Source organism: Ostrinia nubilalis, chromosome 8 (genome assembly GCF_963855985.1).
Source record: "Ostrinia nubilalis chromosome 8, ilOstNubi1.1, whole genome shotgun sequence".
Classification (NCBI taxonomy): domain Eukaryota; kingdom Metazoa; phylum Arthropoda; class Insecta; order Lepidoptera; family Crambidae; genus Ostrinia; species Ostrinia nubilalis.
The window spans coordinates 17,011,716-17,083,804 of record NC_087095.1 but is presented as its reverse complement, the minus strand read 5'-3'; the positions used below and the strand labels follow the sequence as shown (position 1 = coordinate 17,083,804).

Here is a 72,089-nt window from a genome sequence, read left to right as displayed (position 1 = left end):
CGTAAACAAGTTAAACTTGCTCTCTAACTTTGTCCATCGATGTTTCATTGAATTCTAAATGCTTAGAAATATCTTGAGTTACTTGAGAATTGAGAACATTACTTAAGTATACTAAAATAGAAAGACACGGGTCTTAACGCGACGTTTATTAATGAGTTACATTATGTGCTCACGGCTTGACTTTTCGGCTGCTATGCTGCAGCCGTGGTCACAAGCAGACTGGCGGTTAAGACCCGTGTCTTTCTATTTTAGTTGAAATGGAACGCGAAAGTTTAAAATCTCACTTAAGTATAGTCTACATTTTTGTACTAGCAACTTGCGCACCCCTTTCAAAGTTTACTAGAACTTCATGTGCACAAAGGTAAACTATTTTTACACCGCCATATCGCAACTAGTTCAGTTAAACATAACTTGGAGCAGTTGGCCAACAGCTGAGCAGAAAGCCAACGGCTACAATAAGTCAGCGAACATTTTGCCCCTCCATGCGCTCGGGCAGAATATTCATATTTCGCAAAGCAAACTTTGCAATACCACTGCTGGGACCATATAAAGTTGCGTTAGTTTCGTTGAATGTTTTGATGGGCATCGGAACGTTTTGCTGTTGTCAAAAGTTGAAATTGATTTCGAAAATAAGAAAAAGCTAAATGTAGAGTTACAGTTTCTAAAATGTTCAATGCTGCTACTTACATCGTTCAGTTATGATTATTTCTTTTAAAGTCAATAAAAAGTACCTACTTTTCTTTCTTTTTATAAGTATATCGACAACTTTCATTATTATTATTGAAAATCGATAAATTGATTTAATTTAGGTTCTGTAGGCAATTATTTGACATGTCCTTTAAAACGGACAAAAACCAACTTAGGGTTAAATCACAATGTCAATTTTATTATGTCCAACAAAAGTTTAGGGTAAAAGTAGGTACTCACTTTTCGGTTGGTCACGGTTGGGTAGTATAATAAGTTATTTAGATTAAAATCTGAAAATTAATGGGAAATGTCAACCTTACGTTTAATACTACTTAATAATGTATTCCCCCTCTTGATCTTTTATTTACCCACGACCTCTAAAGCGTCCCAAACCACGGCCTGTCCTAAACCATCATCATGGGCACCCCACACAAGACAGTTTATTGAGGCCCGCGGCTCCGCTCGATGGCCCTGATAAATTGTTTATTGCTCTTTTCGTACAAAGTGTCGGTGCAGAGCGCAGTAACTGCGGATATGTGGGTTAGCTTTGGAGCCGGTTTTTACGGCTTTTTGGATGGAGTTAGTCGATTATACCACGTCGTGAAATGAAAAAATTTGGGGCTTGATGAAACTTGGATCAACGTCCAACGTTGTAGGAATAGTGGGTTTTCCAAATTTCCAGATTACCTAAAATAGAGAAACACGCGTCTCAACGCGACATTTTTTTATATGAGTTACTTATGCACTCACGGCTTTTATTTTATTCATGAAAATTCTAGGTGGTTGACTAGTGAACCACAAACTACTAACTACAATATAGCTACTAATAAACATAATAAGCTCCTAAGGTAATAGGCAAGTTAATGCGACTGAAAACTAACACTATTTTTATAAACTTAAGATGACCTATGTTTGAATGACAATAGATACAGTGATTCTTCGACGACATTCTAATTTAATAATGAAAAAATGCTATCCATTTATATTTTTTTACGGACACATTCTCACAAGCTCTCAATATAACTAGCGCAATGCTATAATTGGTAGTTTTATTGCTTACGATCATAAAGCCTCTCCTCCAAAGCCCAGAAGCACATAAAGAAGCCACTACCAACATTTAAATAATCCCCAATTAATAATTCCACTCGCCGACATAACACTACTTTAATGGTTCAAATCTAATTTCAATTTGCAAATGAGCCCGCTATCTGCCGGGTCCAGGCGACCCTGCACATTAGGGTTATCTGCCATCCTCACCTCATTGGGGCTGATTACGCCGTATTAACCGCCTTTTATTTTAATGTTGGTAGTGCAGCATTTACAGGTTAAACGGTCGGGTTTTGCGGGCTTGTTATGGGAGAGCGGCCATTTTAGTTTTGCAACGGTTATGAGTACCGGACGAAATTGCACAGCGTATGTATAATGTATAGTAGATACAGCGATAGTTCAGTTTTGTTTTTAAAGAGACTGTGCAGACGGGAACTTGGTGAGACTGACTGGGCCAATGGGGACTTGTGGGGAGACTGGGCAAAACTTTTTGTGTGCTGAAGTTAGGTACGATTGTAAAAAAGAAACTCCTAATCTTATATCGAGTTATCAGTAAAACACAGCTCTCAATAAAATATATTTGATGTGCAAATAAAAAATCTTATATTATTATTATGTTGATGTGTGGTGTGGGTGTTACACCACACTTCAACATGCGGTATGTATAAGTCCTGGCCACAAAAAGTAAGTAGACCAAACGGGCAATAATGAAAAACAAGTGCTGAGAGTCCAAAAGGTCAAGAGGTCCCGAAGGTCCCGGCGCTCAGACGGCTGAGGGCCCCCGTCATTATTTTAATTGACGACCTGCCCAAAGGAACTGATTAGCGACGCGTTAAATTTCGTGCCAATCAAATGCTAAGCCAGACTGAGGCTGTTCCTGTGATATTAATGCTTTCATGGTACATTTTATTTGAGGTTTATTTTGAGATAAAATATTGTTAAATCAGAAAACCATATTAGAGCAGGCGCACACCGTTGATTTTTTTGGCCGATAGTTTAGTCGAGCAGTTGATCAGTATGGGCATGTATGGGAGTGCGCACACTACGCCGATTCGATTTGGCCGATTCTTCATACAAATTAAAATCGGGCACAACTATCGGCCAACTAAAAATCAACGGTGTGCGCCTACTCTTAAAGATAGATTTGACTAAGAAAGAATAATCCCTTTATTCGTTAACAATATGTGAGGACTTTAGGTATCCTTTATACCGCAAGCTATGAGCAAGTTAAAGTAACTGATCTTTATGTACTTCTTTAATATATAGTTTTTATTTTTATACTACAAGCAGACACGCCAATTTCATTTATTCGTTCAGATTTAAAAAAAATAAGAAAAACGTAGGTTACTCGTATTTATAGCGATAGTGAGATAGTTTCTCATTTTCATTGGTCAAATTTTTAATTTGACATCACAAGACATTTATTGTATAAGAAATATAGGTACTTCGTTCAAGAGTTATCCACAGCTAAAGGTCATCATTTCGCCTTCTTATTGACAATATTTCGGGCTAACTTGACGTCCAATTATACTCTTCTCCTCAAACCTTGTCAAAATTTCGAAAGCGTCTGTCATTATTTCGACGAGCGAAAGCAATCTCTGTCGTCGCCTTGTTTAATTTTGCCGTCAATGAAAATCTTACGCCAATTCGGGAATAACAAACAAAATTGCTGTCGAAATCCGGTTTTAATTACTGGAAAACGAAGTGCAGTGTGCGTAAAAAGCAATGAATATGCAATGTTGTATAACAATAATAAAATTTGTTTCGAGCCCGCTGTGTGCGGAATCCAAATACGTTTTTAGATTGGCTCTAAATAAATCTATGTCGCAATTTGTGACATTATTTTTATTAAAAAGTCTGAATAGGTCAATCAAAAATGAAGTTCGACGTGTTAAAATATTGTTATTCAATTTTATTCAAAATGTGTCGTTATTTATTGTTGCTCAATAAGCATACAACTTTTTTTTAATACGCGATGCATCCTCTACTCTTTTGATGTTGGAAATGTCAATAAGCACTGGTAATCCACAATAGAGACTTTCGGATTGAGTGTGTACCAAAATTGATACCATACATTAACTCAGATTATTTTTAAATTGAAATAAGCCAAACGAAATTGTGTCTTCAAAGAACGAACAACTATGTATGTTTTAATAATTACCTATATCATATTGTATTTTATCTCAAAGTAATGGGAATTAGAAAGCAACCTACATTTAACGGTCTGCCCTAAAAGGGCAGGTTTTCACTTACGAGTTGAACCCTTCCCAAGGAGGTATTATTCAGTGTTTTGTTAACGTTTCAAATTGTTATTTACTTTGTTAATTAGGTTCCATTTCGTCGGGAACGGAACCCAAATTGACGATAAACATTTCATAAACTCCGTCTCGGATGTAAATGGAGAGTTTCATTGAATACATTTTGAAAATATGACTTCACACCTGGTTTTACGTTTGTATTTTCGATTACTCCTTTTTTATTTCTGCTGCATTTTACCTAAAGTTATGGAGAAAGAAACATTTTGTTTATCGCTTAGTTCTATTTTGATGTATTGATAAATTGCAAATATCACAATAGTTTAGTTTGGAACTAAATAATAGCGTGATAATTTGGTACATTTTGAAACAATAATAATTTGGTTTACGTAAATATAGAAATTGACATCTACTAAATAGACGTAATCAACTAAATAGCAGGATGACTATTTGTTTTGTCCTGTTTAGTTTATACTTATAGTATTGAATGATCATCGTATAATTGTATTTACTAAATATTTGCTTCGAGCTATTACGTTACTATAGCACAGTTAAATCAGGAGCAAAACAATGTTTGCGCTGTGACCACAATGACCAACATTATAATCATCCACGCAAATTAGAGCACCGCAGCAGGCGTAGAATGTAGATTATACCAACACAACAAAATTATTGTTATTATAGGTAGGTAATACAACACAAAATAAAAGAGCGTAACTTTTTTTGTAACTTAAAACTGCTTACCGACAGACAATAGTTACATTTTGTAAATTGATAGCACAATTTAATGCAGCTTTATAGGTTTTTATTGGTATCAAAAAAAAATAGATAAAACACACTATAAGTATTATTACACTCTCTTCTATGATAAGAAAAGAAAAGAAAGAAATATACAAAAGACACAATTTAGGTTGTCTTCTAGACAATCTGGAGTAAAGTTGTCTCAAGTTGAGAATACATAAAGAAAACTAATCCAAACATATATCTGTCGGAAAAATCACGATTGACTAAACAACAAACAAATTATGCGCGAAACGGCATTAACATAGTACAATTGAAATCCACTTTATTGGGAGAAATTAATTCTGCTGAATAAATAATCATACCACTTAACTGGAAATAGAAATCAATTTCCCTATACCAATAGAAACTGTTGGGTATCAGCGCTTCCCTTCCTACCTTCAGGAGAGGCCATAGAGTCAGCTAGGATGTTCGTAAAATACAGTCCCTACTTCTTAAAAGTTATAAAACCTTTGGTACAAGACTTTACGTACATAATGCATAAATATTGTGGCTAGATAGGAGTGGTAAGGGGCTCTACTCTACGAGTATAATACACGCTACACATGTAAGCTTTTAGGGGTACTTATCGATAAAAAATATTTAATACTAGCGGCCGCCCGCGACTTCGTACGCGTGGATCCCGTTTTACCCCTTTCATTATCTTACGCGGTTAAGATTTTTTCATACAAATGTTTTTTCCCGCTAACTCCCGTTCCCGTGGGAATTTTGCAATATCCTGTTGTAACTAAGCTTTAAGTTTACTAAGGTACCTGCGTGCCAAATTTCAAGCGTCTAACTTAAGCGGTTTAGATTTTTCATACAAAAGGATTTTCCCGCTAATTCCAATTCCCGTGGGAAGTTCGGGAAAACCTTGTTGTAACTAAGCTTTAAGTTTACTAAGGTACCTACATGCCAAATTTCAAGCGTCTAACTTAAGCGGTTTAGATTTTTCATACAAAAGGATTTTCACGCTAACTCCTGTTCCCGTGGGAATTATTAAGTATACTATAACCTGCCCAGGAGTATGAAGAATAATTGTACCAAGTTTCTCTAAAATCCGTCAAGTAGTTTTTGTTTCTATAAGGAACATACAGACAGACAGACAGACAGACAGACAGACAGACAGACAAAAATTTTACTGATTGCATTTTTGGCATCAGTATCGATCACTAATCACCCCCTGATAGTTATTTTGAAAATATATTTCATGTACAGAATTGACATCTCTACAGATTTATTATAAGTATAGATAATAGATAGGGACTAAGACTGGATAGTGCCATTATTTAATTTATAACACAGCATATCCCCTCTTTTGTATCTACTAGGTAAGGTCACCAACGTAGTACCTACCAGACTTTTCATTTGTGGCATCATAATAACTCATTCGGATCTAGTCTCATGCTTTCAGAGACCAGGTATTTGGGACTAATATCTGTGCTATTTAACCACAGGGTTGTTGGCAGAGTATGTAATGCGTGTGTTAGTGACAGGTTGGAAACTCCGTTTTCATGGCCCTAAGAAGTTTTGAACAAGTGAGATCGGTCAAAGGTCGCTGGCAGGTCGCGATACGCAGTTCAAAACAAATACCCTTCGGAGTTGCGACCCTATGTTGGATATGAAATACGTTGTCCGGTTTAAATTTAGTGGGTTAGATTATCCCTTGTTTACAGTCGTAGTAGGTAGTTGGTGATAAAATGGAAAGCGAGTTTTTATACGAAATAAAAGCCCCTCAGCTCGATATTATCCTTCAATTAAATATACTCATGAGAAAACTTAAAAATAAGTAAGTAAGAAGGGTGATTCAACTAAATTGTCTTATTAACTAAATGCTCACGTGGTTTATAGGGTGTCAAACCATCAATTCTGTTGAGTCATGTCTGGCAGTAGCTTATAGGATCTCACAAATTCTGATACCAGGGCTGTTTCATGCAGCCCACGAAGATAAAACAATTATTTTTGTGTTTATTTTTTAGGAAGCCATAATATCACTCCCACAACTAAGAAATATTCATGACTCTCCTCAAGATATAGTTCACCAAACCTTGAAGGCTGAGTTGTACACCTAATTGTAACTGTAACTTTAACGATAACCGGCATTTTTTGTATGGAGTTTGACAGATTTTTGACGTTTGTTAAAGTAAGATAGTGCAACCCAGCTTAGTCTTCCAAACAATAATACCTACTTATCCTACGTACCTACTTACGTCTGTATCTGTCCTGTAAACAATAACTGTGTGAAGGGGGATTCGGGGGTAGGTCGCCTTTTCGCCCTCCTCACAGGGATCCCGTCATGATTTGGCTCCGATAGTGGATTTGTCTTGATTTGAAAGGTCCGCCAAATCCCTTTGTCTTTCTATGGGTTTCTGATGCCCTTTGAACTGTGAAAGGGCGAGTGTAAATAACACGTCAGCGTTCTTTCCTTTGAAGGAATAATGCTAAAATATCTTTGTCAGAAAGAAAAACATTGATTTATGCAAAGGCGCTCTTTAATTGAATCAACGTTGAGCAAGTAGCTGAAGTTGTAAATGTCAATTTACTGATTCAATCTAAAATTCTATGTAAAAAAGCTATTAAGAAAACTCAACGTCCTTCGTGGTTGATAAGGTCTGATCGCTTCTATCTAAATTAGAATGAATCAATTATAAAGATACGGCCATTCTGACCGAACTTAGATCGTTTTCTAGTTCTTTATATTTTTTACGTATTTTATTTATTCCGTCCCCGTCGACCGCTGGGCTATATTAGTGAACCCACTCATAAACACAAGCATATAAACTAAAAAATGCAGATTATTATTTCATATCCTCAGTAAATAACTTACTGTTTTCGATCGGCGCGACCAAGGGTTGATTTTTAAATCGTCGGATAACTTTTAACAAAAATAAATAAGTTTGGAACATTAACAGTTTCATTATAGGAAATAATGACAAAATTACAAGTTTACTCTTTCCTTAAAAGATATCAGACGATTGAAAAATCATCCCTAAGTGAACTTTCAAGAAAAATGTCAGCGCTGGAACTGAACCATGGTCAAAATAGTTGTTTTTGCCAACCTGTCCCTGCTCTTACACAGTACGATAGTTATACCGTTTTCAATTACAAAATCAATATCCTCCAGGAGCAACCCTTGGCAAAACCAACAGGCCCAACTTGAGACACACATAAATCGTCGGCCGTCTTGAGTCTGCCGGACTCGATAACAATAATCTAGCTGAGCCTACCGCCATAGACAACGAAGTTTATAGATGTCTGCTCTATCGTGCCTGTGATCAATATCGTGCTAATGACCAAATTGATCCATTGACTGAACTTGATTCATCACTAGGGTTTGATAAAAAACCATTAAAGTGCACTGGGATTTTATAATGTTCTTTCAGAAAATATCAAAAATGAAAAAGAGTTTCGTATAACACTTGCATTGAAATGGTTTTGCCAAATGTGACGATGTTTTTAAATTATATACCTAACATATTCAAAAACATTACCATATATTAACATCGCAAAACTAGGTATTTTGCACTAACAAGTTCTTCAAATAATGACTAAAATCTATTGTTAGTCCAACAAAATAAATCCCAACCAATGTCTTAAAGTGAAAAAGAGAAAATAATTTATATTCTGAACATTAAACAACGGAGCAATTACTTAAAGAGACAAAAGAATAACGAAATACAATTCTAAACCCCACGAAACTATTTAAACAAATAAAACAAAAGAAAGAAACGGCTCGCAACAACGAAACGAAATTGAGAAACAAATTAAAAACAAAAGAAAACGCAACGAAGTCTAATCCAGGTTCGTAAGTCTGCGCCCGCCCGCGTCCGATCCATCGCCTCTTCATCAGATAGGGAACGTGCTCAGCGTGTCAAATGTCTACTGTATGTGTAAGCCATGATATTAGGGAAAAGGCCCGGGCATTTAGTGAATGTGCACGTGTTTATATCGTTCAAGATTTATTAAGGTCTAGTGATCGTTATGGAAATGCTAGTATCATAATTATAAGTTATGGATAGCAAAAACAACTGCTTAATTTAAACTAGTAATTTGTTACATAATTGTGCATAGTGTAAGTAACCACTATATGTGCACAATCGTTTTCAGGAAGCAGTAAATTTTTTGGATTAGTACTAATAAAAGGAACGACTTTTAGGAAAATTAGGGAAAAGTACAATATTAATAATCCTTGGGGGAGGCCTTTGTCCGGCAGTGGATGTTATTTGGCTGAAACGAATAAACGATAATTATACCAATATTTTTAATTTTGTTTCCGTGTATTATAAGACCACTAACATTTCTAAAACGTACCAAATAACATTGAGCGGCGCTAAACTATTACAAGCAGTAATAGGCACCTGGACCCTCGTCTTCGTTCCATTCGTTTTTATTTGGCAGAATTGGGATTTCTCTCACCTGCCAATTTTGTTTTCATTCCCGCGTAAGGCACTTGCAATATGAGGTTAAGGTAGTTTTCACGCGTCGATAGCGGCTCTGAAACGTTCCTTAGAATCTATTTGTGGGTTGTTTTTGGGGAAGTGGTGTTTTATGACTATCTTTTGTTCTGAGACCCTTGAGACCCGGCTGATATGTGGCTGTTCAATAGGTCATTGTACAACGATAAGTTATTTTACACATATTTGAAACGATTATTATGAAAATTTATAAATAAACTAGCGGCCGCCCGCGACTTCGTACGCGTGGATTTCGTTTTATCCCCTTAGGGGTGGAGTTTCGTAAAATTCTTTCCTAGCGGATGCTTACGTCATAACATCTACCTGCATGCCAAATTTTAGCCCGATCCGTCCAGTGGTTTGGGCTGTGCGTTGATAGATCACTATGTCAGTCAGTCAGTCAGTCACCTTTGAGTTATGTATGTTTAGATAGAAGTGTTAAATATAATATCAGGTTGCTCCGATGTGCCCTTTATCAATATTATGTTTGATAACTTTTTGTTGTACCAGCACTTCGAGACAAACACTTGGCAAGTGCTAAGAAAAAGTGTCAGAACAAACTCCGACATCACTGCCTGCCAAGAGCGGCAAAGCCTTTTTATCTTGTTTGAGCAACCTTCTTCGTGATTGTATTATATTTTTTTCGTAGGTTAGGGTAAGTTTGTTCACTTCCTTATGTGTTTAAATTGTCAAACGGAAACCTTTACATTATCCATTTTCTTAAATTCAATCAATATTTTTACTTTTTGATGATTCATCATAAATGTTTTCCTGTAGTGTTGGTGATTAAGCGCTAATTAATATCGAAAATGTGATCACAAACTTCATATAATTAAAGAAAGTGTCTTCAAAAATTCAAAGTCGACCAAATCTCGCCCCAAACTCATTAGGGACGAGACAAAAGCCAAAGCTCAAGTGTCGTTTGAGGGGATTTGAGCTTTCTTTTGTGCGGTGGATGTATTCAAACTGAGATACGACTTAATCCAACTCCCATTTATGGGCACTGAAAGGTACCTACCTACTTGAATTTCACCTTTATTATTTTAGACGATAAATATCATGCTACTCGTAGTTATTTTTAGAATTTGCAATAAGTAATCTTGTTTTAGAGACACAGTTATATTTTTATATCAAAATATCTACCTTTGAACCTTTACTTTTATTTAGAAGGTGCGTAAAGTACGAGTATAATGTTGTTCTTGTGTGAGTGTCACTGTTATCACAAGTCTTCTTCTTACTTCAATTTATAAAATAATGTCTTATTAATGAATTAACTGATACAAAGTAAAATTTAATCTTTGTTAAAGACACAATGTAACCAAGTTGCACCTTTACAGAACTGAAGGCAAAACTTATAATTTGGTCAGGCAATAGCGAACACCGACAATGTCGTATTGTGATATTGCTTCGATATTATGACTTCGCAAGGTGTTCTCGTTAAAAGTCGAAACAAACCAAACCGAATCAAAGTTTTCTCGTTCGCCAGTTCGGTTCCCAGCCTCCCTCGAGGCTCATCGGGTTTTCTAACTTTTTTGTATCAAAACGTTACTTTTATCTTAGAAATGACAGTTGTTTCTGAATGTTGCCACGCAAATGCCGTTTTGTTTGGGCTTACTAAAACGCAGGTGCTTAGTTTTATTAAATAAAATTGTATTATTACAAAAATATTCAGATATCCACAGCATCTCAATGTAGAATCAAGCAATGTGCATTTTGCTACGATGAGTCGTAGTAATAGTGCTACGGATTGTCGTAGCATATTCGTAGCAGTGGGGCTACGATCTGCCTCTAGTACTTTGTAGCATGCTACGAATAGTCGTAGCACACTCGTAGCAGTAGTGTTACAATCTGTCGATGCCTCTAGCACTGTATAGCATGCTAGTGGTAAAAATTGCAACTTTATGTTAATTTTACAGGACTGCAGAAAAATATGAAAAACTCGTTTTTTCAATGGTCTTACGATGGATCGAACTTGAGAACCTAAACGTGAACATCAGTTAACAACTGAAAATAAAAAACTGATTACAAATGTTTGGCAGTATTTTATGTAACAATGAATTAAATCCACAAATAGGTAGCTGGGAACTACAATAATGTTTTTTTCGTTTCCTACGTGCGGTCACGTGACGAGGGAAGGCCCCGGGCAGCGGTAATCCCCCGCAATAGGATTTGAGCAGCTCCAAAGGTCCTTCGTAACTTTGTAATGTGTATGACATTGTTGACATGTATGAGAAAGGACGCTGTACAGTCGGTATCAAAAATAGCAACTCTTGACAGGTAAAAATAATAATAAGGTATTCTAATAGATGAAATACACAAGGAAGGGGCAAGCCATTTTAAATATTATTTACAAATACACTTAAGCAATTCTTTCGTATCTTCAAGACCTCCGTCACGTCCTCCCTTACTAGTATCCATTACTTTCCCGGCAAGCCTTGTAATTGGAGCTTATTAATGAGAAGCACTCTAATTTACGAATCGCCGGAACCACCAATTTGTACGAATTAGCCAAACGTATCTCTAATTGTTTACTTCTTTTTAGGGTTTCGTACTTCAAATAAAAAATTAACCATAAGAATCTTTATCAATCTGCCCCAGAGTGGTAATTTAACGGCAACGCCACGATATGATAGATTTTAACGAAATCAAAAAAATCAAAATCAAAATCAAAAAATATTTATTCAGTTTAGACCACAAGTGGCACTTATGAACGTCAATAGAAAATAATAAAAAAAGAAAAGGTAGCCCTTATGGGGCACTTTACATGTCTCCTTATCTTTTGGGCCCTACCAGCGCTTCGAGACAAACATATGGCAAGTGCTGAGAAGAAACGCCGGAACAAACTCAGTCACCACTTATTGCCAGGAATTATCTAACGGTAAGAATAGTCAAATTTAAGTACATCAAATATGTGCAGACTGAACTGACCACGCATCCTTGTCATCAATATAGTCTCGAACCTTGTAGTACCCTTTGGACATAAGGGTAGGGTTTGATAGTTTACGAGAAATTCAACATCATTAGTGGCGCTGCTAATAAGCACACTTTTTTTAGGATGAATCTGTAGGAGTCATAATGTAACTCATTAATAAACGTCGCGTTAAAACCCGTGTCTTACTATTTAAATCTCTAGGAATATAATAAAAAATCAAATTGAATTTTAACGAAATTAAGTTTAATTCTTTCGTTTGAAAACTTTCCGAAAGTGAAAACGAAAATTACTTGAGAACGACTAAGGGATTAATGCTACAGAACCCTCAGGGAGCAAGTCCTACTCACATTTTCCCATGGAATTTACTAGCTTTTTGATGTTACACAATAATAATTATTATCGCTACACACTTTACATACACGTGTCTCGTAAAATCGAGAATTTAGTAAGTAAAATAAACCTTGAAGCTTATAAGAAATAATTCTCAAAATTAAACAGTTGTCATCAATTAAGTGCTTTACTGTGGACTCGGGTTCTTCTAATATTGTTTTAAACTTTCACGGTCGCAAACAGAGAATTAATTAGGTCGCGATATCATCGTCAAGGTAAAACGTAATTTTATGATGTTGTTTGGAGAAGTTTCTCGTAATTTCGTAATTACTTTTGCTCCTGTGAGCTAGGATTACAATCAATTTTAGGCTATTTACAGCTTTATTTATTGTTTGGGAGTCATGTTGTTAATTAAATTTTCGACAAAATTGCTTATGCTGTGTATTTTTATTTTTTTTAAATATTTTGACATTGATTTTGTGATAGTGTTTGAAAAATATTTCTTTGCTAAGGTTTTCTTCACAAAAAAGTATTTCTACGCCTAGTTATATCTTAAAAAAACAATCTTCATCACGATTTATTTTCTATTTATTCTGCAGTAAAAGCCTCATAGATAAAAGGAATCACTAATTCCCGGATTAATCGTGGTATTCGCCAATTTGTACGAATTAGTTGGATATACTCGCTTCACTTAAATTATTACTGCTAATGGGTTTCTGCTAACTCTTTCATGTTGGACAGTAGCCAATTCACGCCTGCTGGTGAGGTCGGAGGGATTAGGTAGTTTGGTGACTAATTAACTCTACTAATTAATCATTTCAAGATACTACAGTAGAGATGCGAACAGATTGGTACTCCAGGTCACCCCAAAAACAATGCAGTACAAAAATAGCTGTTTAACCATATGTATTTAAATCTATAATAAAATACCCAAAGAATTTAGAACATTAAGATTTCAGGCTGGCTTGCACCATCTTACTTTGACTTTGACAAACGTCAAAAATCTGTCAAACTTCATACAAAAAACACTGGTTACCGTCAAAGTCACGGTTAGTTACGTGGTGCAACTCATAAGTATTTGTAACTTTAAGAAACATTTGAGTAAATTGTTTAAAATAATTCTTTGACTTGCTGTAGTTTTAGTCTTCTTTAGAATCATCACTAAATTATTGTTGTGTGTCCTATTTGATTTTTGCATGCTAACTAATTTTAGCTAAACATGTATCGCTCTCTGTCTGTACCTAACATCTTTGTATACCATGTTTAATTGCAAATAAATTATCTGGGGGCACGGCAGTGCCCCCACCAAGTCGAGCAAAAAAGCGGCACGGCCGTACCATCCTTTTCTCGAAGCAATTCAGGCCATTTTCGACCGCCTGTAACTTCGTTGTGGATAAAACTAGAAGGCTGAATTTTCATTAGCTATGCAGGCATTGTAAAGACACGGTATATTTAAAATTTCATTCAATTTGAACCAGTAGTTTAAGAATTATAACGGGTCAAAGTTACTTAATTTTGTCACTCACTGACTGACTCACTGACTCACTGACTCACTGACTCACCGATCATCAAAACTCTAAGGCACTTCTAGCAGACCTAGAAGCTTCAAATTTGGAATATAAGTAGTGTTTGGTGTATGAATCAAGGAAAAACTAAAATATTTGGGGGCACGGTAGTGCAACCGCCAAGTCGAGTAAAATTTTTCAATTTCGGTCCAGTTTTCTAGATACATAACTGCTGTCTACAAAATACAAAAAGAAATGATATTTGGGGGCACGGTAGTGCAACCGCCAAGTCGAGTAAAATTTTTCAATTTCGGTCCAGTTTTCTAGATACATAACTGCTGTCTACAAAATACAAAAAGAAATGAGATCCCATCAAAAACAATACTTGTCAAAAAAACCAAGTCTCGCAACTCAGTTGTTCTACGGTAAAAAGTTGTGAGATCCATGTAATACCAAGTCCAGGCCAGGAAATCTTTAACGTTTTACATAAATATATTGACTTGGCCATCGCACTAAATAATTTAATTTACACGTGTTTTCATGCGATGGCCAAGTCAATATATTTATGTAAAACGTTAAAGATTTCCTGGCCTGGACTTGGTATTACATGGATCTCACAACTTTTTACCGTAGAACAACTGAGTTGCGAGACTTGGTTTTTTTGACAAGTATTGTTTTTGATGGGATTATGATTACAAGAGAGTTAGTCAAGTCAGTCGGTCTTTCTATGGAAAACTGAATATCACCCATAAAATAAAAATAAATAATCAAGCCATATTATTATGGAAAAATGTTTTTAGCCCACGCTGAAAATAAAAGGGACCAGTACAATGGAAGCACTTAAGAAATTAAATAACTCGACGGAAGTACATATTCTTGCAGAAATCCATTTCTTCGATAAGTAATTAATGAGAAACCCTACACTTGAGTAAAATATTTGATCGCTATAATTAAGTTTACTTTATTTTTTTCATTATCTAAGTTAAATTGAATTGCATTTTGTAAAGTTAAATGTGGTAGTTAGGGCTCTATACCTACTTTGCTAGGTGTAAATATTAGTTCCTTGGTCGTCTGAAAGTGATCACTTGCTAGCGATAATGTCGTCTAAGTAATTATAAGTTTTGTTATAGGTTTAACCCAGTCAGTGCCTGACGTATGGGAGCGACACGGGATGGTGTTTCTGAAACGTCAAACGTCAGTGACAATTTGTGTACTCTGTCACGTCATTTTATGTCAATGTAACCCCTCCATGTGCTGCTTCCATAACCTCAGGAACTGACAGAGTTAAACGCTGGAACTAATAAAAATAACTATTTTTTCATAAACAAAATAATCGAATATAACCACTTGTGCAACGGTCCTTAAAATTATTTACTACACAATTATTAGAACAATATAATTCTGCAATACGTGTTTAACCTCATGTAACTGCTCGAAACAGCGGCCATTAGTCAAACACTACAAATTCGCTGCTGACAAATATTTACACGTAATTTTGGCAGTTTAGATTTAGTGTGAAGTTTACTGCTGGTTTATGTTCGAACTCGGAACATAATGGTTCGGGAAATTATAAATTGACAGGGTATTGGTGTACGCGGTTGTATTTTACCCCACTTATTATTGTATTATTAAACTATACACGATTTAATGCCGAACATACAGATTTTTGAAGTTATATTTTGTGAATAGACTGTTTTGTATCCCACAATAATGATTTAGTCCCCTAAAAGTAGTTTCCAGCAGCAGGCCTAGATTTTTAGGCAGGCAGATCTCATGTGGTTGAGCAAGTTATCAATGTTACTCAAAAAACCCATTCTAAACCAAATTCTATGATTTCTATGCAATTCATATACTGGTAACATGAGAGCCCTAAAATTTTAGTTTATGTAACGATTTTTTTTCACTCATCAATCAATCAATTATGCTACTGTTAGGTATGGATACCTACGTATTCAATAATAATTAACTTTTAAAAAAAATAAAACCGACTTCAAATGCGTGAACACAAAAAAAAACTAAAAATTAAAAATATTGCGTATAAAAAAGTTCATCCCCAATTTTCTACCCTTGGGGGTGAAATATTTTCTTCAAATTCGCATGAAACCACCCTTTTGATAATACCTATTCAACAAAAAAATAATCGTTCAAATTGATTTATAATCGGCGGAGATATTGCGTATAAAAAAGTTCATCCCCAATTTTCCACCCTTGGGGGTTGTTTTTTCTATTATTAAATTTAAATGGGACCACCCTTGAGGTATTACCTATACGCCGAAAAAAGATTTGTTCAAATCGGTTCATAATTGGCGGAGTTATCGCGTAACAAACATAGAAAAAAAAAAAAAAAAACATACGGGTCGAATTGAGAACCTCCTCCTTTTTTGAAGTCGGTTGAAAAGAAAGCGCAAGCAAAGAAAAGGCTTACTTTACAAAAGCGGCAGAAAACTCATGCCAACTAAACAAATGAACTCCAAGTGTTTCGCATAAAAAAATCATGAACACAACCTACTTACCGGGCCGTGGAACATACGACATTGTAAGCCTCCCTCGTACGAGCAATAATACTCCTCCACTTTACGGCGTTTTTTTTCCTCGCCCGTAAAATATTTATAGTTTATAGAACAAATAAAATATTTATCACGGTATAACCAGGCGGAATAACGAACGGCGCAAACCTACGGAAGGTTTGAATTTTTTTTTAAAGCCAGAGCTTTTAATATTGAAGAAATTAGTTACTAAAAATAAAGAAAAAGGAAGAAAATAATTTGATCTTCGTGTCGTGTCAATGTCAATTACGCCCGTACTCACAAATATTACTATGAGGTCTCACAGTGCGCGTGGACGCACAGGGTGACACACGAACCAATCACAGAACTCTGTTCAACGCTGTGCATTCGATTTGCTGCTTCACTTGAGCAAGCATCGTTTGTGAATACGGGCGTTAGTCGCTTATTTTTCTTCTGTGCTTTAGTCCTTTTTTCCATTACCCGGGGTTGGGTCTTCTTGTTCTGAGGCGCCAGGATTTGGTCCCAGTCTGTAAGATTCATAACATAAAAAAGCGGTAACAGACACATTCTAAAACCGTGACTAACTTTTCGGTAGAAATCAGTCATCTGAGTGAAATTTTATTCACGATTTAAATTAAATTGTTGTCTTAACTGTACCATGAACCATGCAATTAAAAACCCCTAAAACAATCGTGTTTAAAAGAGAATTTAAAAGCATTTGAATTAACGTGTCTACTGTACAGCCTTTTCAGCGAGTGCAAAGGAACCTTATTCCGCTTTATATACACCTATAAAGGCGAAATAATAGTCGTAAACGCGAAACAATGCCGGCGGACAGTGTGTCGAATTGCTAGAAACGGGGGCCTTTACATGTTACGATTATTTCAATAAATCAATGAAATTAGGTTATTTATATTTTTAAACATACTCCTTCAATACGTATTTTATTAGGATTATTGTGAACCACACAATGCTGACTATAGAAAGAACTATAAAATTGAAAAGGCACAATTTAGGCGGTTTTAAAGCTTGGTAGCCGTCTCTACTAAATAACGTAATAGTTTTTTTTTTTTTTTCTTTATTATAGTATAGGGAAAAAGTACTTTTTTATGCATGTCAAGGCAGGTAAGTGGTAGTAACCTGGTGTTAAGTGAGATGCAGTCTAGGATGGATGGTGTAAGTGACATTCTGCCCTGTAACTGCCTATTCACTCTCGACTTGAAAATGCCCGGATTAGGTATAGTGTTCAGAAAAGACAGCAGCAGACAGCGAATTTCAGTCCCTAGATATAAAAGAGTATGAAAAAAATGTATTTTCGTATTCTGCAACTATTTGTAAAATATTTTATAGTTCTGACATAATTCAACAAAGTACTACCATTCATAACTTTATGATCATACAGCTGCGGCCATGATCGTTACGAAATCGTGTCTCTGTAGTCGTGTAGTCGTATGTGAAGTGCCTCCGTTGAACCCACCGAGCCCACATCCTTTTTATGTCGTTAATTTCGGCGAAATGCAGTGATTATTTGCTTTTGTTGCGCCGCGGTCGCGGGCGCTTCCTGACAGTTTTTGTTAGCTTATGGAATTGTAAGGCCTGGCACAGAACAATGTTTCAATTAGTCTTTTCATTCATGATAAAGGAAAGGATGAACTACCTTTTAAGTGTTGCGTTTTACGTTTAAAGACTGAGACGATGTAGATAATTATGTAGATGTCGTGAAACTTTTATATTAAGTACTCTTACTGGAAGTCTTTAAATAGACTTCGGACGCAGGTCGGCCGTAGTAATGACAATCTGTTCAAGTGGGAATTATTGGATGGCTCAAACTTGGAGTGCGAGTGTGGTTTTGTTCCACAGTCGACGAAGCACGTGATGTCGTGCCCGACGTGCCCAAACAACTGTACGCAGTAATATTTAATGAAGGCTACTGACAGCGCCACTCTTGTGGTGGAGTTTTGGGTTGACACTGTGTAGGTTTGTTGTCGACACGACAAGAAGAATATGAATATACTTGGTCGATAAGAACTGTCAACTCTACAAAAGTGGTAAACCACTACGACAGGCGACACTGCAATGATAGTGATAATTCTAATAACGTGGTTCATAAACTCGTATTAGTTTTTATGCGTAGTCATGTCACTCGTATAATGCCCTGGATGAAGGTTCCTCGGTGACTCTCACACAATAAAACATTCACTCGAATTGAGAACCTCCTCCTTTTTTTGAAGTCGGTTAGAAACTTATTTTGTTTCTAGTATTCAGAAATTTAAGACTAAAGCCATCGCTCATCATCATTAGCAAAGGACATTGTCAGAAACCGCCTAAAAAACCGCCCAAAAACATTAACCCATCATAATTATTTTCTATTTTTTTTAATACATTAAGCACCCTTTCATTCTAATGGACACTTAAGCATTGAAAAATTAAATAAATAAGTCTTTTAACGTTTATTCTATAATACTATTACAACTTCCGGACGTTTTGGTGCGTGGCATGGTCTAAAACCTATCAAGTTCCATTATTTTTGCCGATAAAATCTGTACGAGGCATTACCGTACTTTATTGCTGGGAGTCCATGTATAGTGATGTTCCTGCGGCCATCATAGACAATAAAATATCGATTTTGAAAATAAAATAAATCGATTAGAAGACTAGATTTGCGTTAAAAGCTAAAAAGATATTGACACTATTACAAGAAGCTATCTAAAGTGTCCAACTGGTCGAAGGTCGTAAATAAAATGAAAATAATTAGGACCATAAACTGATATTCATGGTATCATAACTGTAAAAGTGTCAGAATCCGATGTTGAATCCAATGCCAGTTGAAGTGAGAGAAACATATATCAACCTAGTATAGTTGCCAGTCTCTTATAATCTATGCCAATGAGGGTTTTCGCGATTGAAAAATCCGCGAGATGGCAATACGTATACGCGAGGTCCAAATGCTGCATGATTGGTGGATTTTGACATATCTGTCAATGTCATGTCAAAAATAACCAATCATGCAGCATTTGGACCTCACGTCTACGTATTGCCATCTCGCGGATTTTTCAATCGCGAAAACCCTCATTCATAGCGCATGTATAATAATAGACCAAATGAACTTTTATAGATTGTGAAAGAGAAGATAAAGATTTTATTATTTTATTAAAATTGCCACAAGGTAGTTTTTCAGTAGAAACCAGGATTGGATTATCGCTACAGGCAAGTATCAGAACATTTTATAAATATTTTTAATCGATTATATCCTTGTGAATCGTTTTAATAAATTGTCATTTTACTTTTTCAATTAAAACTTTTTCAATCCCTAGTCTTGTCAAACTGTCATAATGTCAACAAATTATAAATGTCACGTCAGTTGACTCAATTTCAGTCTTCTGTGCGTTTATTGTATTTTTATTTCAATGAAATAGTGCTAAAGGGTTAGTACTAAAAGTGAAAGCCTTTTTTCAGAAAGAAAACCAATGTGGTGCCCTTATTATTCATACTGTTTGAAAGTTACAAGTCAGTGATACAGAGTTGCCGCCATTATAACTCCGTAGTGATACCATACCAAAGAAGAAGTTTTCCTAAACACTTGTGTTATTTTTATATGTGATCAAATAAAAAGGATTAATTCTACTGCTCAAATGGAATAACTTATCCCAAGAGACCGAATATAAAAAAAAACCTCTCCATAGAAATTATCACCATCACGAGAATGTGATTTTTTTTGAGAATTTGATATTGGTCCTGTAAGAAAAGTAGTTGTATTTCAGTAGTAGAATCAACCCTTCTTGTTTCATCACCAAGAGTAACTATAAAAACGCCCTGTAGGTAGGTATTATTAAGCTGAAGAGTTTGTTTAGTGTCAAAGACTGTCACACAGTGTAACTTAAATTGGCATATTATGATAATGAACATAAAAACTTAAATAAATATTTATTTTAATATTTTTTCTATTTATTTATTATCCCAAAGCTTCACAGTGACAGCTGAAACAGCAATACTGTTGTAAAACTAAACTTAGAACAAACTGTTACAAATATTTTACAAATTAAAATAAAACCGCATGTTGCTTTACTTTCTCGTATAGGTAATAAATGTAATTAATGGCTAGATTATTAATGTTACTTTGTTACCCTTAATAGTGAGGAGATCTTATAAAATGGTAACCCTGATTTTCATTGTCATTCAAGTGCTCTTTCTTCGCATAGGCTTCTGTGATTTGGCCAAGGGCCACACACATTGCGATAACATTATGCGACATTGATTTGACAGCAGCGGAGTGAAGTCTTGCGACTATGCAAAATGATACCCTGTAATCGTAGCGCATATAGACATAGACGGGGCGGGGCACATAGCTCGTAGAGCTGATGGCCGCTGGGGCAGGAAAGTTCTTGAGTGGCGACCACGAGCCGAAAGACGTAGCGTGGGCAGGCCTCCCACTAGGTGGACCGACGATCTGGTCAAGGTCGCGGGAGGTGCCTGTATGCGAGCGGTGCAGGATCGGTCTTCGTGGAAATCCTTGGGGGAGGCCTTTGTCCAGCAGTGGACGTCTTTTCGGCTGAAACGAACGAACGAACGATACGTATTACCGCTATTTACCAGACATTACTATTTATTGCATACTCGCCGGATTACACGTAGGAGCACGCGCGTTACAGCTTCGGCCTTGCATTATTATAAGATCTTGTTCCGCCCTTTTTCGAACTTCCTCCGTGAGGATATCCCCGCCGAATTCTATGATGAACCTATCAAAAGTCATATTCTGCAATGTCAACCCACCACAAGGTGGACCGACGACCTGATAAAGGTAGCGGGAAGGCGCTGGATGCAGGCCGCTACCAACCGTGCGATGTGGAAGTCATTCGGGGAGGCCTATGTTCAGTAGTGGACGTCCTGTGGCTGAAATGATGATGATGATGATGAAATGAATGAAAATGACAAATCTTCGAACGTGTATAATACCGTGCCAAAGTAATCATATAATTTTGGCACCTTAATAACTATTGCCGTTTTTGTTGTAAAGATCATGCAGCGCTACTTGCGGATATTATTGGAAAGAAAACTATGTGGGCTCTAGATCTGAAGCCGCTTTAACGAACACGAAGTGCTCATACAATGCGGCGTATTTTCTTCCAGTCTTTAGTCAGGAATTTAGTCGAATTAAAACCCCGGTTGAACGTGATATAGCCGCACTAGAATACGATGCTTTTTTGCATAATCGCAAGACTTCGTTCCGGTGTCGACCGAATGTTATCATGATGTATGTGGCCCAGGGGTTACTGTAGCCGCTAAGGTTTGAAACTTCTTGCTTAAAATATTGTAGTCTTTGGCATAGACTACGACGGTAGTCATGGAGATAGGAGTTTGTTATCTCGTGTCAGATGTAAATGGTGAAAAGAAAACTCATGATTCGTGTTATTTTTATGCAATATGCAGGTTTTTTATAAAAGTGGAACCCCGAGTGATCTCCAAAACCCATTCTATTATTATATACGATTCGGCTTCGATATCTATAATACAATAGGAGTTTATTTCATGTGTCAGATGACAAGGGTGGAAACAACCTACGATTCATGTTGTTTATTTACGTGCAATATGTGGGCTTATTATAAAAGTGGAATGCCGAGTTGTATTTCTAAAACTAGTTCTATTATTTTATACTATTTGGCTGCGACTCGGCGTGACGACAATACAAAACATTTTTCGCGAATCGGTGTTCATACATTCACACAATACATTAGACGCCATGTTGTCATAAACGACATATTATAAAATCGCTGTGATTTAATATTATTAATCATTAATTTTATGGCAAGTGTCCATCAGGAATCATTGTTCTTACACACAGAATCGTATTATTTCGCTTTCGGGTAGTAATATGTCAAAATTGTTGGTTCTTAGGCGAACAATGTATGGAGAACGAACATTGTCCTTTACAAAAATCTAAACTCAATTTGTCGGATTTTTAAAGAATGAAATCAGTTTGCTCTTATTAGCATTCAGCTGATTCCTTCTAGTCTTCAATACGAAAAGTATAATAATAAATCAATTTTTGATAAAACTATAGCTAGTGTTCTTTATAAAATTTAGTAATTAAAATACGGTGTACACACAGCCTTATGATTTCGTCTGACGTGTTCCAGGAAACATTCCCCAACTGATTTTAGTTCGCATTTCAACTCCAGATGGGAAATTTTTGACGGTAGACATTTAATTCCCGGGCAGATATTACGGGACGCAAAATTGTTCTGCTTATTGTTGTTATTATATTACTTGAGATTGTTTGCTTATGGGTGAGAAATTCAGATTATTAATTTATGAACTACGAGCGGAAGACGTAGTGTCGGCAGGCCTCCCACTAGGTGGATCGACGATCTGGTGAAGTTCGCGGGAGGTGCCTGGATGCGAGCGGCGCAGGACCGGTCTTTGTGGAAATCCTTCATTGGGGGAGTCATTTGTCCAGCAGTGGACGCATTTCGGCTGAAACGATCGAAAGAATTATTACTGGAGATTCTTTGCACATGAGTGAGAATTCAGATGAAGTCATTATTAATTTATATACTACTAGCTTTCCGTCCGCGGCTTCGCCCGCGTGGAATTTTGTCTGTCACAGAAAAACTTCATCGCGCGCGTCCCTGTTTCAAAAAAACGGGATAAAACTATCCTATGTCCTTCCCCGGGACTCAAACTATCTCTATGCCAAATTTCATCAAAATCGGTTTGGCGGTTTAGGCGTGAAAGCAAGACAGACAGACAGAGTTACTTTCGCATTTATAATATTAGTATAGAAGTATAGATAGTCCCGATTGTTAGGTTATCGTAACCCGTGTGTAAAAAAATAAAAAGCTGCAATCATTGGAATCACCCAGCCAGTTGAATTTAAATATACACAAAACTTACAGCCGAAAAATCACAGTAACACAGTATTTTTATGCCAATTTTAACAATAGCTTATTCCAGTCCAATTCAAAGCTATCAAAACTAAAACATAACTTTTCCCATTTTCTATAGGCTGAAAGTAAATATTGAAACATTTGAAAAGTTACCTTTTATTGTATTTAAATTTATGTTTTATGTAATGTTTAGGCTAGAAAGTCAAGCTAGGTAGTCTAAAGTTCAAAGAACTTTGGTTCAATTTTACAGGTACATAATTTAAACATTATTATTGTTTGTACTCTTAAATATTAGTTGACTTGCAATTTATTAACTCATAATTAATTTTACATTAGCTATTCAGTCAGCTTTTATTAATATTGTTTTCCGTTCCAGTACGTATACTTCCATACCATCGGATTCCATACTGTGCATCTAACATCGTGCTTCTTACAACATTCTACTATACTATCCAACCTGTAACTACTAAGATAACTATTGGTCTATTAAGTAAACCTCAAGTGCCCAATTAACCCAATAGCTAAATACAGCTTAATTAATAAATGACCGTTTAGAGTTCCCCGTAGCTCTGTAGCAGGACAAACTGTTAACCCGAGTAGCTTGGGGTGTAAGTAGCGTTATACTGAATCGTTATCATAATCATTAGTAAAGGGGTTAATGTGGAAGTACCAAGCTTATTGGGGCTATAACCACCTTTCTTTAATAATCAGTACATATAAATTTCTTAAATGATTATACCCATGCTTTAGTCTGTAGTACTAAAGCAAATATAACTACTCATTACTCGTAGAAAAAAATTACACTGATAAATTTTTACCAACTGAAGATTGAATGAATAAATTATACCTATTCTTTCGTAATAAAAAAACACCATCTATCTACGTTCAAGTAAGACGTTTTAATATATTTCCATCGTTTAATTAAAAAGTTTAAAAAATATGATGAGGATACACGTATGAAAATTAGATTAAAGATTTATCATAGATTGTACATAATATCTTTTGTAAGAAAACGTACAACACAGTTTCTGGTCAAATGTTATTAAGCACCCATTAACGCTAGTTTAGAACAAATTAACAGTAGAATAAATATTAAACAGCCAATCGTATGAATCCGTTCAACCAAAACTATGTAAGCTCATTTGCCGTTAATAAATTAATTATTAGTCTGGTATATTCCAATTGGATGCCGTCGCCCAACAAACATACGGACATACATAATGCACTGAACAATATTGACGGGCGTTGATTGAAATCCTATTAGTATTATTAAATTAGTTGGAATTTTAGAATAACAATTTAATTTAACTGATTTAGTAGTTGGTATTGGTATGAACACTACAGTTCTAAAATAATGTGTAAGTTCTAAAGCCGTGAGCACATAATGTAACTCAGTCATAAATGTTGTGTTAAGACCCGTCTTTCTATTTTAGTTGAAATGAAACGTTTTTTAATTCGAATGAGTTTAAAAAAAATCTCTTTCAGAAACTTTCAGTTTAATAATTTTTGTTTTTATTTAAATTCTATTTTATAATCTAATAACAAACTAAAGCCGATTAACATACATTTGATTGGCAAAATGGATTCCTGGAAGTTAGTACTTAAATTGAATTTTGCTTTTGCATTTCGTTATGATGTTTTGTTTCAGATGCTTGTCATCGTTATTATTGTACTAACAAAGCTTTTGTATACCGAATGAGGAACAACAAGTATGAATATGAAACAATGTATCTGGGGGCACGGCAGTGCCCCCACCAAGTCGAGCAAAAAAGCGGCACGGCCGTACCATCCTTTTCTCGAAGCAATTCAGGCCATTTTCGACCGCCTGTAACTTCGTTGTGGATAAAACTAGAAGGCTGAATTTTCATTAGCTATGCAGGCATTGTAAAGACACGGTACATTTAAAATTTCATTCAATTTGAACCAGTAGTTTAAGAATTATAACGGGTTAAAGTTACTTAATTTTGTCACTCACTGACTGACTGACTGACTCACCGATCATCAAAATTCTAAGGCACTTTTAGCAGACCTAGAAGCTTCAAATTTGGAATATAAGTAGTGTTTGGTGTATGAATCAAGGAAAAACTAAAATATTTGGGGGCACGGTAGTGCAACCGCCAAGTCGAGCAAAATTTTTCAATTTCGGTCCAGTTTTCTAGATACATAACTGCTGTCTACAAAATACAAAAAGAAATGAGATCCCATCAAAAACAATACTTGTCAAAAAACCAAGTCTCGTAACTCAGTTGTTCTACGGTAAAAAGTTGTGAGATCCATGTAATACCAAGTCCAGGCCAGGAAATCTTTAACGTTTTACATAAATATATTGACTTGGTCATCGCATGAAAACACGTGTAAATTAAATTATTTAGTATATTGACAGTACCTTACCTGAATGGCAGGATCGTGTGGTTCTTATAGGCAAATTAGGTAGTGCCTACTACAGAGCATGTGGTTTTGTTAATATAATTAACTTTTTAAAAAAATAAAACCGACTTCAAATGCGTGAACACAAAAAAAAACTAAAAATTAAAAATATTGCGTATAAAAAAGTTCATCCCCAATTTTCCACCCTTGGGGGTGAAATATTTTCTTCAAATTCGCATGAAACCACCCTTTTGATAATACCTATTCAACAAAAAAATAATCGTTCAAATTGATTTATAATCTGCGGAGATATTGCGTATAAAAAAGTTCATCCCCAATTTTCCACCCTTGGGGGTTGTTTTTTCTATTATTAAATTTAAATGGGACCACCCTTGAGGTATTACCTATACGCCGAAAAAAGATTTGTTCAAATTGGTTCATAATTGGCGGAGTTATCGCGTAACAAACATAGAAAAAAAAAAAAAAAAAAAACATACGGGTCGAATTGAGAACCTCCTCCTTTTTTTTGAAGTCGGTTGAAAATACGAGTAATTTTGGATTCGATCTAGACCAAAACAATATCTTAGTCCGCGATCATAGCACTTTTAGATAGCTGGAGTTAACCTTCTCTAAATAATCATTATGTATTGCAATTCCAGGAATTGTATCTTGAATAAGTAGTAGATGATTGATCATTTTAACCGCCTCTGTGGTCTAGTGGTAAGACCACCTGCTTCAGACGCAAAGGCCCCGGGTTCGATTCCCAGTGGGGGCAGATTTTTCTGTTCGGTTTGGTTGGTGGTAGGGCTTGTTCTAAGTCCGCCTGGCTAGCTAGTGTGTTCCGGCAGTTAGAGGTACGATAGCCAGTTCCTCCGTGGTTGAGGATTCCGGGTGAAGCTCGCTTCCACCTTCAGCCTGATCGTCACTTACCATCAGGTGAGATACAGGCCAAGAGCTTCTTCGTTGTGGATAAAAAAAAATGCATAATATTGCTGGTTGTATGATAAAACTGCAATTTAAGCTAAGTGCAAGGAACAGAGACCTTGATTATATTGAGATAATAATTACAGGTTGAATATTCAGGTAAGAGGTACCTATTAATTATTACCTATATACTGAATGGTATGTGCAAAATTTTTTTGGTTTTTAATTAATGTCAAAAAAAATCTTCTCTGTGTTAACCGTGTGCCCATAGCCTTGCTTACTCCGTTCACCTCAGACAGTTATTAAGCCGCTTATTGCCAAAACACATACCGCTCGGAACTTGGTGCCATGAATCATCGCCTAATGCACGCCGCACTTAGCTTCGAATATTTCGGTTGGAGGCGTCGTTGTACCTCGTTGTGCTCGTAGGTATCTGAAACCGAATGTTCGCTGTCTGTATACCTAAATTCTTTAGAAATTTCCTCAAATGTAAACAAACACTTGTGCACACAATAACACCATAATCACTTACATGTTCATAATATCATACACATTATTTCACAAGCCCATGAAACCAACTTTATTCTCACGATTATATAAGTTTGGAATCAATCTTTAAACAAATTATTTTAGCAAAATATGTGGACGTTGAAAATTTGTGAGACTTGTCAAATTGACTTGAAGTTTAAAATTATGTGTTATCTCCATGTTGTCTCTGACACATCAGTGTTGTAACCTGTAAGTCATAGACAATAATCGGTAAATTTAATCGATTTTATTTCAATTATTCAATCATTTTTATTACTGATTGCATTTAAATAGATTTAAATAGGGTCTTAATCAACAATGTATTTTTTCTTCATTGAATGTACTACTAATTGTTTAATGCACTGCTTTATAAAGCATTATAAATTCTTTCTATAGGTACGTAAGTACTACAATAATTTCAATCCGCGATTAACGAGAGGTTTTGTCGCCTCACTAGGGCACAGATTATAAATGTTTTAATGTCAGTTGGCCATATTTGTTTACATATAGGGAAATTTCTAAAGAATCCGACTTTAATCTACAGGGTGTCCCGTAATGTAACGTCAAGCCGGAACTGGGTGTTGAGGCAAGTTGTGCTGGTTATCAGAAAAATATAAAAAAAAATCTATGTGGCATATTTTAAAAATAATAGGCATTTAAAAAAAATCAAAAAATTCTACTCCAGGTGACGGTCCTTTTACTCGTGTTGCCACAAATCGTAACTTTTTCCAAATTTTTTTTTTGTTATGTAACCCTGAATAATGCTTCTCTAAATTGTTATCAAAATTACAAAACCAGCTGCTCCAACTTGGATGAAAAAAATACATTCTATCTATCTATCTATCTATGTCAGCCTTTGGGTTCGCCTTCGAACATAGGCCTCCTCTTCAACCCTCCACCGTTTTCTGTCCCTGGCCACACGCATCCAGTTCACTCCAGCCTGCTGCCGGATATCGTCTGTCCATCGTTTAGGCGGTCTTCCCCTGCCGCGGGTGTTGTTGCGGGGTCTCCACTCCAGGGTCTTTCTGGCAAAAATCACAAAATCACTCTGAATTCTGAGAATCAGGTTGCGGAAGTAGGAAGGCGCATCGGACAAGCTTGGGCGGCATTCGGGGCAAACAGCCATGTTCTACGCTCCAAGAAAATTGCTCAACACCTAAAGACCAAGGTGTTCAACCAGTGTGTACTGCCGGTCTTCGTGAATGGGATGGAGACCACGACGCTGACAGAAAAGTCTGCTGAGAGACTCCGAGTCGCACAACGAGCAATGGAAAGACAGATGCTTGGCGTCTCCCTACAAGATCACAAAACGAACGAGTGGATCAGAGAAAAGACGAGGATCAGCGACGTGGTGGAAGAGATAGAGAGCCGTAAATGGAGATGGGCAGGACACATTGCACGGATGAACCAGGATCGCTGGGCCAGAAAGACCCTGGAGTGAAAAAAATACATTATTCCCAAAAAAAATATCAAAATAAAAATTTTGCCTAGTTTAAACTGACTGGACTGAAAAAAAATTGTACTACGCGAGTGTGGCAAGTGACGTCATAATTTGGCGCATTTAGTAAGGATTCCAAAATGGTATAACACTTTGTAAAATCTTGCTGTAATTGTCGAAAATTTTTGTTTATTGGAAATAATCCCGTTTTTAACTTTATCTACCTTGGTTAAAAATATTATTCTAATGTGCCCAAAATTCAAGTTTCTGGCTTAAGTGAGGTGGAGAAGCCATTTTAAAAGGTATGAGCGGGACGGAGAGGGCCATCTTACCAAGCAGGGATGTTATGGATATCCGTAACCGTAACCGAAACTATCGGATATCCGAAATAAAAAAAATGTCCATAACCGTAACCGAAACTGATTCAAAAGTTACGGATAGTTTCAGATAAAGGCCAAACTGCAAAACTCTATGAAATCTGCAGTATACACGCCGCAGCTGCAATGCCGCGCTGCCGATTTCATAGTTTTGCAGTTTGCGGTTGCAGTTTGCGGTCTGCGGCCCGTCTTGGAATTGTACCTTAAATTTTAATATTTGTTACCAACTTGTCTGGCATTCGCTGGCACCATCTAATATGCCAGCCTGTTTTACCTTTATCATACATAGGTGTCGTCTTAGTTGGTACATAAAGTAGCTATGTGGGTCACGCTCACGCAGCATCTTGCTATTTGTATTATACCTACATTTTTGAAATTCTAATAATTCCGTAACCGAAATTATCCGAGACTTTCGGATAATTTGAAATGATTTCATATCCGTGACCGTAACCGAATCCGGTATAATATTATTCTAATATCCGTAACCGTATCCATAACCGAAACTTCATATTCTTATTATCCCTGTTACCAAGTAGGTACAAATGCAGGCAGAGCAGGTAGTAACGGCGCGCGCGCACGGGTGACTTTTGTCACAGTATGTCAACTACTAATTACTGTCATGGTGACAAAAGTTTCTGTGACTGACTGTACGGTAGTCAGTCACAGAAACTTGAATTTTGGGCACAATAAATAATAATAAATAAATAAACAATTTATTTCATAACAATGGGTACATTACAATGTTAGTGACCGTAGCTCCCTTTTAAGCTAATGAGCCTGTATCAGGGAGCAAACGCTCTTCCATTAATTTATTCATACTATAGTAGAGGATGTACAGTTATAAAATAATATTATTCTGAACATATTAGAATAATAATTTTTAACCAAGGTAGATAAAGTTAAAAACGGGACTATTTCCAAAAAAACAAAAATTGTCGACAATTACAGCAAAAATTTACCAAGTGTTATACCATTTTGGAATTCTTACTAAATGCGCCAAATTATGACGTCACTTGCCACACTCGCGTAGTACTTTTTTTTTTCAATACAGTCAGTTTAAACTAGGCAAAATTTTTATTTTGAAATTTTTTTTGGGACTGATGTATTTTTTTCATCCAAGCTGGAGCAGCTGGTTTTGTAATTTTGATAACAATTTAGAGAAGCATTATTCAGGGTAACATAACAAAAAAAAAAATTTGGAAAAAGTGAAGATTTGTGGCAACACGAGCAAAAGGACCGTCACCTGGAGTAGAATTTTTGGATTTTTTTTAAATGCCTATTATTTTTAAAATATGCCACATAGATTTTTTTTTATATTTTTCTGATAACCAGCACAACTTGCCTCAACACCAGTTCCGGCTTGACGTTACATTACGGGACACCCTGTATAAGCGATTTGTAATTATGAAGGGGTAGAGTTTGGTAGGTTTTGTTATTTGCCAATATGTAGGTACAGTACAGATGACAGAGCACGGTGAAGAATAATGCGGCTTCTTATGCAAAGGAATAAGTGCGACTTTGCAAAAAATAAAAGGTGAAGTCCGATGTGCTGTCTGCTGTACAAAAAACTAGCTCCAGGAATTCTAACAGTGATTTTCTAATCTATTTAGTTAATACATATTATTTTTCGTCTCTTTTGGTTATGTAACGAAAACGGACATTAATGGTCAAGTCTGATAAAGGTCTGATGGGACATGTCTGATAAAGTTTTTGTATACTTTTCTATAACACTTTCATATTCTATAGAAATACATAGTTCAATAAGTACCTAGAAGTTTCCAAATTAACCTAATTTTGAAGAAAATAGCCACTGCACCGTTTCAAAGCAGTATCCATAATAAATGACCATCCGCATTGTTAGTTTGGAGGGTAGACGATTATTAATCATTAGTCTGTTGACTAACAGCCAGTATTGAGCCATTATGGCTGGGTAATTGCCTGCTAACATTATCTAGAGCTGGGCAGTCTATGGTCCGGTCGCCAAATACGGTCAGCAAGATCGTTTCTTATCTGTCTGCCTACCTTTGGGAAATATCCAAAAATAGTAACTTCTTCTAAATATATCTAACTCAAAGGTGACTGACTGACTGACTGACATAGTGATCTATCATCGCACACCCCAAACTACTGGACGGATCGGGCTGAAATTTGGCATGCAGGTAGATGTTATGACGTGGACGTAGGATTTTACGAAACTCCACCCCTAAGGGGGTAAAACGGGACCCACGCGTACGAAGTCGCAGGCGGTTGTAATATTTATGTATTTGATTATGGGTAGACATACAAAATTGTCAACAACAAAACTAAAACTAAAAAACTGACTGAAACTTCTGTTCGAGCAATGGCAATGTGGGCTTCTCAATACTATGAGAGAGGTAGAGAAAGAGAAAAAGAGAGTAGGTACGAAACCCGATGTATGCCACTTTTCTTTTGACAGACATGTGTTATTAATCTTCAATTATTATTTTTTTTCAATCTAATTTTCTCATTTTTTTTAAAACTATTAGGTTGCATTTTTTACTATCAAATTATCTCTTCACTTTTACAACAAATAAGATATTACGATATTCTATATTAGATACGGTAATTAAGATATTCTCAATTTTTACTTCCAAAATTACGGTTCCAGGGTGAAACAAAATACGTAACACAAATAGAATTTATCAGTGTAATAATTAAGAGACCCAATTTGAAAATTTGGTTTATCACTACCGTTCTCATACGTAGGTATACTGTATTGCAGCACATAAAACGGGACATAAGTTGCGTTTGAAAAGATAATAATAATAACATTGGGAGCAGTTGGCAAGCCCGAAGCGACAATGCGCTCTGCGAGAGTTGTTTTTTATGTGTGCGCCTGGTGATGAGATACAGCGATTTGAGACTGTTGTAAGCTATTACAATGAATATTCCTGGTACTGGCTCTTAAGAGACGTCACGGGCATTCGACTTTTGCAGTTGGATCTTTAGCTTGTTGTGTCCTTGGATCCAATTGGAATTGAATTTGCAATCGAAATTGGATGTAAGAGTTCCACACCATCTTTCGTATCACACAGCTCTAAATTGCTTTGAGTTACTTTAACCAGCCATTCAGCAGTAGGTAAAATTAAAAAAAAAACAGAATTTATACTCTAGGAGGGCAAATACTCATTAAAAATAAATTAAATTATATTGGTTGGTGGTTTAGGCTTCTGTACTTACTGAATATTACCATGAAAGAAGATCCCAAAATGTAATCTTTATTTTCACCAAACTGTTTGTACAAAACTCTATAAAATCGCTCATAGCGATCCTATTTTCTCATGACTTACACGGCCGGCCCTCGGCAAGCGGGCACCTCATAAAATATTATAACATGCAAAAACGCTCCACTCATACGGACCCGTTCGCGATAATTGTTATGGGACATATGAAAACTTTGTTCTGGTTTTTTTGGGGCGGCCTCACGCTGTATAGAGCGGCTGGTCGCCGTGCCAAGCGACGTGACTATTTTATTCGGGGCGTTTTTCGTGGTTTGCACTAAACGGAGGATTTTTTAACCTACGAAAAAAGGATGTGACGCTTTTTGTTCAGTCATAGAAGGTTCTACCTTCACAATGAAAAGTAATAGTACCAACCTACTATTCCTTTTAGTATCAAAGTAATTGATTCTACGTTTTACCTGGAAAAATAGACCTAGATAGAGCTTTGATCTAGCCAAATAAATTTAACAAACTGTATAAACGGTACAAAGCCAAAATAATTGGAATCCAAGCAATTTTTATCTCTTAACTATTTTCAGCCATTATCTACCATATTGGAGGCTGTTTCTAAATGTAGCATTTATAAATAGTGTTTATATTGAGAAGGCTTACCTTATCTTTTTTGCATGAACGGAATTTTTAAAGGTTTCGATAAAACAAAGCACACTAATTAAATAAATAAAACTTGTTTAAAAAAAGCTGATTTCAAGAACCTGTAATGCAATGCCGTTTTGTCACCAGCAAATGGCATCATCATCATCTCAGCCACAGGACGTCCACTACTGAACATAGGCCTCCACCAATGCTTTCCATGTAGCTCGGTTGGCAGCGGCCTGCGTCCAGCGCCTTTCTGCTACCTTTATGATGTCGTCAGTCCACCTTGTGGGTGGACGTCCCACGCTGCATTTTCCGGTACGCGGCCTCCGCTCCAGAACCTTGCTGCAAATGGCAAGAAAAACATAATTATGGTATACGCAGCTTAACCAGTAAGCCCACAGTTTGCTTGTACCTTAAATTAGACTCTAAATCAAGCCGACAGCGTCTGCAGAAATCGTCTAGAATGCAGACTAGCTGAACCGTGCAAAACTTTACTTTGAACATGTCCGTTTACTTTTATATCACTCAGACAGTCTAGAATTTGGGAGTTTCCTTTGACAAATGAAATGCTCTGCATCACAAAGTGAATTTACAGATCAAAAGGTCTCATTGCAATACGTTTTTGAAACGTGAAAAGGAATTTGGAATGTTTTAAGATTTTTAGCTAAGCCACGGCTTGAAAGTCATTTTTACCTAAAGTATCTTCAGCAGTAAATAAGAGGTAGAAAATAGCGGACTGTATTTAATTCAGTGCAATACTTACAGGACGATTAGATACCATTCAGTGTGCAATCATCATCATCATTTCAGCCATAGGACGTCCACTGCTGAACATAGGCCTCCCCCAATGATTTTCACAATTTGGCCAGTTGGTGGCGGCCTGCATCCAGCGCCTTCCTGCTACAAGCCGAATATAGCATGCGCTCGATCGCAAACGTTTGCATCTTAGTAAACGTCAGAAAACTTAGAAGACTAATAGAAACATAATGATAAGATTAGGTCGATATAATATCAAATGCTAATTAAGGGTATCCACATCGGACTGATATACTTTCAATTCAAACTTGTTAAAATATCATGTAACATGTACGATGTGAAAGTCGCTGACATAGCATGACGGATTAGCAAGCTGAAGTGGCAATGAGCAGGGCACATACTACGCAGAATTGACGGCCGATGGGGCAGCAAGGTTCTGGAGTGGAGGCCGCGTACCGGAAAACGCAGCGTGGGACGTCCACCCACAAGGTGGACCGACGACATCATAAAGGTAGCAGGAAGGCGCTGAACGCAGGCCGCTACCAACCGGGCAGCATGGAAAGCATTGAGGGAAGCCTATGTTCAGCAGTGGACGTCCTATGGCTGAGATGATGATGATGTACAATATACGTCTACGTGCTACCCACTCCATCTCTAAACATCCAGTAATCAGAGCTTACGAAAATATTTCTAATATTTCGCAGTGAAAATCGCAAATTCGATGCCAATTCAATGATTTTGTATGGATGCTAAACCACCGCATTCCCACGATCTCTTCGTAATTAATTCTAACTGGTGCCTAATGTTCCATTTAGAATCCTAAACTCTAAGCAATAAGGTACAACTAAATATTTTGCTGAAAATTCAATTCAGAATGCCATCATGCGTGGCTTCAAAATATGGGTTTAATTATCGTCTGTTTTGGGTATTCCGTTAGACATCATATTTGTTGCGAGTAAATTAGTTCGCTACTGGAATATTTAATATGTTAGCGAGAAATACGAACTGTTTTAAAATGTCTATTGTATAATGATTATCATTTCCAATAATGTTTGTTTTCACACTCCGATAACCTTTACAAGATGCGACTACGTTAAATTTAGCGTAAAATAGAATCTACTAGCTTTTGCCCGCGGCTTCACCCGCGTGAAATTTAGTCTGTCACAGATCGTCGTAAATTATAGCCTTTAATGTTATTCTGGGGCATAAACAATAATACTGTAAAGTTTCATCAAAATCCGTTCAGCAGTTTTTGCGTGAAAGAGTAACAAACATCCAGACATCCAAACTTTCGCATTTATAATATTAAGTAGGATAAATATATTTTTATCATCACAAAATGAAAATAAGAATTTCTTATCAGGACTACGGAACCCTTTATTAAATACTTTTTTTTTCTTTTCAGGTAAGTGAGCTTTACAAACGTTTCATCGATTCACCAACAAACTGAATTACGTCGTACCTCCAGGACGGCTATCCCGTTATTTCGTTTGCTGGACGCCAGATCCGATCCAGACTCAAAACCGGAAGTAGACATAAAGGTAAGAATATAATATAGACTCAACATTATTTACTGTACACTTTTATTTTATTGTGATTAGTGTATTTTGTTTATTCGCAACTAACTCCCGTATTCACAAACATTACTATGAGGTCTCACAGTGCACGAGGACGCACAGAGTCACACACGAATCAAACACAGAGCTCTATTCAACGCTGTGCGTTCGATTTGCTGCTTTACTTAAGCAAGCATCGTTTTTGAATAAGGGTGTAACGTCTTTTAAAATTTCTAGAGTTGTGTTTATTTGGACATTTAGTTTTAACAATACAATTTTATTATCAAAGATAAGTCGATGCATGTAAACTACTCGTATATACCTACCTAAATAACGTGAATATTGAGTTGAATATAAATCACAACTTTCCATAGTGAAATTTGTTTTGAAAACTTATGAATTCCAAATAGTTTTACATAAATGTCTATGTTATCAGAAATACAAATAAACATTTGGTTTCTTTGGAAATATTGAACTGACTTTATTTTTCTTGTAAGCAATCGTATTTTTTACAAAACCTAAAAAAACAGAGCTAGTAAAACTTTAAAAGTTTGGCTGGAAATGTTACGTGAAGGTAAAATTAAATGGATTTTTTCTAAAACGTTTTACACTTCGTGTTTAAAAGAACAAATTATAATTTCATATCTGCAATGTAACGGACTACTATAATAATAATTAATACATAAAAAACCGCTCTAATTGATGACTCTCGTAGCAAAGAGACTACAACGTAGTATGGTGAACTACGGCTTAGCAAGATAATAACTGCTCCTTAATGACTACTTAGCTGCGTATCAATACTAAATTTTAAACACATAAGTGTCGTAAACTATGAGTGTCGAATGTATTTCTAAAAATTTAGCATATCTCAGACAGACGTGTTTGTTTATATACAGTTGTCGACATTCTGTTAGATATTTACGAAATGTTGTTACTATTAAGATATTCAATTAAAACCAGACATACTCTAGAGCCAAACTGTTTTCATGTTATCTTCCAACTGAGATCCCAAGTACATGTGCCAAGCTAATTGTGTTAGAAGTCTAGCGGTCCAGACTGAGAGTAATATCACACTAGCTAATAAGGCTGTGTTGCACCATCTTACTTTAACTTAGATAAACGTCAAAAATCTGTCTAACTCCATACAAAAACGCCGGTTATCGTTATAGTTACGGTCAAAGTTAAGTGGTGCAACTCAGCCTAAGAGTGTGTCCCGACAAAGCGACGAAGGACCGTACTACGTCACACTGCATCAAAGTCGCAACGTGTTTTTGTTGTACTAATGAACGATTATTTTAATTAACTTCAGATGTCAAATCTACAGTCTATTAGTGGATAAAAAGTTTTATTCTCGTGATCCTGAACCAAAAAGTGAATCATTTTTTTAATAAAATAGCAAAATTAAAAAATATAACAAGGTAATGCCATGTTAACAAATAACTGTTCGTCATTTTGCACTGTTTCAATGTCAATTTCGAGTTTAACATTCCCCCGGGACAAACTTGACCATCACTGGTTGGGTTCTTATTGGCGGTCAAGCTGTAGATTCTGGCTACACAGGAGCTGCAGCGGTGGGAACGAGAGGTGGAAATAGTCCCACAGTGGATTTTTCATTCCTCTTCTTCGTCGCTACACTCTTGCCAGAGTAGTTGTGATCGTCACACCCGGTCCGTAGGCAAGCCTCACAATCCATCGCCATTCCTTTTGCATTGCACCCTTTTTGTGCACTCGTAGATTTTTCATTAACTGGGACAAAAAGTTCAAATTTTTTATATCTCCTCTTATCTTGCTACTCAAAAATTTATTCTCTTTAATACTCTCAAGTGTACAAACCAGACACTTAGTCCATTGTATCCTGCACGGTATCAGGCACGCCGCAATTGTTCGGCTGCGGTCGCGCGCGCCACAACATCTGTGCTTGAATTAATTTTCAATTAGGGGAACGTGAGACTGTGTTCACTAAAGTGGATTTGCAACTTTACTCTATCAGGGTGTTAGATGCTAAATAAACGTTGGCTCTAAGTGAGCGGTAAGTTTTGAAAACTTCTAATTTATTCCATACCTAGTGTATTTTGATTATGCTCATATCAGGTGACCAAGCTTAGGTACAATACGACGCCGTGGAAAATGACAGAAACTTTCTTTGTTGTTAAACCTATTTTTAGTCATTTTTAAAACATTTTCTTATTGTCACGTTTCCTCTTCTTTTTTATTTTACTTGAAAACAATCTTCAATATAGCGATTAAGTATTTTACACAGCTGCACAGTTGTGAACACACTTCTTTCTAATTCACTTTATCCGAAGCGAGTCCGACAACGTTCCGCAACACCAATCCAATTCCGATACCGTTAAAAGGATTATTCGAAAAATGCCTCTCAAATCTTATTGCTCTAGCGGTTATTGCCATTATTTCAGACGACCAAACGCGGGATGGAGCATAATCTGGGGGCACGGTAGTGTGTCGGCCAAGACAAGCCAAATAAAGTGCAATTGCACTATATGTCTAGTGCTTTACTCAGTCAATGACTGAGGTATGGAAGCGGCACGGGAGGGGTGACTTTGATATTATTATGACGCGACAAAGCATACAAATCTGAGGTGGAATTGTGTAAAGCAATCGTAATCATTTGACAGTTCATAACGTACGATAAAGTCAGTTAAACAAAGCGTTTGACAGAATAATCGTACGTTATGAACTGTCAAATGATAACGACTGCTTTACACAATTCCACACTCCCGTGCCGCTCCTATACCTCAATTACTGACTGAGTAAGAGACCTATAATACCTTAATTTTCTTAATGCGATTCGTTTTTACTACAAGAATTACTGTGTAGCAGAAAAGTGAGTACATTTTTCATCTTACGGTAGTGAAATGGCTAAGTCACATATTCTGACTAAGATGTAGAGTTTGTGAAGGGTTTGTAAAGTTAGAAGCTTGGCTCCAATTTTTTTTGTCAGTGAAAGCCATGGAGTCTCATCTTGGCAGCATTTAACACGTAAATGTTTCTTTAGGGATTCAATTTAACAGGAGCCGGCGCCCGAGCGATTGCCGCGTATTACCGATTGCATCCCCGAACAGGCGCCCGAAACAAGCGGGATGATATTAATCAGACTGGAGCCTGCACGCGCCTGATTAATGGCCTGTATGGAGCATAAGCGGGAGCGATTACCTTATAAAATAAAAAAAAAAGTGATATCACTTTTTTATATTAATAAATGATTATTTGTATTTGTGAAAGCTTTTTTAACACATCCCAGAAAAAATCCTGTGTGGTTAGGATTCCAGGTGAAGCTGGCTTCCTCCTTGGGCCTGATCTTCACTTTCCATCAGGTGAAAGCAGGCCAAGAGCTGCCTCCTTGTAAAAAAAAATAAGTTTTCAATTATGATAATGAGACAAGAATATTTTAAAACCTAACTTAACGCTAAGCTAGATAAGTCTTACGAATTATTAATACTCAGCGCACAATAATGTATTTTTAATTTGACATGCCAAGCTGGGAACGATGTCTGTTCAAAGGAGGTTCTACAGGAATCCGACCACTTTTGATCCTCCAAACAATATCCTTCGAATACTTTTTGCCTCCTCAAACATTTTACTATTTTCTATGAACTTCCATGGCCATCTCTGAATAAATCAAATCACACTGTCAGTCTCTTACTTGACCGGGTTTTACTACAATAGACACACGCCGCAACTTGTCAAATGGGCAAAACGTCCTCCCGACAGTTGCACTGCTCGGAACGTACACCGCTGCGTCCATTCACGGCCCTCCCAGCGCACTTCTAACTCACCTCGCCAATAATATTCCGTAAACACGCTTCGTTAATTGCTTCTGTGTTGTGTGTGTACGTGACAGCGGAACATGCAACGTGCCTGTCTTTGCATGGAGTCGACTTAAGTGGTATATGTCGCAGCCGTCTGGTTGAATTAGCCAACAAATGCGGTTATGCTGTTTGATCTTTCACGCCGTAGAAAGCCACCAATCAAATTACTAAAGGACAGGTAACTAGCCTAGTGATTGAGCGCAACTTTTAACCTATAACCTAAGAATCTGAAGGTTTAGTGTGAGTTTACACCAAACGTCGTCACTAGTGAGCGCGTTAAAAAATATAAGAAAATTTCAGTTCTTGAAAGTTTCCACTAGGGGCTCATACATTTACGAGTAATATCACTTTTTTACGCGATCACTAGTGACAACGTTTGATGTAAACTCACACTACGCCCCTCGACCTCTGAAATACATCTAAACCACCTTAAATTTTTTGATGACTTGATTTGGGCGAGTCTTGGTCAGTCTTCTTCAAAAAGCTCACTTTTGACATGCCAAGTGGTTAACATTGAGTGATTGAAGCTTAATTTACTACTGGATTAAGTGGCTTAGAGATCCAATTGGGTGCCCACGTTCAACGTACTGCCTAGACGTCCAATTAGCTGGCTAAGTCAACCCCATGGCTGCGACACAAACAGGAGTGTACAAATTAAATGATCATCACGAATAACGATATTAACCAAGGATCCTTTGCTTCGTTGCCCAATTATTAATCAAATTTACATAAAACAACGAAACCCTTCCGTTAATGGCGCCCAAACAACAGAATAAAGACTCGAACGCCACCTGCCGGCGACAGCCAAGAGCATCGCGACTTAAAAAGGGATCACGGGAACAATCATTTGGCGAGTATAATATTCCCTTTGTGTTTTTGTTGACCGTAAACGCGAAGGAATAAGGGATACAATACAATTGATAAAAGACACCAGCTTAGTTTACACTTTCTTGTGTGTTCAGAGTAAGAAGAAACATTTTAAGACGTGAAGGGTCTTTTGTGTTGTTTGTTAATTTTATTTCATTAATCGCTACAATGTCACAGAATTTATTCAATATTAATACACTGAAAGGTCCATGGAAAATAATTAATCTGAAAGAGTTTTTTTCTTTTTTCTTTTTGTGACAGGGAAGGACGTTGTGAAAAATGTATTATGGACCCTTGAAAGAAATACGCAGCAGGAAAATAAAATTGCACGATAAAAACCTTTATTTTCCTAATGGAAACAAAACACACTTTTGTTATTGGAAACTCGCAACAATAACAAGTGTTCCCATGTGGATATCAAAGAGCTATGGTAATCACTTACCATCGAATAACCCATGCTGGCTTGCCTTGAAGCTCTCTGAGAAAATCCTTTAATAAATCTACGTGTGTTTATTCATCTTTTATGAACAATTATTATAACTTTTTTACTCCGTGACTTTACACACTTTGCTATAAAATAAGAACAAAATCCTACCAAAAACATACGACCCAAATTTCCAGACCGAAATATAAACTTCTATTTCTCGTAAAAACGCCGAAACTTAATACAGGGTACTGAAAATATACACTCGCTCGTACTCGTATACAGCAATATAGGAAAGAGATCTTTATTGCATTTGCATAGAGCGCAGCGGTATGCATGACGTACAGTCAGTGTATTATGTTTTTCTCAACATTCAGCCAGCAGTTGCCAGCAATTTAATCCAAATAACGGGCCGGTGCCGTTGAGTGGACAAAGAGTAGCGACCGACAGAAATGCCTTTTTTTCTGACATTTTATTTATTCGGCGACAGCACTTCGGGTGCAGCAGGGTTTTGCAACTGAATAGAATTTGTAAAGGTTTAAAAGCACTGCGCGACTCCCACCGACGAAAAATATTGAAAAATAACCGCCATTTGGACATTCGCAATAAATAGTGTAACACAAAAATGTAGATAGTTTTTGGAGCTCAGTGAGAGCGTTGTAACTTTTATTGGTTTTAAAATTCAACGAAGCAGAAACCATAGCGAACATTTTAGAAGCTATGACCATAGGTAAGGTGCCCTTTGAGTGCTTTGGGGATTTTTTGTTACTTTTAACAAATCGGATAGCACATAAAACGAACTTCTTGGTGTCTTTTTTGTCACTTTTATTTTAAAGGCTGAATGTTATGGTAGTTGAATACCGTTTGTGTGTGTAAATAATAGACCAAACCGTGCTTTAGGAAAGGTGTTTAACTTACTCCTTTAAAATTAAGGAAATTGTAGTTAAATGGCACTTCTACGTAGTTTTTAATCCATAAGTAATGAGCTGTGAGTCAAGTGTGCTGGCACGGAGAGAGCCAGCTCCGTTGGAGTGTCAAGCTATTATGGACTTACTATTTAGGTACCTTAACTGTTCATAAAGTAAAGCATCTGTCATGTATGACATGTCACATCTACACAGTATGTAATCGGTAAGTAGAGTCATGAGTAAAATGTGGCAGGACAAATCTAGCTAGCTGTAGTCGAGTGTGCCTTATGAAATGTTAAACTTAACATATTTTTTCAGTATTTTTAAACAATTTTGGCTACACGTACGATTATTCACTATACTTAAACAGAGCCAGTAATTAATTCTCACAAAGATTTTAAACAACCTGCTATTTGTCATTTCGTACCCCAAAAAGGTAAAAAAATACTTTTTTCCTCAATGTAACGTTACGATTTTATCACGCTGCCCTTTGTCAGAGTGACGAATATGGCGGCTTAAAACATTAACTGATAAATTGCAAGTATTATGAAGTAAAAAGACGAAATGAAAAAAGTATTTTCAACCTCATTGTGGGTAAAGTCCCGGGAAGTCGGTTGAGATAAGTCGAAGTGCGTAATAAATGAAGTCTGAGTACTCTGTTGTGTTAAGAGTACCTGAGAAGTTTTTAATTTTTTTAATAAGATTGCTGGTTGTAATTAATTACATAGGTTCATAATTAATTACCTATGACTTTGTACGTTGACTTTGAATTTAATTAAATATCATAATTGACTCTTAAAATGATATGTATTTCATAATTAACAAAACACTCGTATAATCTATAAAATCAGAACTCCGTTGGCACCCCAAGGGGACCCTATTAATATGCCTCAACTGTCTGTCTGTCAGCCAGTATCTCAAATCATAAGCACATGATTATTATCCTTAAATAAAATCTGTTTGATTGATGTTAAATGTACTATTAATAACTATCTAACAAAAATAATAGCAGTAGTAAGTAAAATATCTCTTCAACTCATGAAAGAATACTTTTGAATTTCGTCTTAAACCTAATCGTCCACAGCAAAAGGTACTTTGAATTAGGCCAGCGACGCACGAGCGGGTGATGAACGACTGTTGGCACCTGTGCGCGGGCTTAGGCCGCGATTACACGAGCGAAATCACCACGACATTTAACAGCCTAAGCTAATAAGCCCAGTCATATGTTTTCTGGAAGGGTTTTGTATGTTACACATTTTTTAATTACAACAGTACGTCATAACATACAATTTTGTTGAACATTAACCATTATATTAGACATCATAGTGTTTAACGTCTGTTACGCAAAATCACCTTTAGAATAGAATAGACAACTTTTTATTTGAAAGAAAGGTATACGCAGTCGAGACATTGGTACATACAGATAGAAATAGACAAGTGGACAGATAACTGCTTTTGCCTCTCTGACAAAAAGGCACCCGGTCAGCATACATTAAGACCGCCAGGGCTTGTCTCGAAACTGATTTTCAGCGAGGGTCCTTTGTTATCACAATGCAACCTTTGATAAAATTGGTTTCGCATTTTAGCAAAACTTCCATTTGGGATTCCAGAAGGAATTTGATATAGACTACGCAAACGTTTTATCTATTTTTAGATTCATACGTCTCACACATTATATCAGATGTCATATGCAAGGTAAATACTCGTGGAGCTAAAAAAAATACCAAAATTGTTTTGCGCCGTAGGGCTTCCGAAACAAAAGTTAACGTGTCATCCTCATACGTCATCAGTATATTACGTCATAATGTACAGTCAACAGTAACTTAGACGTTTTTGTTGCAAAATGGAAACTTAGATGCAACATAATTATATTTAAAAATTGAAGATATTACAACTACATTAGATGCAACAATATTTAACTTAGGATGCCGTTTGAACTAAAATCCTTGCCTTCAAAAAGCATTACAAACTTTCTGAAATTCTCAGTTTTATAACTAAAGTTTACTTATTTTAACTGAGCAATAACTTGTCTAGATACGCCTTAGGGACATAGCACACTTCTCAATCCGGAAAGGGATCAGTGTGCCTACCATGAGTTTACGTTAGGTGAGCTCGCTAGCGAATACGTCAAAAAATTCTATGAAGATTTATTTCTTGAAAGTAGCCGCTAGGGGCGCTGCACAATATGTCATACATTTAAATGTCATTTTTTTACGCAGTCGCTAGCGAGCACACCTAACGTAAACTCATGGTAGGCACACAGCAACGTATCGCCTTTCGCCGCAAGGCTAAGCGTTTACTTTACGGTGCGGATAAGTGTGCGTTACATTACAGTACAGAGTTTATAATATTTTAAACTATTATGTTGCATTTTTTACTATATAATTAACTTTTTAAAAAAATAAAACCGACTTCAAATGCGTGAACACAAAAAAAAAACTAAAAATTGAAAATATTGGGTATAAAAAGTTCATCCCCAATTTTCCACCCTTGGGGGTGAAATATTTTCTTCAAATTCGCATGAAACCACCCTTTTGATAATACCTATTCAACAAAAAAATAATCGTTCAAATTGATTTATAATCGGCGGAGATATTGCGTATAAAAAAGTTCATCCCCAATTTTCCACCCTTGGGGGTTGGTTTTTCTATTATTAAATTTAAATGGGACCACCCTTGAGGTATTACCTATACGCAGAAAAAAGATTTGTTAAAATCGGTTCATAATTGGCGGAGTTATCGCGTAACAAACATAGAAAAAAAAAAAAAACATACGGGTCGAATTGAGAACCTCCTCCTTTTTTGAAGTCGGTTGAAAATTATCACTTCACGGGATTTATTGCAACAATATCTATTTTAACGGTAAATAATATTTACCCTCCCGACGTTTCGGCTCGGTTGCACGAGTCATGGTCGCGGGCAGACTGAAGAGATGCGGCGTCGTCTGCTCCGGCGCGATGAGTTTTCTTCACCCACCCGCATTTGCACAATATTTTCGTCAGTGGTACAGTCAGTCCGACAAACTACACTAACAGTGTCCGGGTTTCTCTGAGACGGCCTAGAACGCGATTTGTACTTCGTTATCACCGGATTCCACGCTGATGATAGGTTAAATCCATCTTCTCGATTGAAATTCTTATGCTTTTTAATTTCAATGGCTTCACGTATCAACCTAACATGGTAATGCCTATCAGTTGAGAGGATTTTCGGGTCATGAAGTTCCATCCAGTGATTAACGTCCGAAGTTAACAGATGTTCAGCTATCGCAGATTTGCACGTCTGTCGGTTCTTTACAGCCGCTATGTGTTCTTTGACTCTTTCAGCTATAGACCGCTTAGTTTGTCCTATATAAGAACTACCACAGCTGCAATCGATCTTATAGACACCCGGCGTCTGAAGAGGTATATTATCCTTTGGCGAGCGAATTTCCTTCGTTACTTTTGACAACGGGCTATATACAGTCTTAATGGAGTATTTGTTGAGTACTGTTCCAATTTTATCCGTTACCCCTTTCACGTACGGAAGGAAAGCTGGTTCCCTGCTCACCATTGGTTGCTTATCCCTCTTGAGTCTCTTCTCCATTTGTCTTGTGGTAGCACTGTAGCCATTCCTTCTTAGTACCTCCTTCACATGTTTTAGTTCCCCTTCCACATGTTCAGGGTCGCATAGGTTATATGCCCTATTAACCAATGAGGAAATAACTGCTTGAAGATGACGGGGATGGTGATGAGAAGAGGCGTGCAGATATCTGTCTGTGTGAGTCGGTTTCCGGTAAACAGAGTGGGCCAAAGCCCCATCCGGTCTCACTGTCACAAGAACATCAAGGAAAGCCATGGATCTGTTCCTCTCCATTTCATACGTGAACTTAACCTTTGGATGAACAGAATTTAAGTGCTGTAGATATTGTTCCACTTCTGTTTGGTTTCCGTTTATGATGCAAAATATATCATCAACATATCTCTTCCAGAACTTAACAATACCGGGGCCGCTCGCTAACGCTTTTTGTTCGAAATGTTCCATCCAAATGTTGGCAATCACTGGTGCTACAGGACTTCCCATAGCAACGCCATCAATCTGGAGGTAATATTGGCCTCGATACAAGAGATAGTTTCCGTCCAAACAGTTTTGCAAAAGGACAATATATTCATCGGGCAGCTCATTGTCAAACAATCTGTCCTTGATGACTTCCAGGCAATCCTTCAGTGGCACATTGGTAAACAGTGACTCGACATCGAAACTTACCATTATGTCACCCGGCTCCACTGAGATATTCTTGATAAGCTCAATAAAATGCGTCGAGTCTTTTACGTAGGACGATGTCTTCCCAACTAATGGCTGCAACACTCCAGCAACATGTTTTACCAACTTATATGTAGGTGAATCTATCTGACTCACGATCGGCCTAAGTGGAACGTTGCTCTTGTGTATTTTAGGCAGACCATACGCATCTCTTCAGTCTGCCCGCGACCATGACTCGTGCAACCGAGCCGAAACGTCGGGAGGGTAAATATTATTTACCGTTAAAATAGATATTGTTGCAATAAATCCCGTGAAGTGATAATTTTATAGTAAAAAATGCAACATAATAGTTTAAAATATTATATAGCAAACCGATACGGGTCGGAATGTGTAACAAAATTAAAACATCTAGAATTACTCCGAAACAAAAAAGTGCGCCTTGAAACATCGTTGACATTTTTAAAAAACTGTCGCGATTTGAACTTATTACCTACGTGTGTGCGTCTGAAACCGCGTATTGGGATTGCATTTTCGGATAGAATTCTAAGGAACGCGAGTGTTCGTTTGCTAAAACAGCTTATTAAAAATACGTATAGCCAGTTAGACAAGGTACAGAGTGAGCTTTATGTTTTACATCTGGAATGCAGTGTAGTGTGGTCTCGTGAGGATTTTGACAGATGTGATCGGGTAACGTACCTACAAGCATCCCGCACTTATATTCTGTGTGAGAACGGTCATAATCGAAAATTCGAAAAGCTGTGTACCCGCCAACTTCGTGATAATTGTTCGCGGAATGAGATTTGTGCGAACACTCAGGTACAGTCGGACACATTAAATACTCACACAGTTATCAATTTGTCGAATACTTCATTGGACAGTGCTGCACGAAGCGTGTTGGCGAAGGGGATGAATTTTGCTTTAACTCCTAAGAGAATACCGTATGAGAGCATAATCTGTGGCGTAGAGGAGACTATTATCCGCAATAAAGTTCCGCCAACGGATGCTGACATTTTAAGGCAGGATATAGCAGTGATTTTGCGAAAGTCTAGGCTCCCGAAAAGTAACGTAACTGCAGAAGAGCGCCAAGCACTTAAAGACCTGCGACAGAACCAGGATATACTCGTTCTGAAAGCTGACAAAGGCAACGCCACTGTAATTATGAATACTGAGGACTATGCCAGTAAAATTGGAAATATGCTAGCTGACACGACAGTATACAAACCAGTGTCATACAACCCTACTGCCAGAGTGACACGACGCATTCGCGCCCTCATCCAGGAGCACCGAGAGCTATTTGCAGAAGACGTGTATACATACTTGCATAAAGCAAAAAACGTACAGCCACCAAAACTATATGGTCTGCCTAAAATACACAAGAGCAACGTTCCACTTAGGCCGATCGTGAGTCAGATAGATTCACCTACATATAAGTTGGCAAAACATGTTGCTGGAGTGTTGCAGCCATTAGTTGGGAAGACATCGTCCTACGTAAAAGACTCGACGCATTTTATTGAGCTTATCAAGAATATCTCAGTGGAGCCGGGTGACATAATGGTAAGTTTCGATGTCGAGTCACTGTTTACCAATGTGCCACTGAAGGATTGCCTGGAAGTCATCAAGGACAGATTGTTTGACAATGAGCTGCCCGATGAATATATTGTCCTTTTGCAAAACTGTTTGGACGGAAACTATCTCTTGTATCGAGGCCAATATTACCTCCAGATTGATGGCGTTGCTATGGGAAGTCCTGTAGCACCAGTGATTGCCAACATTTGGATGGAACATTTCGAACAAAAAGCGTTAGCGAGCGGCCCCGGTATTGTTAAGTTCTGGAAGAGATATGTTGATGATATATTTTGCATCATAAACGGAAACCAAACAGAAGTGGAACAATATCTACAGCACTTAAATTCTGTTCATCCAAAGGTTAAGTTCACGTATGAAATGGAGAGGAACAGATCCATGGCTTTCCTTGATGTTCTTGTGACAGTGAGACCGGATGGGGCTTTGGCCCACTCTGTTTACCGGAAACCGACTCACACAGACAGATATCTGCACGCCTCTTCTCATCACCATCCCCGTCATCTTCAAGCAGTTATTTCCTCATTGGTTAATAGGGCATATAACCTATGCGACCCTGAACATGTGGAAGGGGAACTAAAACATGTGAAGGAGGTACTAAGAAGGAATGGCTACAGTGCTACCACAAGACAAATGGAGAAGAGACTCAAGAGGGATAAGCAACCAATGGTGAGCAGGGAACCAGCTTTCCTTCCGTACGTGAAAGGGGTAACGGATAAAATTGGAACAGTACTCAACAAATACTCCATTAAGACTGTATATAGCCCGTTGTCAAAAGTAACGAAGGAAATTCGCTCGCCAAAGGATAATATACCTCTTCAGACGCCGGGTGTCTATAAGATCGATTGCAGCTGTGGTAGTTCTTATATAGGACAAACTAAGCGGTCTATAGCTGAAAGAGTCAAAGAACACATAGCGGCTGTAAAGAACCGACAGACGTGCAAATCTGCGATAGCTGAACATCTGTTAACTTCGGACGTTAATCACTGGATGGAACTTCATGACCCGAAAATCCTCTCAACTGATAGGCATTACCATGTTAGGTTGATACGTGAAGCCATTGAAATTAAAAAGCATAAGAATTTCAATCGAGAAGATGGATTTAACCTATCATCAGCGTGGAATCCGGTGATAACGAAGTACAAATCGCGTTCTAGGCCGTCTCAGAGAAACCCGGACACTGTTAGTGTAGTTTGTCGGACTGACTGTACCACTGACGAAAATATTGTGCAAATGCGGGTGGGTGAAGAAAACTCATCGCGCCGGAGCAGACGACGCCGCATCTCTTCAGTCTGCCCGCGACCATGACTCGTGCAACCGAGCCGAAACGTCGCACGGTGGTCCCGATTTAATAAAACATGGACATTGATGCTAGAAGCACGAAATTTTTTTTGATGGTTACTGCTATGATAACTAATAAGGCAAAAAAATATTACAATCCTACGACGTCTATTTCGTAGTAAAAAAAAATATATAGATATTTTTTGTATGGAAGAAATTACGTTTCTGTAATTTTTTCGAAATTCTTAAACGATGTCAAGATGCCGATCACACATGTTATAAAACAAGTGATTCTGAGTATTTCATGCGAAGATACTTGTCACTTATCTCTGCGTACTTTTGAGTTATCGAGGGTTGAAAAATCGATTTTTTTATATTAAATATTTTCACGAAAAATTGCCAGAATTACAATATGGTGTATAAGGGACACCTTTGATGACACATAACAACGACTCGCACTCGCGCGCGCTCGTATGCATCAGCTTTTAATAAAATAAAATAAAAAAATAAGGGAAATACTTAATACAACGTTGTATGTATAGGTCCGCTGGCCGTCAAAAAGTAGCTTATACGAGAGGTTGCCCAATTTACAATATGTCCATTGTCCATTTGATAACTCACACAAATATCATCTCTCTCTGAAGGATAACAAGTTTTTTTTGTTTCCAGAAGCTTTTGATAGGATGGAAGCTCATAAATACTCTTTGAAGTGAGAATGAATCTCAAATTGCGATATTGCCATTTTGACAAATTACATGATGTAACTAGCGCTAACGTTTATCTTCAGGTAGACACAGTTTTAAGTTAAAAGATTGTCTACTATTTCACACTGTTTTTCGTTTTGGAACAGTTCTTTGATTATAGGTAGTCGCTAATTTCGTTTTGTTAGACTCTTTCAGTTTAGCACATAAAGCGTAAACTAATTCCTCCTCAGAATGATCTAAAAGTGTTAGAGAGCGCCTCTTCTTCTGCAGAAGAAGAATTTTGCATAAATCTTCAAAAGGTTTTTTATTTATACCAGAAGTCGATGGTTGCACATCTACTTCCGCAGTCTCATCAACTGGAGCGTCTTCCTCGGTGTTAACGTTGTCTATGCGTTGTGTTAACTCGGTAAAAAACATTTTTTAAATCTATATTTTTACATTTCGGCCAGACCATTTCAGACTAAAATGACGAACGTATTGGCATTGAATTTTCTTCCGAAGATTTGAGTAATTATCAAATCATTAAGTCGTAATTTTACAAGAAATATATCAAAGAAGATATGGTCTGCTTCCAGCAGAGCCCAAAAGACATTTTTGCACCAGGATTCGCATTGGCTAGACTCTCAAATTGTCTGGCCGAATTGTAAAAATATAGATTTAAACAATGTTTTTTACCGAGTTAACACAACGATAGACAACGTTAATACTGAGGAAGACGCTCCAGTTGATGAGACTGCGGAAGTAGATGTGCAACCATCGACTTTTAGTATAAATAAAAAACCTTTTGAAGATTTATGCAAAATTCTTCTTCTGCAGAAAAAGAGGCGCTCTCTAACACTTTTAGATCATTCTGAGGAGGAATTAGTTTACGCTTTATGTGCTAAACTGAAAGAGTCTAACAAAACGAAATTAGCGACTACCTATAATCAAAGAACTGTTCCAAAACGAAGAACAGTGTGAAATAGTAGACAATCTTTTAACTTAAAACTGTGTCTACCTGAAGTTAAACGTTAGCGCTAGTTACATCATGTAATTTGTCAAAATGGCAATATCGCAATTTGAGATTCATTCTCGCTTCAGAGAGTATTTATGGGCTTCCATCCTATCAAGAGCTTCTGGAAACAAAAAAAACTTGTTATCCTTCAGAGAGAGATGATATTTGTGTGAGTTATCAATTATGGACATATTGTAAATTGGGCAACCTCTCGTATAAGCTACTTTTTGACGGCCAGCGGACCTATACATACAACGTTGTATTAAGTACTTCACTTAATTTTTTTTTTATTTTAGTAAAAGTTGATGCATACGAGCGCGCGCGAGTGCGAGTCGTTGTTATGTGTCATCAAATGTGTCCCTTATACACCATATTGTAATTCTGGCAATTTTTCGTGCAAATATTTAATATAAAAAAATCGATTTTTCAACCCTCGATAACTCAAAAGTACGCAGAGATAAGTGACAAGTATCTTCGCATGAAATACTCAGAATCACTTGTTTTATAACATGTGTGATCGGCATCTTGACATCGTTAAAGAATTTCGAAAAATTGACAGAAACGTAATTTCTTCCATACAAAAAATATGTATTTATTTTTTTTTACTACGAAATAGACGTCGTAGGATTGTAATATTTTTTTGCCTTATTAGTTATCATAGCAGTAACCATCAAAAAAAATTTCGTGCCTCTAGCATCAATGTCCATGTTTTATTAAATCGGGACCACTGTGCGTCGGGAGGGTAAATATTATTTACCGTTAAAATAGATATTGTTGCAATAAATCCCGTGAAGTGATAATTTTATAGTACAGAGTTTCATACAAATATTACTGACCGCCTCTAGTTGATACGGTTACGATCCCTTTCGGAGTGGATGAGTGTGCTTTGTCCTTTAGTCGTAAGCTTCAAATTCGTAGTCGTGCCGTGAAGTATGCAACTAAGAGCCGGAACATGTCAGCCGTGCGGCGCCTGCTGAACGCGATCGAATGAAACGTGCTGCTGAAGCCACAGTCAATAATAGTAGTATTAAAAATAAATATTACCATCAGGTGAGATACAGGCCAAGAGCTTCCTCGTTGAGGATAAAAAAAAAGCTGTGCAGCCATTGCTGAAAATTAGTGCCGTGGGTAATCCAATACGGAATTCCATACGGAGCGACTGTCTTTTTACCAATGTACGGCGAAACCAAAAGGAAAGGTGCGATTTTCTAGCATATTATTATGCTTACAACTTGTTGATGTTTTTAAAGTTACTAACATAGAATTCAAAAATTAATTCTTACCTGCTAATGCATGTAAAATACTATTTTAAGTTTTGATAAGGAATCAGAGTAAGTTCCACTCTTAACATTACCTGAAATCCGTAACAGACCAAAATTCATGCGGGTAAGGCCATGAATAGAAGCTTGTGGAATAGTTTATCACTAATGATACTATTACACACATGAAAAATTGGAGCGCTAGTACAAAGATAATTTACTGAGCATTTATTTTACTATGTATGAAACGTTTCGAATAGCTAAGTTTTCTATAACAGTCCGATACGACTGGATGATAAATATTGGCTTTTTATAAAGCTGCATTTGCCGTTTAGGCGCTTTCTGAACGGCGATACCGGAAAAATATTATTTATTGATACAATAAACAACTCTGGATTCCTTTGATTTAATTTCTTGTTTCAAAGCGAAGTGTTTATTTATATGGTCTTAAAATAAATACCGGTACCGATTGGGCCATTCTATGAGAGAGAAAAAGACTAGTTATACGTTTTTTACGTTTTCAAAGTTCTGATTCTAGATTAAATTGTACTGTTATTGTTTTTTCTCTGTCGCTGTGCCTAAAATAAATAAACCAAAATTAAATAATTAAATAATCGAAAAAATATCGATCTATTTAAATCAATGTAAAAGTTTTTTTTTTTTTTTTTCATTTATTCCCATAGGACCACAAACTGATTCACAATCAGAATTTATAATAAAGAAGATAGTATAAAATAATGTACATTATTATTATGAATCCAACAGCGCTGGTCTCAGTTTACTTATCAACTAGTGTTAAGGTGGAGTTCGTCTTTTACATCATTTTTAACTAAATATGCATGTAAAATAACTTATACAAAGCAATATTTTGCACCTACCTACATAATTTCAACAACCCAACCGTGCATGTTGGTTGGTGATATGCAAGAGATACCACACACCTGTCCGCCTGTTTTGATATTCGTGATATTAAAACCACCCAAAGGCTGATCATAACAACACTTCTTTAATGTTCCGTAATTACATATTACGAGCCAAAATTAAATTATCCTGAAAACAATCGCTCTTTGACGTATGCGCTTCACACGGTGTTGACATAATTAGAGTGGTTCCCAGAAATTGCCTTTTTCATAATCATTTACCACCTCATTACACGTGTATCTCCACAGAAACTTAATCCGATTTCAACCATCTGCCTAAATCAATTTATGTACGCGTTGCCACGAGATTCCTCATCGCCGCGCTAACGAGCAAGACGCGAGGTGATTGTGTTCGCCGGTTGTTTCTTAGGCAGATGGGGATTTGATAATAGGTACTCGTACACGTTGACATAGTTTCAGAATTATACCTACCTGCAAGATTACGTGGTTGGATAAGAGCTGTGAATCGCAGTGCTAAACTTTTGACTAATCTAAATATACATATATGTATAAAACTCAAAGGTGACTGACTGACTGACTGACATAGTGATCTATCAACGCACAGCCCAAACCACTGGACGGATCGGGCTGAAAGGCATACAGGTAGATGTTATGACGTAGGCATCCGTTAAGAAAGGATTTTACGAAACTCCACCCCTGAGGGGGTAAAACGGGATCCACGCGTACGAAGTCGCGGACGGCCGCAAGTCTAGTTTATAAAGTACAATACATTAAAATTCACTAATATTTTAAGAGAAAAGCTTACAACGATTAATGGATCATCATCATCATCAACATTACAGGCACAGGGCGTCCACTATTGAACATAGGCCTCCCCCAATGATTATCACATCGCCCGATTAGTAGCGGCCTGCATTCATCGCCTTCCTGCTACCCTTAGGAGGTCGTCCACCTTGTGGATCTTGATCGATTGATGCTTATGACAAAAAATTGTGGATGGATTTTCATAAAATTTTACAATATTACCGGTAGGTACTATTTCAGAAATACCTCTTACATAGAAGGTGTGAAATGAATGCCTTGTGGTGTGAACGTGTCTCGAGTTTCTGTTTAATTTGACAGCTCTCTGCTCACACTGCATAGACACTACAAACGATCATACTGTCAAAATGTAATTATAAGACTGTGTACACGAGTTTTATATGAACATGCCATGTTTCATCCCAAAGGGTATTAATATTAAGCCCTTCCATCAAAACGATTGTGGCGCAAATGCACGTAGTCTAATACAATCACATTCAGACGTAAACTTATTAGCTACGAAACAGAGCACTATAGACGGTATACTAATATACTTACACTTAATTGGATAAGCTATACGACGGGGATAATTTACAGTGTGAAAATTAGTTTAACTTGGGGTAGAATTTGTCATTGTTGGGAAATTTCCTTCATAAAGTAGCTTTAAATTACCCGGAGTGATAAGAGAGAGTTATGGTTGCTGCAAGACTAAGTAAAGGTGAAGAGGTCTGTAAGTGTGAGTTAAGTCACAACCAGAATAAAAGTTTAATACTAAGGCTGGGTTGCACGGGATGCAACTTTATCTTAACCGTAACTAAAACCATAACCTGTGTTTTTGTATAGAGTTTAATAGACTTTTGACGTTTATTAAAGTTAAAGTAAGGTGGTGCAACCCAGCCTTGGATTTTCTTACACAGAGATTAAAAGTATAATACTAAATATTTAAATGTTTACTTACTACAAGATTAAAGAAAGAAGCATTAAGATCCATATACAATAATAATCTTATAATTTATTTAATCTTAATTTGAACAAATGATTTGAATGTATTGAAATTCGTAACTTTTATCATCAAAGTATTTGGAGGGCAAAAACCTTTCAATTTTACATTACTTAGGTTTATCTTTTGAACTAATGTCGATAACCGATGGATCCGCCCACGACATACGAACTTTGTGCGCTTGCTTCGCCTGAATTCGAGTAATTATCTAACATACAAGGTTTTCTCGCTATCTAAAAGGATGTTGTGTCGGTTTCATGCTAAGTTTACCTAAGTAACAACATTTCCACTTTCTTGTTCAACTATAATAATTTGCAGATCTTCATAAACTATCCAGCAGCTAAAACTACTCATAGATTTTATTAAAGAGATTTTAAAAAGCTCTAAATATGATTAAACTTTAATTTATCTAACGTAATTATATTCTATTTGCCAACTTTGCACTGCGCTATCTTACAATGTCAAATTAAATTGTATTCACTGCCAGCTTCTCCAAACAGTTCCATCTTAGCTTGCAGCAGAATCTTAATTGGCCTTAATCCAGCTTAGCCTAACCGGGGTCAGGCAAGATCTATCTTGCAACTAGCCAATTTAGATAAAGTCATACAACTCTTGCCTCACTTAAAATACAGAGAAAAAGGCCCAAATTAACGGGTGAATGTTCACTTTAATTAACTTTTTATTTACCTTTCCAATTAAGAGAGTTTATACCGAGGAACGCCGGCGTCCTACAGTATATTACAGTTTTGGGATCCCCGGATGAGTCCTAATTAGAATTAGTCTGGGGCCCGCTGTAAAACATACGAGGGTTCCGGAGGTATTATAACGAACTTTCTTGCAAATTAGCCTAATCATACGAGTGTTTGGTAGAGACGCGCGGAGGTGTCACTGATAATATTTTTAGTAGCGATAAAGCGACAAAAAGCACGTATTCTGATTTTTTTGCCAGCCAACAAAAAGATGTTAGGTATTTTAATAATTTATTTTCTTAATATTTATAAAAATGTCTCTTATTACAATTTTATAAGTCAGATTTCTAGTAAACTTAAGATAGCTTTGAAAATGTCTCTTTCTTGGCCATACTATACCCATCTAATTGAGAACGTTGAACCCTCTCTACTTTTAGGTTTACAAGCTTATTTAGCCATCAAATGATATCATGTCACTAATAAGCCTCCCAGCTGGCTAATAAGCTGGATAATCGCTGCTTATTAATTTAATAATCACGGCTCATTGTTCATTAAATTAATTTAATTGTGCACAATTTTGAGCTTGTGTTACTGAAAGTACCTAATTGTTACAATTACCATATTTTACAAAGGCCACGGCCTAATAGTGTATAATTATGTCAGACTTTAAAAAAATACACAAAATAAATATTTTTCTGACTTTTTAAGAACAAACTACCTGTAGCAACTTATAAAACGGTAAGATATTCGCGAAGCGTATTATCTACATACTTTTCGTTCCCCGCCGCATCGTCTAGATATGAAATACTTCAAGTTACACAACCTAATGCCATAACCTTATTACATCCCTTCTCTATGAGACTTGATTAAGCTGGATACAGCGAAAAAGGATCGAGTTAAGTATAATAAGAAAAGTTTTCTCCTTTATACGTTGGCCAGGCATGATTTACTTGGCCTGTGAGATTATATTGCAGTAATTAGGTACCAAGTTGTGTGTAAAATATTCAGAAACTTGTGCCAGGCGGTGACTGTGTTAGGGAATATGTATATCAGGCGGGGTTATACTCATGCATGCATTAAAACTATTGAGATGTACCTATTGTCAGCGAAACTCGTCACCATGCAGACGACAATGTGTTATAACTCCAGAATATAATAGAGCTTTTAATTAGAATAAGATACTGTATTTGTCTTCAATGTTTAGTAAGTAACCAACATTTGTCTCGGATGAAAATATTTAAATACACTCGATTAAAAATTAACTGTCTTCCACACTAGGTCAGGTCTGTATCGTAATTGACCCAAGTCAAAACAAAATCTGGTTATCATTCTTAAATGTTTACTATGAGACTGATTATTCAAATATGTATGTTTGTGTTTCTACGGACCATACTATTAATTTAGGAAACCAGACAAATGACAGAGTGCAGTGGTTTCTGCTGGTTCGATGCAGGCTGCCAAAGGACGGTTGCACAACGAGGTTTTTAATTCATGAGCGATAGCGGTTCATATGTTTTTGACGGATACTGGCAAATATTGTAGCATAAATTCATATTATGAACAACAATAGTGTTGACTTAGTCAACTATCAGAATCTAAGGAAAAAACTGTCTAGTTAGAAGTGCGCCACTTATTTCGCGTTTACTAGGCTAGCCTTTATTTATCTAAGCTTGACCTAAAATACTCCTAGAGATAAATAATTACATACTTTCTCTTTTCTAAATCTCAGCACAGGAATCTGTATACCATTATTGTAAGTTAATGACTTGAATCGTTGGACGCCATTGCAATCAATGACTTTAAAAAACGTTAGACACCACGAGGCTCACCAGTGGGCCTCGTACAATGAAAATCTATTGTGTTTAGTGTCTTGGCAGTTAAAATCATAAAGGGCCTAAAATGCGTCTTTTCTCACCTATAGTATCTCTTATGACTTGCACCAAGTCCCCAAAACTAAAGTGGGCAGCGGGGTCGGTGTCGAGCGGCATTAGTTTGGGAGTCGCAACAAAGACGCGTCGGGTCGCAGCATCTCAAGTTACCCTTCACCAAGCACCAGACACAGCAGTTATATCGACACAATGTATTGAACTATTGAGCAATCGAACTGTCGGCGACGATTGTAGATGCATAGGACCTGCTTACAGATTGTAAGATTAGTGAACTCGAGGGAATTTTGCTTTGTATCTAACTTGACTACCTTTGTTTATTTTATTCTCCTGTAGTCTTGTTGAATGTTGGAATGAAATAAAGATAATAATTATAACAACTCGTGATCCGGGAACGCGGGTTCGGTCCCCGCCGCCGCTCGACTGATGTGGTGAGCTCACTCGTGATACAAGCATATTTAGCTTAGTACGAGGGGCTAACGGGACTATTAGTAATTGGTTTAATAACAAATTTATCGCTTGTTCTAAATAATAATATGTATTGATGATAGATGCTATTTTGCTTTTACTGTTACCGCTGTACCTTGACTGTCACTGATTTACAATGCAACAAAAATACGTCTCCACATTATAGTAGGTTGAATTCGAAATGCCTTTGCATAGAATAACACTCTTTCCATTCTTATTCTTTAAGAATAATAAAATGAATTTCTCAATATTTTATTTTAAAAACTCATGCTCGGGCGTTTCGGTTGTCTCATCTTTAATAGTTTATTTCTATCTATCTATGTACATAGCTAAATTTAATTTAAATCAAATGATAAAGTAGGTAACAATTTATCACATTGATATTATAGTAACTGTCAAATCTTAATCTTGTTAACTTTTCGCTTTCTCAATAAATCTTAATAAATTAAAAAAAACCTTTTATCTTCAACCCCAGGTTTTCCACTCCAGAAATTAGGGACCCGTCAGCGAATCGGAACACCAATCAGAAATTATAATTGCACGTTCCCCGTTTGAAGGGATATGGAGTGGCGTGAATTTAATATTCGCTGAACCAAATCCTCGCTGGGCCAATATGCAAATAGTCTATCAATCGACGCCAACCACCCGATAACATGTTCGGCCAAACGAGTGAAAAATTTGGGGGCACACGGGAAAATATTGGGGGCGGTTAGAAACTGCCTGAATTGAAAAAATACCGACTATTACCTACCAACCGTTTGTCGACTGACTTTTTTCCAAGAAATGATTCATCATCACGTCATCATTTATCATTTCAGCCATAGGAAATTCACTGCTGAACATAGCGTCGTCGTCGAACAGCGTCGCATATCCATATCCGTCAATATCTGTTTTTGGACATTAAACTAGGTACTCTAAATTAGCTCCTTTATACATATAAAAACATTTTTATTTTACAAGGTTCATAAACATATCGAAGCTACAGAATCAAACATCGATGGATGTGAATTATTCTAACGCAGTACAGAGACGTGTTTGTGCAAGACAACATTTTGCAGATACGTCGTTGTTCGACGACGACGACGATAGGTGCCAATGATTTACATGATACCGGTTGACAGCGGCCAAAAAAAAAAAGACTAAGTACTTATTAGAAATAATCTCACTATTCTGAATGGAAATGCGATCCTTAAATGGATGTAATGTTTCACGATGACCACCTCTTTTTAAAAAAGAGGACGTTAGCTTTACATTAGGATCATTAAAATTACAGACAAGCATATGGTTCTCGCATATTATTTTGCAATATTTTCTTGTTTCTAAATGTGCGACATTTACAGCAAAATGTTTATTTTTTAAACTACATATCGGAGACAAAAAAAAAACGCGACGTTCCAGCGATCTTGTTTGATTGTATTCAATTCAGTGTGTTTCCAAATAAATGTTACGGCGGCGCGTGTACAAATTTCATTAACAGATAACACGCACAAACAATATGTTAATAGAGTATTAAACCTGTGCTTTTGTGCATGATTTTTGCTGGCTGTGGAACGACTCAATTAATTTAAAAAACTTTAAGGTTCTTGTAGTCAATCGGTTTAAAATAAGGGACTTGACTTTTGTGCTCTTATGAAATTAAGTAAATACCTATTCATGACAATATCCGTACTTGTTATGTATGTTCTTTGTGTTCTATAACAGGTACCTACATCTTGTCCGCCTTGAATAATCTTAATTAATTAATTTATTTATTTAAAATCTTTATTGCACACATAAAAAACAGTGGTACAACAGGCGAGCTTAATGCCATGTGGCATTCTCTTCCAGCTAACCAGAAAATTGGTCTACGTGTCTATTTACATCTAAATTATATTCGGGTAGGTAAACCGTATACATAACGGCTCCAATCTTTTTTTTAATACTCTATTTTTGGTTAGTGAGTTACTTCTTTACCCATACACGATCTTGTGGTGTAAAGTTAGGTTTATCTTTTCCACTGTAATGTTATTACTGTAATCAGCTGTTTATTGACAAATCTAACAGTACTTTATTGTATTAGGATATGAACCGTGAAGTTTCTTAACAACCAAACTGTGGAATGGACTGTCGCCTGCGGTATTACCGGACCAATATAACCTACAAACTTTCAAGAATAGAGCGTACTCACACCTTAAAGACCGGCAACGCACTTAGTGCTAATATGGGTGTCTATGGGCAGTGGTAATCACTTTCCATCAGTTCCGTTTGCTCGTTTGCCAACTGTTCCATAAAAAAACTATTCCTTGCCATGTGGCAGTAAATACCTATTTGCAATACTTTATGATAACAGAAGTCAAATTGCTGAGACAATTCCGCCCTCGTAATAATATTTTCGCCAAAAATAGGACTACTTTTTATCGGCCATAAAAAGTGAGACAGTAGACACTGTTATCATAAAACTTTTTGTCTCATTCGTAGCTCTATTTAAGACTCCTAAAGCTTTACTATTCGGGAAATGTAAAATACTAAACGTTTTACCTCGAAATATGCATTGAAAGATTAATTCTCACCAATGTATGCTAATTTCCCTGCCTAGGCGCCATCCATCTCACGCCTTTGCGCTAAATCATCTTACCTTAAACTTGAAAAAGTCAAATGTATTCCTTTAATATTTATAAGCGGGCGCAGCCGGCGCGCGATTATGTCTAATTTATGTACATAATTTGCTGAGCAAATGGCCTCGTGTTTTTGCGAAGAGCTTAATTAATGGACTTTGCACGTGGAATTGTTTCGAGTATTCTGTCGTTTGGCTTTTTGCTAGTTTCGGCCGCAGATACGGGACATTGTTTCGGACACTGCTATTCGAGTTGCTTGAATTTTAAACAGCTGTGGCTATTTTGGTTTATATTTTGACTTTAATTATTGATCCATTTAATAATTAAAATAAATATACAGCAAGAATTGAGTTTTCAACGTCAAATAGTTAATTAGGAAGACAATACAATAAATCAAATATCACATAAAAATTAAGACTTATGAAACATGAAACAGATAGGTAGGTAAGTTATTTGATGTTTTACTAAGGAAAAGTTTATTTATTTAAGGATAGTTCACAGCACAATATCAATTTAGGTTACAATAAGTTTTTCATAAAGGAATCATTTTGTTTCTAAGATAGTAATAAACGAAATCGTAGCTTAATATCCTCTTCACATAATACGTAATTATCTCTCACTCTAGTAAGAATTTTCCCTTTGAGAATTAACCCGTAGCTAGCTGTGAAGTCCAGGAAGCAACGCTAGAGAACAATAGACTTTAATACAAAGATTCTGAAAGTCGACATTTGAATGAAGTACCTGCGAAAACTTATTTCCTCCACTTCTCAGCACTTGATGAATGGTTGCAGCTGTTCTGATCAATTGCACTAGTGCATTGGCGCTACGGCGATGTTTAAGGCATTGCTAGAAGAATTCAATAGACTTTGCAATTACTAAAAATTACAAACATTCATTTCATTACACTAGGATATGGTGGTGACCTACATAATATTTATTTATACTTTATCTATATCAATGTGGTTTGTTATTTATAGTGGGGATATAATTCACACGTGTACTTTCTGGAAATCCGAAGAAGCTGTAAGACAACTATAATGTATTGTACGTGTCAAATATCAACGCCCTGGGAGATTCACTAAATGTAAATCGCTTCCTGCATAAGACCGCATACATTCCGTTCTAATTTTGTCATTTATTTTGTTCTGTTTGTTAGTTTTGCAACAAAGATCAAACTATCAGCCAATTAATCAGATTCTTCTTTATAATAATAATAATAATATAATTTATTTATTCAAGTAACATGACTCATTATTTGTTAGTTATAAAGGACTTAACCTATGTTAGTAATAATTGGAACATCTAAACTATTCATTAATATTATTTTTTTTGCACAACTCCTGCGGATGTAGTGCAGCAGTAATTAATATAACGGCAGTCCAGTCTACTCGCTATCATAGACAGGATGCTGTTGGGGCTGCCCCGAACCCTGCACACCAGGGAGGCGCACCTCTTCCGCATGGTCGCGTAAAAACAATCTACTCGCGCCTCTGCAAACATGCCCGATGCGCTGCAGTATCTGGGCAACCCCATCAGCACCCTGAACGCGTTGTTGTATTGGACGCGCAGAGCGCCATACGACACACGCGAACAATCAGCCCACAGACTGCACGTGTAGAAACTAGTGCTGTAGGCTCTGAAAAGAGTTACCTTTACTGCCTTTGAACAACGTGAGAACCTACGAGCCAGCATGTTCGCCCTTACCGACAGCGCCCTGCGTTCCCTCTCAACATCATCACCATCCTTTAGGTCAGGAGTCAGTAAATGGCCCAGATATTTAAACTTGTTTACGCGCTGAATCTCACAACCATTGAGAAAGACGCTCGGCAATAAGTTTGGCCTCCTGCTTCCCTCCCCAAAGACCATGATCTGGCTCTTTCGCACGTTGTACGCCAATCCATGGGACTTAGCGTAGGTCTCACATATAGCCATGAGCTTCCTCAGTCCACAAACGGAAGCGCTCAGCAGCACCATATCATCTGCGTAGCTGATGGGCATTTCTACGGGGACGACCGATCGACCTACTGGGGCGAAAAAAGTACCTTTAAAATTGAAGTACGGACTTGAAAAAAATCACACGTATTTATAGGACTCTTGACTTGATGGAGAGCATATTTAGAAGACCGCCAGGTTTTACATCTCGCCTTGAAAAAATCCGAAAGTTCAAAAACGGGCGAAATTTGGCCTAAAATGGAGTGTCCGGTTTCCAGAATTTACTCGTTTTTGCTTCATAACTTTTGAAATAATAACTTCCCCATTATGAAACCCACATTCACAGAACAAGGGATAGTTAATAAAGCTATATAAATGAGTTTCTTTATTGTAAGTCCTTGGGTTTTAATACAGTAACACATTTAAATTTTGTCCGACGTGTGTGCCTCAATTCCGTGATTTTTACTTTTGTGCTCCTATATCACTAACAACGCACAATACGAACACCCACGCCTGATTCCCATAAACTAGGAGTTGCACTTGAGTGGTCGAGCAGTATAAAAGAGGGCTCAGTCGCTTTGAGGAGCATTTTCCAGAGGTTTGAAATCTCTCAGAATTTTTGGTCACTGGTCATTTCTCAAACCGGTGTGCGATATTAATAATGTTCATGAAGTATTTAATGAGATTACTGCTGAATTAATTAAGTATTTAACTGATATCTGTCATTACGTTTGGTAGAAATCGTTGTAATTTATAATATTTTCGAGTAATTTGATGAAATGTGATTTTTCCTCAATTCCGTGGATCTCAATTCCGCGGAATATGGGGCATCGAATTGAGAAAACACGTACACCGAATTGATATTAAATGAAAATAGATACTTTTATTGTGCTATAAATTGTTTGTGTAACTTAAAATAATAATGAAATCAATAGAGCATAATAATAGGGTGAACTACCAATCATTGGACCGTACCAGTCATTGGACAGAAGACAATAAAACTAATTTTTTGAGGTTTCATTAAAAAAAATACACTGCTATTGCTGTCTTATTAAAATATTCTTCCCGGTTCGTCCCTCGACCTTCACCAGATCGTCGGTCTACCTAGTGGGGGCCTGCTCACTGGTCCGTGGTTTCCACTCGTCAGTCCCAACAGACATTATCTGTACGAGCTATGTGCCCCGCCCACTGCTACTTGATTTATGCAATTTTACGGGCTATGCCGGTCACTTTGGTTCTCTTGCCGATATTCACATTTCTGATTCTTATTAGGCTCATAGTAAGCGACCAAGTTTCACATCCATACACCATCACTGGCAACACACACTGACAGAAGACTTTTGTCTTAAGACGCTGCGGTATTTTAGACGTAATAGCGAAGCTTCCCGATCGATGCTTAGCTGAATTGAATTCAGCGATAGACCTCTTTCTCAAAGTTGGACCTAACTATCTGGACTCTTGTCCCAGGTATACACAATTGTCAACAACTTCGAGTGTAGTCTCCAACCTTCAGAGGAGTGGGTGCAACACGGACATTTGACATGATTTTTGTCTTGTCCATGTTCATTTTGAGACCCACTTGTTGAAAGGCTCTACGGAGGCCATGACTCCGATATCATCCCCGATATCGCGACTCCTTGGTCTTCTGTAATATAATCTGCCGTAGCGTACCTGTGTGTGTACCATAATACCAAAGCCTTTTCGGAAACAAGCTTGTTCGGAAGACTGGAAGTCGTCGAGTCTCGAAAACAGCTTGTAAACACGCCTCATAAGTGAGATGAGTCTATAATGCTATCACCACACTTCTGTGCCATGCCGGAGGCGTTTTTTCTTCGAGAATGACGGAATTGAACTGCTTCTGTAGAGCCTTTAGTACCGGCGAAGCTCAGCTATAATGCCGTAACACCTGGTGCCTTATTGTATTTCAGCTATTTGAGTGCCATTTTAATCGTGTACAAACTGACGTCCGATATAATATCTTCGGTATAGTGTCAGGTCAATCTCTTGGGTTTTGCAATATTTGTTTCATGTTTAAGGTTAAGAATAAATAAACAAAGAGACCCTGTGTTATGTATTTACATTTGTTTTATTTAAGTAAAATTAAAATAATATATAAAAATTAAGAATTGATTATAGTTCCTTATTAAAAAATTAAACATATTGATTAGGATTTTTGTTTTATTCCGTTGGTATTTCAGACACATAAACCTAAAATGAACCATCTAACTAATAGACCAGCAATCAGATATCAAAACGTTTTAAGTATTTATTATATTAATTATTGAAATACATTAGGTATTTCTTCATAATGTCATCAATTCTAAGTTTGCGGAGCGATTTTTATATTTGGAGATTCATTTCTCAATTCCGTGATTCATTTTCTCAATTCGGTGCTCTCTCAATTCGATGCTTAACATTTCTCATAAACCACTTCACAATATTTAGTGACAATGCTATTTTTACATTCAGAATGGAGTAACATTTATTTTTTTGTATTGAAACTACTTAAAAAACTAAATATAAATTTTAGCACCGAATTGAGAAAAAATACACCGTACAGTAGAAATGCCCTGATATTATTTACACAAACGCCATCAATGTAGCAACCCGCTCTGGTGCCGCTGAGCTCCTCTATCAGCTCATTTACGTACAGGTTGAAGAGCGTTGGTGAGCTCAACCCCCCCTGTCTCGTCTCACCCCGCACTCCAACCTGTACGGGTCAGACATACATCCATCCCATCTCACATTGTTGACCTGGCTTCTATAGGGTAATTCCAGGATACATGCCCCAGTGGGATAGGTGCCGCGATTTTAAATACACTATGTTACAAGCAACTTAGCCTATAGTTATGGTACGTATAATAGAAAGGGACCTCCCCGTACCAATTTTCGCCTCGCAAACCATTAAAGAGTGCGTTCGTTTAGCCAGTGAGAGCAAAAATCTTCCGCGGCCAAACCTTAGCAAGCGTCGAAATCAAATTGGTAAGTATCTTTTAATGGATAATTTTTTTGTTAGCTGTAAAATGAAGCAGATTTTTATATAATTTGATAGACTATCTTATAAATTAGACGGGATAGCTATGTTTAATTCGATTTTTAGTGTTATTATATTTTTTATTAAAAAAGGCACCTATCCTATGCGAAAAGGATAGTTGCCTAATTTTTTTTTAGTATAGATGCCCTTAGGGCCATGTCCCATGCACCTAGGGGCATCTATCCTAACCTGCTCTTTTTGTCACAAGTAGCAAGTAAGAAGAAAAAAAGAATGTAGTACGGCTAACCTTAGGAAAGTAATAAATAGGGTGCCCTTCTGATCGAATTACCTTTTACCCGACTTCGGGTGGATGTACTATGTACTATTTTTAATAAAAAATGTTAAATTTCAGTTTTAATTCATTTAATAACAAACAATCTTAAATTAGGTACTTGGCTTGTTTGATTTCAAAATGCATTTGATTCTTAGAATTCAAAAACTGTATTAACGAGTCATCTATCCCTGCATCAGGCATCTATCCTTTGAAGCAATCATACAGTGAGTCTCCTATCCCCCACATTAGGCGTCTATCCCACTTTTTAGAGGTCAATTAAAATGGTATTTACTCAGAATCGGTATAACTTAAACTAAAATAATTATAGTAATATCAGAGACGAAAGACCAAAGTTTACAGATACTAAGGTCAAATTGTTGATAAAAACTTAATGACTGAGTTACAGAGCTGTTTCAAAAAGTGGGGCATCTATCCTGGACTTACCCTACCAGTATTTAAAGATATTCAAAAGTTCTCTCGGTATGCCAAAAACAGTATGATCTATTAGCCCTTCAATTACCAGAGAATCGAAATCAATTGCTACTGCGGTCTCGTGTTACCACTTAGAGTAGGCGCACACCGTTGATTTTTAGTTGGCCGATAGTTGTGCCCGATTTTAATTTGTATGAAGAATCGGCCAAATCGAATCGGCGTGGTGTGCGCACTCTCATACATGCCCATACTGATCAACTGCCCGACTAAACTATCGGCCGACGAAAAATCAACGGTGTGCGCCTACTCTTAGGGTTCAATGGGTTAGGCAATCCAAAGTGAAGATTTCTTAAATATAAAACAGCTTCAGCTAAAATCCAAACAAACGGTGGCTGGCTGTCGTAGATCGCGCAAGTCCTCGCGTATCTTGACCGGTATTTATAGTGGCGTCCAGGAGCTGGACTATTTATGAGATAGGCCAGGGCTGGGCAATGAATGGCCCGCGGGCCAGGCACGAAGTATTGTAACAGCCCCGCCTGCATTTAACCGTACGAGTATATCCTTGCATGTCCCGTAGAATTTTTCGAAAGAGTCACTCGCACTCAAAATATTTTCACGGTCACATTCGTCCCAAATTTTTCGGTTTTATTTTCTTACGCGGCGGGTTTATACAGTGAAAATTACATAAATCTTTTAATTATAAAACACCCCCATCTCACCTAAGAATTCTCATCTGCCCTGGATAGACTTCCTTAGGAATTTTCGTTTCACCCTCACACGAAAATTCGTATTTTACCTCATGCGGGAGAAGATAGGAATGCCCTCTCCACCATATAAGTCAAATCAATGTTTCACTTGATACCACCAATACACTTTATTGTTTTTAATTTAAGGCTGGAGTGAGAGGTGCCTCTGTTTTTGTACCTTAAAAGACCCATTTAATGCCCCTACGAATATTTTTCCTTATTTTAGATCCTGCTAGAAAGCTTTTGCCAACCCTAACTTAGATCAGGGCCCTGATTCACAACATCCTTGAATCTTTTAAAGTTCAGAGCTTTTAGCACCCTATTCGTTTACCGGCGACGCTAAAGGACGAGTTAGGCGAGTTGTTTGCTGATATTGTATCAGTGGTGCTTAAATCGATACCTTCTGTAGGTTTGTACATCATACACCTGTACATTTTTACTACATTTTTATGCCTAAGCCACTTAACTAATTAGAAATTTTATCGCATTAGAAATATGAAAAGGACCTAAACTATACCTAAAATTAAATAACGTATCTCCATGCGACATCTGAGACCCGTAATATCTATTTTAATTGTAGTTGGACGTGTAAGTTTAAAATCTCTTAAGAGTTATGCTTTCATTTATACAAAACAAGAATACATTTTTAAGGTACTGTTACTGTAATATAGCTTACCTCTCAACTACTTGAAGCAGTCAAATAAATAAAATAATGTAGTCATAGATAAATATTGAAACACTGACCATTCCTAGGTTTACATGGTCTATTTACCTACTTACCCTGCTTTTTAAATTCTAAGAAAACGAATCAAGCTGGGATCTTTGGAATGAAAATATTGTCTGTTTATATGGTCGCGTAATATCTTATTTATAGAAAGCTTGATTCCTTTTTTCCATGCGTATTTTCCAATCATCTTTCCCAACACAATTTTGCACTCGTTATTTACCCGGCAAATCAAAGGGATGAAATCCATCAACCTCCGATTGTTGCTGTGAAAATGTTTCCAATGATTAAATCCGGCTGGCAACAAAAACCGGCTAAACTTACCCCGAAATTGAATACGCCTTTATCCTGCAACAATAACCCAAATAAACAATTCGGTTTATTTAAAATTGAAATAGGCCACAATTTGGTCCGGATCCTTTAGCCGGGTCTAGCCGGTGAATGAGTCTGTGGTATCCTGGGTAACCGGTTTGTAGGTATAACGGATCGGAAAATGAATGAGGTCTGACTTTTTTCGATTGTTAAAGCACGCACGTGAACTTATTATGTCGGCAACGATTTTCCTCATTGGTTGAAGTATTTTATGACAGGCATGGTTTGAGAGTAGAATGTTTTCATAAGAATATGAAAAGTGTGTCTTTAAGTTGTATAATAATAAGAGTGAAATACAATAATAAGTTTATCACTGACTACATCAACTTATAAGAGATAAAAGAATTGTCATGAAAAGCAAAAAAAATTACTAAAAATTTTACATTTACGTCAAAAATGCTTTTAAAAAGACTTTACTTGAATATTTTTAGACTCTAGGTCTCAGATATAAAGTTCTACAATATCGATACAACAGATGGTTTTGCAGCGTATATTCACAGCCGCCAAATCCCATTCCGAGGAAGCCTAATCCAAAACGTTACGTCTACCGCGTCAACACCGGGTAAACCGTACGATTGCCGGTTGCCCGGTTACCGTAACCGGTCACAAAACGATTGTTGTGAGAAAGGGCCTGTCTCTATAGCTTTCCGACCAATAACGAGGACGTGACCTCCCATATTGCCCTCTTGGGATAAATTTTCCGCACTTTCGCCCCCTCATGTTTGTACATTTGTGTTGGGATGGGGTTTTTTACATTTAAAATGGGTCGGGTAACGTCTCCAGATTTTTCCTTTACAATGGGGATGGAGATTCGAAGTAATACTGCCGTAATAATGAAGGAAGTGAAATGGATCCTGAATTCCTGATTAAATTGTCGGTAAGGATAAGGATTCGATGATTAGAATCGTATTTAGGGTACCATTGATGAGTTGTAAAGTAATTTGGAAACCTAACGTAGCAGATACATTTTATTTTGCGTAACGTTATCACAGTCGTGACTATACGAGGGATATGTAAGACGCTTCTGAAAATAATATTGACTTGTAATGGGTCTAGTTTTTTGCGTGCTTGAAAATTATGTTTGTTTACATTATTACAGTAGTACCTACATTTCAAGTGTGTTCAGTCTGTGTTTTTATAAGTGAGTATTATTGTTTAATTAAATACTGTCGTCCGCGGTATTTCCGGACCGATACGACCTACAATCTTTCAAGAAGAGAGCGTATAACTTGATGGTTGGCAACGCACCTGAAACTCCCCCGGGGCTGCGGGTTTCTATGGGCGGCGGTAATCATTTACCATCAGGTGATACGTTTGCTCTTGCCTCCTATCCTATAAAAAAATACGTCACAGAAATTTTCCACAAAAAGCAAAACATCGGGCATCGGCACTGAAACGGCTCGCTTCCTTTTGTGAATTGCAGCTCAGCTCAAATATTCAACGGCAAACTACTTCTGTCGCAGCACAAACGTCTGCCATCAATAATTCTGTGTTTTGAAACAATTTGTCAATAAACTTTGCTTTGTCAGGCGACGCTGATAAAATGTCCCGAGAAAGAAGCATTCCTAGGAAAGTTTAGGGTGCAGTTACACTGGCACGGTCAATGGAACGAAGTTTAAATTGTTTGAAAAGTATTCAAGGTTATTGTGCCACTATACTTTTTTCCCTTCACCTACTTCCCAACGTGCAGGGGAAGGTTGAAGGCACATGAGCGCGCGGCAGGTCGCGAATGCGTTGGACCAATCAGGCTCAGTAAACTGCACTCAATGGTCCACTCCACGAGTGTACAAGAAAGAATGCAATGCGGGAGGAATGGCATTGTTAGCATGCTACCAAATCAAAGTGACGATCAGAGTGGTCGTCTCTGCGAAGAGTGCGTGTAGCGACAACGACGAAGAAGAAGACTTACCAACTTTCTGCAACTGGGTATTTGCCACCTCTCCCCAATAATTCTAAAGCACAAGTTTTTTAAAAAGGCTCTTCATTCAGGTCTTAAAAAGTAAATTAATTTTAAATTAACTGTAAATTAAGATTTTTGGTTGCATTATAATTGAAAAAGTAATTTAATTGAGTTGACAAACTCTGAGTTAGTTTAATTGAGTGACGTCACTGGCTAGTATTTCCATTCAAAATCTATGGGAGTCTCGTTTTGACAGTTTTAAAATGGTGGCAAATACCCAATTTTACGTTTTAAAGCTAAACGTGTAGCTGCACCTTTACGTCTCGTCTAAACAAATGAAGAAAGATGCCCCGACGTCCTAGATTCAACGTAGACGTTTCATTTTGTTTTTGTTGGCTCGTTCTTGCCTAGGGCCAGCTCGTCTTGTTTTTGTAAGGTCTCTTTGTACTGTGGAATGGGTAATTTAGTGCTCGGTGAACTATTTACAGAATATTTGAATTGTTGAGACCTGTTCTTATAAACAACTTGTCATTCCTGTATTTGTACGTATATCTGTGTGCATGTGGACGACAGCAGACTTGTACGTGTGGCATTCGGTGTTCCTCTACCTACCTATTATTGGGGAGAGAGAAGTATTGTTTAACGCAAGCAATCTATATATATATAAAAATGAAACCATTTTTCCGTTGTCACGACATAACATGAAAACGGCTTGACCGATTTGGCTGATTTTTTTTTGTAGTTTTCTAATACTCTGTACAAGGTTTTTACGGAAAAAAATATAAAGACAATCTCTACGCTAAGGCGGTACGAAGTTCGCCGGGTCAGCTACTGATTTATAAATCAGTACTAGTCGAATTTTAGCTCTATGTCCTTAAGGAACTTTCTCCACATTCCACAAAGAGTCTCAATAAGTACACAAAATATGTAAGCAAAAATAGAGGCCTTTTATTATATTTGGATTCCAAAATAATTCGGAATAAAATATGTCAATTGAATTGAATACAGAGCGAAGTTCTTTATTAACCGCCATCCAATATTACAACGGTATCTAGATCTGACTTCATTTAAGTTTCATTTGATAAAGTTCCGTCGGTCTTGTTAATGTTTTAAACTTGGCCTCGCAAAAAGCGGAGTTTGCTAAAAGCTCGTCGCGAACTTGCACTTTTGTAAGCTCAAGTTGTGATTTCATTTAGGGTAAGGTCACACTGGTCAAACCACAAAATACACAAGACGTAGTAACATGTGATGTACCTAATGTTTATTTTATTTTGAATATTGGAATTTACACGTTTTTTTATTACTTATAGTTATGCATATTTTTTGCCTCAAAAACACAATAAGTACGTGACCGGAAAATGAAGAGTACTTACTTGCAAGTTGTCTGACCCTGTAAGGAGAGAGTAGAAATTAGCGTATCGCAGACATCACAAATCTATCACCAAAAGCCCTACGGCCCTAGGTTCCTTTTTAATTTCACCTCAGGTCCATCGTACCACACCAACTGAGGCCTTGAAAAACCCCATTCAGGCTCTCCATCATACTAAATGCACAAACTTGACTGAGACGTGTGACACTTATTTACACGTGCTACCATGACAAGTTTAATAAAATCAGAAATACTGAAAAGAACTCGCTGAAAGTAAAGTACAAAGTGAACAACCTCAAATAATTATAGTGGAGCTTCAGCCTTAGATTTAAGGCGGTTTTAACTTTTTATAGCACCTTCACCTTTTCGGTTCAGGATTTAATTTCATTAACATTTGGATTGGAAAGTTGGTTACATAGGTGCAAATAAAAATGCTATTAGCAGATGGTGAATAGCATTTTTTCTTTACTATTAAACTAGGAGAAAACCTGTGTGAGCAACAATAATTTAGGCTAGGTAGCTGGTTACTTCAATTTTATTTCGCGCACAATTTTTCCTTACATACATTTAAATAGAATCTTCTTTATTATTTTGTCCATAAAAGTATATTTTTTCATTTACAAATGGAAACATCTGAAAAATGTTGCCTCAAACACTCGAAGAGAAAAACACTCCACCACAACTTGCGGCATTTCAATATGGAAAGAGGCCGTAATAACAAAATTACCTAAATTTGAAAAACTTTTTAGTTTTGTACATTGTACAATAATGGAAAAAGTCTGGAATTTCCATCTCAAAAAAAGGTTTGGAAAATTATGTTAATGTATTATTAGACACGAACTGTATTCATTAGCAAATAAACATGTATCCAAATATTTTTTTTCGAAACTCGATGTGCAAATATTGTCAGTATTGCATAAGTAGTGAAAACCTTTATTTTGTTCAAATATAGTTATCCAATTTTAAAAAATCTAGCAAACACATAATTTGCATTACATGGGTAACTTAAATGTACGTACAAGTTAAATTGCTTGGTACCTACCAAAACCAAAGCCCTTCAAACTAACCGGACCAACGTGGAAAAACCCCACGTTCAAAAATGTGTATTTCTCCATGAAAGACGGCTTTACATGAAAAGCTGTTCTTCATTTGTTTTGTTTCCAACGAGCACCAGCTCTTCAATATTGCATTCCAACAATGTTTTCAAAACTACCACGTGATAGTTGAAAAGTACGAAACCCCGCTTCCAAATCCCGCCCGCATTTTTATTTCTTTGTACGAAACAAAAAATCTCAACATGTTTTTGGCATTGTAAAGGGAGAAAATAAAAACGATTTACAGTATTGTTGTTGCCTGAAACGTAATTTCGCGTATTCTGGAGTTCAATTCAGCCTCACTGACTTGAGGGTACTTACGATAGTAACAAGCTATGGCATTATACAGGGCTTGGGTGGCTTAAGCTGGGAGTTAGCAGCGATTTCAGAGCTTATTTGCATACATGCTTAATCCTATTTTCTGACTGTACAAACGATAAAACCAGAACAATATTCAGTTGGAAATCGCTAGACCTGAGAGCAGACTAGCAAATATTCCAATGGAAGTTCAATGGAATGCCATTTGAAAATCATAGGTCTTTTCTTATTAACAGAATACCAAATGTGTCAAATAATTCCATTGAGATTCAATTACGATCCAATTGAGACTGGGTGTGAGACAGTAGCAGCTGACGTAGTAA

The 72,089-nt window shown here is 37.0% G+C and overlaps 4 protein-coding genes across 4 annotated transcripts; 2 read left to right on the top strand and 2 right to left on the bottom strand.

Moving 5' to 3' along the window:
• The first annotated feature begins 17,664 nt into the window (after positions 1–17,664).
• Positions 17,665–28,641, top strand: LOC135074302 (uncharacterized). The gene is made up of 2 exons (XM_063968579.1): positions 17,665–17,673; positions 28,267–28,641. The coding sequence occupies exons 1-2, from the start codon at positions 17,665–17,667 to the stop codon at positions 28,639–28,641; spliced, it is 384 nt and encodes a 127-aa protein (XP_063824649.1).
• Positions 28,642–33,127: 4,486 nt separating this feature from the next.
• Positions 33,128–45,439, bottom strand: LOC135074299 (uncharacterized). The gene is made up of 2 exons (XM_063968576.1): positions 44,372–45,439; positions 33,128–33,196 (listed from the first exon to the last, which is right to left on the bottom strand). Exons 1-2 carry the CDS (start codon positions 45,437–45,439, stop codon positions 33,128–33,130), a joined length of 1,137 nt encoding a protein of 378 aa, XP_063824646.1.
• Positions 45,440–46,339: 900 nt separating this feature from the next.
• Positions 46,340–52,499, top strand: LOC135074298 (uncharacterized). Its single transcript, XM_063968575.1, has 2 exons — positions 46,340–48,052; positions 52,422–52,499. Exons 1-2 carry the CDS (start codon positions 46,340–46,342, stop codon positions 52,497–52,499), a joined length of 1,791 nt encoding a protein of 596 aa, XP_063824645.1.
• An 8,337-nt stretch (positions 52,500–60,836) lies between these two features.
• On the bottom strand, positions 60,837–61,569 carry LOC135074295 (uncharacterized). Its single transcript, XM_063968574.1, has one exon. It carries the CDS (start codon positions 61,567–61,569, stop codon positions 60,892–60,894), a length of 678 nt encoding a protein of 225 aa, XP_063824644.1. The 3' UTR covers positions 60,837–60,891.
• Positions 61,570–72,089: the final 10,520 nt, after the last annotated feature.

Excerpts from the sequence above, each read along its gene's own strand:
- LOC135074299 (XM_063968576.1), bottom strand. The coding sequence starts at position 45,439 with ATGGTAAGTTTCGATGTCGAGTCACTGTTTACCAATGTGCCACTGAAG. Across the intron at positions 33,197-44,371 it reads CAACTGATAGGCATTACCAT|CAAGGTTCTGGAGCGGAGGC; the intron begins GTTAGGTTGATA and ends TGCCATTTGCAG.
- LOC135074298 (XM_063968575.1), top strand. The coding sequence starts at position 46,340 with ATGAATTTTGCTTTAACTCCTAAGAGAATACCGTATGAGAGCATAATC. Across the intron at positions 48,053-52,421 it reads CAACTGATAGGCATTACCAT|AAACTTAATCCGATTTCAAC; the intron begins GTTAGGTTGATA and ends GTATCTCCACAG.
- LOC135074295 (XM_063968574.1), bottom strand. The coding sequence starts at position 61,569 with ATGCCCATCAGCTACGCAGATGATATGGTGCTGCTGAGCGCTTCCGTT.